At 49.0% G+C, this 72,089-nt stretch overlaps 1 protein-coding gene across 1 annotated transcript; it reads right to left on the bottom strand.

The window, feature by feature from the left end:
* Positions 1-35,777: 35,777 nt before the first annotated feature.
* On the bottom strand, positions 35,778-39,316 carry LOC119383455 (uncharacterized). Its single transcript, XM_037651586.1, has 2 exons — positions 36,755-39,316; positions 35,778-36,236 (listed from the first exon to the last, which is right to left on the bottom strand). The coding sequence occupies exons 1-2, from the start codon at positions 39,314-39,316 to the stop codon at positions 35,778-35,780; spliced, it is 3,021 nt and encodes a 1,006-aa protein (XP_037507514.1).
* Positions 39,317-72,089: the final 32,773 nt, after the last annotated feature.

The following is a 72,089-nucleotide window of genomic DNA, read 5'->3' as shown; positions in this document are numbered from 1 at the left end:
CTTCTACAAGGGCTCATTTTCTTCGTCCTAACGTATTTGAAGACCCAGCCTTCTTGGTGGCAAGAATAGCCAATTGCGAATGTCGCGCAAGAGTGATGTCGTGGCACTTGCGCCATGGGACATGCCCAGAGGAACTAATGGCCATGTGCAGGGGGGTGCGACCAGCGGTAGGACACACGAAGCGGATGTGCCGAATTTGGAGGTCTGAATTTAAGGACTGCTTTAGGACAACCTGCGTACTACAATGTGGAAGAAGAGAAGGGAAAAGAAGATACGGCGAGTGGTGTAGAACCAGTAATTCCGTGACTGAGTTCCTATGGGTGACAGCCAGACCACGAGCACCGAAATGCAACGGGAGGACAAATCCTGCGGGCAAAGTCTTGAACCTCGCCGGTACAACGATACTGGAGGAGCACCTGGACACACTCAAGCTCGGCCCAAAGTTCTGCGTGGAACCGAGGCTCAGCGCGGTGGAAAAAGTAGCCTTAGCAAGGAATGTTTCTAAGCATGTTACGGACGATGAGAAGACTAGGTGTGTGTCTGAATGTAGATGTTATTATGCGTAGTCAAAAAGAGACACAGAAGAAAAGTATACGGTTACTACCTCTTGCCGAATCCTTGAAAGAAAGAAATTTAAAGTTGTTAACCGCGGATAAGGAAGGGTTTTTTGTACTGATGACTGAGGGACAGTTTTCTGAAAGAGCGTCTGTAGCCCTAATGAAAAACTTCCGGGTAGTAAAAGGAGACCCGAAAAAAGTTAAGGAAAGCGCAAAGAACCTCCTGCAGGAAATGAACCTGGAACGTTTGTCTAGGAGCGTAGCAAAAGTTCAGGGATTACATCTGGAACCTTTCTTTACGATAAAAACACATAAACCGGAGCAGCCTTTTCGCACTATAGTTTCCGAAAGAGGCACGTGGCAATTGAATGTTTCAGCCTTTTTGCAGAAGCAACTACAAAAACTAAAAGTGCAGGATCCATTCTTAATAAAGAATTCGCACGTAATAGTTGAAGAATTACGTTGTGCAAAGTTAGATGGATGCACGGCATTCAGTGTAGACGTAGTAGATCTATATTATTCCCTTCCACAGCGGGAGTTAATGAAGTGTGTGAAGGAATGTATCACAGAGGATAACGACGAGCAAAAGTTCCAAAACGAATGCGGTTTGAAGGTGGACACGTTTCTAGAGTTACGGATGTTCTATTTGCAATCAACCTTCATTGTTTGGGAAGGGAAAACGATGGTCCAAAAAGCGGGGGTCTGTATTGGGTCTAGGGTGGCACCAGTTCTCAGCGACATTTTTCTCGGGAAAGTTGATTCACAACTAGAAAAGAAGTTGGAGGGGAATGTGGTTCGTGTCGCCCGTTACGTGGACGATTACCTAATAGTTGTGTCCAAAAATGAAGAGCTCATGAGTGTTGAAAAGGCCCTGCAGGTTTTTCAAGAAACGGGGATGGGGCTAAAATTCACGAGCGAAATGCCTTCACAGCATGCCTTACAGTTCCTAGACATAAAGATAACTTTTGCCAACCACCACCCTTGTTGGGCGTATAACCCTAGATCAGTTAAGCCATTGCTTAGTTACAAATCTGGCCATTCAAAAATAGTGAAGAAGGGCATCGCTACGTCTACCCTCGGGGCGGCGATTCAGAAATCGTGCAGGCACCAAGTGGAACAAAGCTTCTCTGAACAGGTGTGTCGCCTTCAGGCAGCCGGCTTCCCGACACCTGTCATCACTTCTGTTTGCGAAGGTCTGATACGTCAGATCAAGAAGGGGGAAAAAAGTGTTGAAAAACAAGAGAGGTCAAAGAAATGTGCCACCATGCCCTACAAGCACAGATTAGCCCATGGACTAAAAAACACGGTTGATCCCTCCGTCATAGGAATCGGAATAACACGAAAGTAAAGCGTGCCCTTACAGAAGTAACCGAATGCGTACTGTACAAATTGATATAAGAGAGTTTGCACAATGTATATTGATGTCTGGCAGCTAATGGCGCCTTTTGACCTGTATGCACCCACTTTGATGATTGGTGGTACATCTCCATCCCGACGACTAACGTCCATGTTAAATGATTACACAAACCCTTGTGGTAGCTGTAGCAGTTAACGGTGAAAGCGTAATCAGAGAACGAGGTGTGATAGCCAGAAGAGCGTCGCATATTGGACGCAGAACTTGGTCGCCATCCCGCGGCATGGTCGTGCCGCCCCGATAGCCCTGCCGCGATTTTTCTCGGGGCGAGATCGCGTGAGCATGGAACGCGGTGTTACAGCCAGCTGAGGCAGGCGCGCGTCGCAGAGCTATATGCTGAGCGAGGCCGACGCTTTTACGACGCTTGGGCAAAGGTCGCCACCTTGCGGTGTGTTAAGGCATTGACAAAATTCAACTTCTATTGAAAACGCGCCGAATGGGACGGACGCGTAACGCGTTGCAGGTGCTAGTCGCGGAGGCCACAGCAATGACGAATTACTTTACCTTACCACTCCCAGAGGTCAACACCACCCAGCCGACCGGGAGAGTGGTAGATATAAAAGGCGCGTTCGTAAAGCCTTCAGAGTATGTGATCGTGGCGCAATGGATAGCGTGCCCGGCCTCTGTTGCTGCGGACCGAGCGGTCGTGGGTTCGATGCCCGTTGACGGTACCTTTTTTTCTTTGCCATCTGATTGTGTATGTTTTTTCGACGTCATTTCCGTGACGGAAATACGTCACTGAAGTATTGGTGGACCCCGGCATAAAACACTTTCGTGTTAAAAATGTGGCATCAAGGTACGACGTACAGGTACTATTCTCAGCAGGAAACAAATTAGGAAAATTGTGCCCTATGGTGAACAAAAAACATGACAGAAAAAGCTCTAGCCAAAATAAGTGCGGTGTGAAACACAGGGACGCTTCAATACCCTGTGCACTAGGGGTAGTGTACAGAATTCCCTTAACATGTAAAAAAGCGTATATCGGGCAAACGGGGCGCTGTCTCTATACACGATTAAAAGAACACTCCGGATCCTTCAAGTCCTGCACGTACGCGAATCTGCCTTCGCACTGCAACACGTGTGGGTGTACGCCCTTGTACAATGAAACGACAGTGCTCTTCAAACATAGTGATCAGATGACAAGAGAACTGGTAGAAGCCTTCTATATCAAAAAAGAAGGGGAGTCCTGCGTTAGTCAAACATCGGTATCATTGCATGAAAAAGAAGAAATATTAATCAGTAGCATGTTTGTTTGACAAACATTTTTGTCGCGCCTGCGCAGTCACTCGCAGCCTTAAGTTTGTTAATGACGTAGACAAGGTCCCTCGCTGGCCCCTCTGCGCATGTTCTATATGTTTATAGCAAGTGTTCAAATTATTTGTTTGTTGCAATAAACCTTCAGTTGAGAGTCAGCGCTTGTTTGTGTTCCCTTCTATCCGTCCCGTGAGTGTGTGCGCTGTTACCGCCCATAATGTATCACCAACTAGCCCAACTATCAGTCTTGCTTCATCCTTTTAGCACGGCATTTCAAATAAAAATGAACCCTTGTTTTTAATAAAAGACAAAAGCAGGTACACCGTAACCTACATTATACAGAAGTTAAAATACTGCACAATTAGGATATCACTGACTCAAGATACGAAATAATGCCAGTCAGAAGTCGCATTGTGGTCGTTTTATACGTCTTGAAAATACTAAACAAAAAGATAAGCAAGCGAATATGATGCATGGAAATGCATGAGAAACATTCCGCGGATTTGTCTAATCTTCTTACTCATACGTATAAAAGAATCGCATAATGGAGCATTTGCGGCGGGTAACGCGCAACTCGCACTGCTGTTCTGTTGGATCAATGTTAATAAAATGTTTGCTAGTTCCGTTATTTCACAGAATAATAATTATCCATAGGAGCAACACGTGCTTAAAACTGGACGCTGTAGCTTTATATTTCTATGATTCTATGGACGCTGTAGCTTTATATTTCAAGACGCATTAGACAAATGCATAGCTAGTGCCTCGCGGTAATCTGCCGTCGCCGGTGCCTCGCATGCAAAACGAAAAAAAGTAATAAAATTACATTGCTAATAGTAGACGCTTCACGTGCCGTTGACGATGTGTGTGGCTGACTGTCTGCGCAACGTGAGCGTACAGTGCGTTTCCACAGATATGAGAGCTTAATTATCAAGTCCCTTGCTGACGCACCACATGGGACCAGGTGCACTGCTCGACACCGTTAGATTGATTTATATATTTGTCCAGCCTTACACCGGCTGCATAGAGTGATGAGGATTTGTCAGCAGAGCTCATCAATCTAACGCCGTTGTTATCGAAAGCAGAGCAAAATAGCGCGACGTGGTGAAAAGTATTCGTCTCTGATCGAGTGACAAGTTGAACACTGGTCAATTTTACTTTGAAATTCAACATTTAGGTTTCGAGCTAACAAGCGCGAGCGCGTTCGGGCCGTATGTTGAGGAATAAGTCATGTAGTGCAGCTACAAACGCGATGACGTCCTTTGGTCAAACAAGGAAAACAGCAATGACCGTCAACCACAGACGTAAGGGAAACTTCCGCATAAGGAATAACATCGAGTTTTGCTCTGAACTGACTGAAGTTAAGCTATTATTCGGATGCTGACTAGACATGCGATGGCCATAATGATGAGCGCATGCATTGACTCAATATGGAAGTTGGAATTCTTCGGCGTTTTGAAGAATTATTCGATCGGAGACATATCGCTAAAACATTTTTATAACCTTGAGAAATCGCAAGATTTGAACACTCTGGAGATCAATGTATTTGCCACCAGGAAGTACATAACGGATAAGAAAGTGCAATCACACGAATTTATCTTTAATGTGGCTTTACAATGGTCCATTGTGCTGCGGTATAGAATTGACTGAAATAGTTCGCAAATGGCACGTTGATTGTAACCGACCACGTACATTACACCATCTATTAGTAATAAATTTTATTGAAAATGAATTAATTCAATCTTTCTCCCATCGGAAAGGTTTTGGCTGCTTCATAGCGAGCCCAAGAAATATTAATTTCGTCACACGAATTGTGCGAAATAGAGATATCGCGGACTGTACAACTTTGCTGGAAAATTTCAGCTGCGTGTTTCAGGGGCGCGAAAGCTCTAACTGATTATATGAAAAGCTGAATTGCCAAGTGATCTTAAAATCTGGCGTTCTTGCAGCTTATTAAATGTCCATCTGTCTAAGAATGATGTCGCATTTGCAGTTCTGCTCCAATAAATAACCCCAGCACTAAAGTTATGTTTGCTGTGCCTCAGCATTCCCGAGTCCAGCCGAATATTTCTGATGTGCACGTTAAGTATTTGACTAGCAAAAGGTACAATTACGGAGTTGGTTAGGATGCGGAATTTAAATGTCGAAGTTTTTCACCTGTTTCGCAAGAAACTTCGCAACCTTTAGCGATCGGGCCGCCGAGAATCCTCCGCCGCATTGTCATGAGTACCGATCAAGCCCTACCTCTTATGATGAAGCACTTATATGCTCAATGTACAGTGGTACTACATGAGTGCTTTTCAAGTGTACTGAGCGTTTACGGTTTCTACTTGAAGCTCAAGAAAACGTACCGCCTTTGCATGCATTAGATGCAAAGCACTTGAGTTGAACAACAGCAATAAATGGGAATAAATGCGAGTGCCGAGCAGAAATTTAATTTTGATCGTGATACTATAGCGCGCTAGGCTCTATTAAAATATCTACGATTTTGAACTGTCCACCGAAAATTATCATCCCCGCCTCCGCCTTGTCTATGAGCTCAAGTGGAACAGCTCGGCACTTCTGGAACGCTAGCACGGTGCTCAAGCTCTAGAACTGTCGTGAATATAAATACATGATTGATCTGATCGAGCCGCATGACAAAGGGAGGACATCAGATATAATGGTTACATATAGAAGTGCGCGAAGATTGAACATTTGGAATATCGAATCGAATATCGTCATACTTGATTCGGTCTTCGGGAATAGCCCATATGCGTTAATACGAATATTTCAAAATATCATCTATGCCCAAATAAACACGAAATTAGCGTAAAATACGATAATTTATACGGTGATAAGCTATACGTCGCTTGCAGAGCCAGAATTCGATAGTCCGCACACACTGAAGAGTTTTAAATTAAATTTGTACTTGATGCTCAGTTTATGGTTTTCATATTAATTTGTTTTAATGTTAGAGTACCAAGGATATTTTGTGTTAACAACGAAAACGGTTCAATTCAAATTCGATCCGCTTCTTGCACGCATTAGCGCTGCCCTAAAATTTTCCGCTCCTTTTTTTTCTCACCCGAAAGAGCTGATATAAGCAACACGTGCGTTCCTCCGAAAAAAAAAAAAAAGTGGTTCGGAGAGGAGCACGCGCCAGAGCACTACGCAACATGCATCACATCCCTCTCCTAGAAAGAATGACAAGGCCTGAAAGGAGGAACGGTATGTGCCGGCCTCCGTCGTGTTAAGAGGGAGGCGGGGCGTGCAGCGGGGCTACCATAGGGAACCCAAGCTCAAGTTTGCGGCGCCACGACAGCGCCGCGCTGCGGCTCTGTCGGAAAGTTCTGAACCTTCTGCGCGGCCGACTCAGCCCCTTTCACGGTAGCGGTAGCGCACGTGTGCACGCGTTCTTCTCTCGGTGCGGGAGCCCCTCCATCGCGTCTGCTGCCGCTTTTTTAGCCGGCGGAAAACGCATGGAGGGGCTTTAGGTGCGGGTTAGTGCGGGTATCTGGGGGGCCGTCAGCTGGGTACGTTGAACCGAGAGGCTTGCTGCGCGAAGCTGCGCATTTCCGCGATGGCAGAAGCGACCCCGCGAAGCGCAAGCGGGGTCCGAAGTATTGCGGTTTAGTGGCCAGCCACAACAGTGCAGACAACACCAAGGTACACGATTCACGTGTTAAACTGTATCGGTTCCCGGGCGTGTCGCACGAGAAATAAAGGCGGCAAGCGTGGATAGCTGACAGCGCTGTCTCGCCTTCTATTTTGGCTGTCTGAGTTCATCGCTTTCGTTCGTTCCGACTACCTGAATCGGTAAATAACGCGGCGCATGCACGCAGCGACTACATTAATGATTACTCGCTGTCTTCTCGTATTGTTAAAGTCCAGTTACGGTTGTAGGTGAAGCAACTTTGTGTTTTGATTCCCCGTGTTCGTGAGACCTACCCGTCGTTGTTGAACGTTCACATTCGCGTTATACCGTTAGCATTGCGCGGTTGGTTGAATTCAATGAACTCGGCACATCGTCAGAAGTTCAGCGCCTGCATTTCACGCGTCGGGAAGGCTGCTTTATCACGCCGGAACGGACGTCTGTGCATTTGCAGCAAGCTTTGACATCGTTCGGCAGGTTTGCTTTGTTTTTGTCACTTTATTAGGGTGATATATATTTAAGCCGCTAAATATAACTGGCACTTAATACATGCTTTGCAATTGCAACCTTGAAGTAACCACCTTCTGATTTTGTGCGATTTTCTAGCCGCGTTCACGCAGCAGGTTTTATACGCCTGTCAAGTCGATATCATAAAAAGAGACTGCAAGCATGACGCGAGAGCCGAAAAAAACGAGGCGAGCAGTTCATCTTGCTTCACAGTGGTTAAAGCTCAGCTTGCTGCCTCGCGTCTTAATCGGCGGGTGATTCTCCAGCGGCACGGACGACTTGACTCTAACCTTCTCAGGAAGCAGTGCCATGACCGTATAATCATTTTTTCGCACGCCGCAAACGTTTGTTCACGAAAGTACACGGCTGCTACTGTAAGCATGCCATATCAAAACAACAATCATATGATTCGTAGTCCACGCCGCAGAACATCGATAGCGTGGACGGCTTCATTTCGGAGTGCATGTGGACCATTATTCATCTTTAACATGACAGAATGAGACTTACCTCGAGGTATACGTCCTACGCGGTGTAATCGCGACTTGGGAAATGCATTTCGCTTTGAGTCGGGCGTCGTTGTTGTCGATCGTCTGCTCTTCACCGTTAACGTGATTGACGAGCCTTTCTCATTTTATCAAGTTCGCTTTTCGGAAGTGCCAGTCAAGCTTGAAAATCCTTTTGAAGCCGCGCTGCAAGCGGTACATTGTGAGGCGGCGCAAGTGCACCGCGAGAGCTCTGCACGTGCAAAGCGAGCGGCAACACGGTGGAGAGAAGGGAAAACGCGCGCTGCTAACACCCCAGTTTCTCCTTTTCTGCCAGAGATGGCGCTGCCTGTCAAGAGCAGCAGCGCCGCTAAGCGTTGCTTAGGAAGCCTATAGGCCTCGTGCGCTGCTGTTTCAAATCGGACATACAGCACCACTGCGGCGGCTGCTGGCAAAATGTCCCTGTTCCCTTCGCGCAGCCGCGCTTGGCCGCAGCAGGTTGGTAATGGCCCCTTGCAGTGCAAGCGTGTGTACGCGGCGAAGAAAGTCGACTTCTATCTGCTCTTGAGAGTTCACATGTCATAAAGCTACAAGAACACTGCCGGGAAACTGCCGAAGGTGCAATTTTATCATGTTCCATGGAAGTTGTACGAGGCTGATAGGCGAAAACGTTGGAACGCAGCCGTTCGGCGCGCCCGATAACGAAAAGAGTCCTGTCTTCGCACGGTTTTTTTTCGCTTTCTATCCATGTCGCTGGCGTAACGAGGGGGATTCAAACCTCCCCTCCCCCCCACCCCCGATATCTTAAAATTTTGCATGTGTATGTACACGCACACATACAAACGCACGGACGAACATGCATAAAGTATGGTTGAACACCCCATGAAAAAAAAAAACATTCTGGCTATGCAACTGCTCCGGGTAATATTGACACATTGTTGGTCCCCTTGTTCCTTTTATTATTGTTATTCCGAGGGGAGGTTTGTGGCAGCCATTGCGACGCAAAACAGTCGCCTGTGCACGACTGTCGGGCTGAGGGGCCTCAGTATCGGCTTTATGATCAGAGGACCAAGACAAAAAACACAGTTCCACATGTTCAAAAATATAATTTAGCAAAGTGTCCGACGGACTGACAACGCTAGAAAACTACGATACGGGCACTTCATGCGGTCTCTGTCTTTTTATCGTTGCTAACATGTCATTCCAACTACCCAAACTTTCTACTAATGCGCGCCGGTCATAGGACAATCGACGCGCGAGGCTGCCGATAAAAAGTATTTTCTATCGTATGCCAAGAAAAAAGTTTACTCGCTTTCAAACGCACTTTGTACCCCTCGCTCTTTATTTGTGCGACGCATTTTATTTCCGATGGACCGACGGCACTGTGCAGATCTTATCTCACGCAGTTAACGTGATTAGCGGCATACAAGTCGCCACGCCGACGCGAACTATTTGGTTTGAAGTATTCCTGAACGTTTGCCATTCATCTGTAGCCGCAAAAAAGCAAGCGGGGCTCGTTTTGTGTTGCCATGTTCACGCATCGACGTTCTCCGCACACAACTTCGAGCTACGCGCCGGGAAGGGAACAGCATAGCCTCCTCTATAAAGTATAGAGGAGGCTATGGGAACAGGGACAAAATGCTCGAAATAGCCGCATTGGCGCTGCGCACTCGGAGAGCGGTGGCGCCATCAAGTGAGCGCACGAGGCCTATAGCGGGGCGCCGGACCCCGCACCTCTCGCGTTTTCTTTTTTTTTTTTTCTTTGTCACAGCGCTGGGGAGGGGAGCAAGCTCCATGCGTCAATTCCCGCCAAATTGTAGCTCTTTCGAGCGAGGACGTGCTGAAACTGCACAGAGACGGGCAAGCACTCAGAGGCATTTCGTTTGCCTTGATCCTGGAGGCGGCCTTCTCCCATTGCCGAGGATTTGAAGCGAACTCGTAAGTGGCATTTTATTTCCTCGCTGTATAGCATGGTGAGTTTTGTCTAGCGACAAAATCAAATTTTATTTGCACAATTGATGCGTCAATCTGGTCGTCTATTCTAGCTGGCAGATCAGAAATGTTTAGACGAACGGCGGTTATATTTGTCCGTGGACCCAAGACTTCGTTGACGGGCAAATATGTCAGATTTTCTTGTTTTTTTATTTGTGGCATCTTAATGTAAGACCGTGACATATTTTGCCGTTTTCTCTAGGGAACCCTGCAACAAGGACTGTAGTGTGAATAGCGTGCTGCGTGCTCTCGCCAACTGAAAAGAACTCTGGTAAGATGCATGTTTGGTTACGAAAGTCTCACGCAATCGCTTTTCACATTGATTTTGGTCGCAGGTGTGCTGTAAATGCCGACTGCACAATATATGTGACTGGCCCGCGGCCGCTTTGAAGGTAAGATCGTGTTCTCATTAATCTATTTATTGTACCATTTGTTTTCCAGTGACATAGACAACAACGAAAGCCTCGATCCATCCTGTCTCCACATATTATCTGGTTTGTGTGCTGTGGAGCTTGAAGCACTTCTCAGAATTTCAGCACACTCGCATTTATTGTAAGTGCAGTGTTTTTCTTACTTGTGCAGCGACAACATTATTTTGTTTAGTTGTGTGAATAGAGTTTCTAGACGCGACATGTCTGTGCAACTGGTCAAGTAGATAGTCTACCTTTCTCACAGTATTATTCATTCTTGTTTCTTTCAGTTTTTCCCGACAGAACAATGCAAGTCTCACAAATCGACGGTAAAACGTCGCATCTGCGCACGTGTTCAGGGCCAAGAGCACAAGAACTGGCCGAAAGAAGGGAGCCGATCCAACAGGAATGCCGTCCGTCTTTATATTTATATATGTCAGCGTTATCATGCCGTGATCACATGGACTGTACGGTTGCGTTGCACAAGGGCTGATGCAAACGCTCCGTGCGAACAATGTTGCATGGAAAATTAGTGCATCCATACAATAGCAAAATAAAGATCTAAAGAGAGAAAACTTATATTCACGTCTTTCTTTTATTGTGTGTTACGTATTAACACGTTAACAAGTGCAGACCGTTAGAGGCGTTTAATTCCGTCTTACATGTGCACTGTGCCCGTAATTCAGATAGAGTTAAACGCCTCTATAAACTGCTCGTTGACATTAAATACGACACACACCAACACACCAGAAAAACAATTGATGCATTGTGTTAGAACACGCAAAAAAAAAAGCAGAGCAATACTTGCGAGAAACGTCCGCAGCCGACCTACGGCCGTCGGTAAATCGACGCTTATGTAAGGTCGGGCATTAGTCAACCCGCGAGCGGCATGCACTCGGCCTCGTCGGCCACGGTGGACGGGCCTACATTTGGTGCCGACGCAGGCCCACATGAGGCCAATGTCAATCCCCGAGACCGGCCCTAAATCGGGTGCCAAGGTTGGGCCAACGACAGTGCAGTTGGCCAGCGACGTCAGGCCGACATTTTGCCAAGAACAAAATGTTGCTTGGGATGTAGTAGCATGCGACGCCTAGGAAAAGAAAGAAAATACAGTAACGTTTGCCGGACTTGTTCTGCAAACGTTGGCTTTGAACTAGGACCCACATGAACTTGAAATAGCGGTGAATAAAATAGAAGTTATTGCAGCAACCAGCAGCCGCAAAACAGGATAGTAATTATTTGGCGTGTATCCCAGCAATTTTGGCAGCAGTGTCGTGTCTAACACCAACAGGGTGGCATATTTCCCACGTAAATAAATGAGGCTCCAAGAAAATACATGGGGTTGGCCGGTGGGCCGATCACGGAGGCAATGCAAAATTTATGTAGCTTATGAAGCAATGCATGCCTCATCAAATGGGAGGGTTGCTCGTCGGCGTCCCGCGTCGGCGGCGTCAACACGAGTGATGCAAAAAATAATCGTCACGTGATGGTGTCACCATATGACGTCATCATGACGTCACAGATCGCCAAAATATGTAGCGTCATTATGACGTCACAAAATGTGACGTCACATGATGACGTATTCACACGTCATGGTCGCTTGGCATTGCCTCCGTGATCGGTCACGGAGGCCGTGCAAAACCGCGTTAGGTGCATAACGCTTTTGGAGGGGGGCGCGGGGGAATCAGTACATCGACTGACAAGAAGATGATGGCTTTCGCCTTCTAGTCATCTTTAACGAATGCATAAGGGACGCTGTGCATTTTTTAATTCAACGTATCTAAGCAATCACTTGCGCATCTGCAGCCGATTTTGTGGACGCTTAGCATGGGGCCGACTATCAAGAGGTCGCATTGGAGGGTTCTGAGATGGCATCGCACGTGGTAAAAGGTAGCGCTTTTACCATCCTGTGGCAGATAAGCATCATTTGCCGGCGGGAAGCGCGCGCGAGCCATCGTCTCAGTGCGCGCTGTCTGCTACTCACCGAACATCGCAGGCCCGACGCAGTAACGAAAGTCTTCGTCGCGGAAGTGCTTGTTGCACACAAGACTCGTAGCGGATGGATACTTGCCGGTTCTTAGCTTTAAAACCCATGCTTCACGATGTTTGTTGTCCCGCGGTTACCAGTGCTGGCTGACACTGGGCTCCTTTGCGTAAGCGCGGCACTGCGGCACCGAGCGGTAGAGCCCCATGTTCGTCGCCTTCGGAGGCAGCCACTCTATTACAACGGTTTCAACTGAGTAGAAAATCAGAGAAAACTGCCGAATTTGAACAGACAGCAGCGCATGTGGGACTTGAAACTCGTTTTCAAAGCACGCGGCAGTGCGCCACAAGCAGCCGACGCGGCCGCTGAGACCACGTGATCCTGCCAAGCACGTCACGCCGACGGTGGCGCCGGCGTTTCCAGTGGTGGGCCTCGAGGCCAATACCCGCCTTTACAGCCAGGGACGAAGCATGTACTTGCGCGATTTGACGGCATGGTTCGCAGAACGCGTGGGTACAGTGGCGGGTAAACAAACGACGACAGCGAAGGCGAGGCATCCGAACAAGGTGACGGCACAGCACAGAGAGAACGAACGTCGAACGAGCCCAGACGAGCCAAACAGCGCCTATTTTTCTGGGCCGCGTCTCCTGCCACCGGGACGGTAGGTGGGGTAAAACGTTCGGTTCACCTAGAGTTACTGTATATGCTACCTTTAAGTATATACAGTAACTCTAGGTTCACCTAGGTACACCCATATAGCCGCTTAAAACCGGCTTGACTTGGCTTGAAGTGTATAAGCAGGTGGCGGCAGAGTAGCGTTCAGGCTGCCGTTTATTTCTGCCTGGTGTGGTCGGTGTTGGCAGAGAAGGCACTACTGGTGTTGGTTTTGAGCGTGAACGGTGAACTGTGTGCGCGAGAACCGCCCCTGGCCGTGGTGTAACCGTGGGGACCCCATGTAACACAAAACCTCTAAAAGACGTCTCGAAACGGCTACGGACGGCTATAAACGTCTTGGTTTACGAGAAGATCAAGAATAGACATTTTTACAAAATAAAGCACTTGCTTCTCAAATATGCCTGCGTACTGTTTATTACCGTTTTCAACAGCTACGACATAGCCAGAGTGTATTCTGCCAAAGAAGTCCACAACGTCTACTTTGAGACATTTTTAGACATTCTGCCCATGAAACACAAAACCTCTATAAAAAGTCTTTAAAACGTTTAAAACCTCTATAAACCTATATAAAACGTTTTATAGAGGTTTCGTGTTTCGTGGGTGGGGGAAGTGCGCGCGCAACGACTATCTAAATGATTCTTCAAATGTTTTGTCCACGAGCGAAAAGACGCCAAAACGGCATGTCTAAAGAGCGGTGACTGTCGCTTTAGTGAAAGAAGAGACGCAGAAAACAAAACCCTCAAAATAATTGGTTTCGCTCCGCAACGCGGGTTTCTATCAGCAGTTTGGTAAGTATATTCTTTTCAAGCCAAGGCGGCTAAAGCCTGTTTCACATGCGAGCGACCGAGCGGCGGGGCCCGCGGCGATCGAGCGGCAGCAGGACGCTCGGACGCGGCTTCGTTTCACATGCACCGCTTTTGCGCGGCGCGCGCGCCTCTGCGATGCGCAGTGATGGTTGTGGGAAGCGCCCGTTATCCGCGGGTTTCCTTTCTCCGGGCTCGCTTGCTTTGGTGCGCTTGGGTTGCAAGTTTCACCAGCCTTCTACTTCGGTGATCGATTTTCACGCGCCTAAACCTTGAATGATGAAAATGTGCAGTTTATCAGAGTGCAATTAAACAACTTCAGTAGTCACGTTTATTTCTGTTCCAGCTTTCTTTTTTTTACCACGCAAGTCATGTTCCACGCACATACACTTGGCCATGGAAAAGCAAAAGAAAGAATTTGTTTTTTGGGTTTTAAGCTTTCACAGGGCTTTCGGTGGCTTTTGGTCTCGAATGCCGCAAGGCGTTGGTGCGCCGTATGGGCCGGCAAGCGGATGCCAACGGCCCAGTCGACGACATTGTGGGTTTGTGAAGGAGCTCGTCTCTTTTTTTTTTTTTTTTGCCTATGGGCATTCTGCAGTAAAGAGGCGGCGGCATTTGTCGTCTTCGGGGTACGTGACCACTAAAAAAAAAAAAGGAAAAGAAAACAGTAAACTGTTCGAACGTGCTGCACCAGAGTAGTAAAAAAAAAACTGAAACGTCTACTGCGAACAAGTGCGGAGTGTCGTAGGTTCCCCCTGTCCGGACCTATGTTGGTGTCACGATTCGATAAAAATACAAAAGAACAAAATGACACGTGCAAACGATTTGTCTGCTTTGATGGAAGCGCAGTAAAGAACAACAAAAGGAAAAGAACGGCGTTTTCTACACTGCCAGCTCGTTGCAGCGAATGTCGTCTGCTAGGAAACCGAGTCGGAGCGAGTTCCTCCCGGCGCGCGCGGCTGCTCTCGTCTCCATCCCTACGGTCACGTGCTCCCCGCGTCACTGCGTCACTGCTCCCCCATTGGTTGACCTTGGGCAGCCGCTCTGCCGCTCGCGAATTTTTCCAACTCCGGCGAACTCGATCGCGCGTCCACTGGTCGCTCTAAAAAACCTGTTTTTGGGCTTCCGCGACGGCAGCCGCTCCGCTCTTGGAGCAAAATCGCTGCATGTGAAACAGGCTTAAGGCCGCGCAACGCTCGCGCAACAGCGAACGACAACAGAAGCAAACGCAGGCAAGCCAGGCGAGCCAGGCAAGCATGCTACTGATGCTACGCAGTCGGAGGCTCGAAGCGGGTGTTACATAGTTAGTGATTGTTGGAGGAAGAATAAGGTACTTATTTCTGTCTCCCAGTTGGGGACACGGCTCAGTGCCTACGGGTGTTGTCGAAGCGCGCATGTTTACCCCTGCCACCCCTGCTACAGTGTACCCCTGCATTCAAGAACATCGTTTCACTCGGCGCTCCACCTTGACTCAATGTCCATGGCAGACACACCTATTGGCAGGAATGTTCACTAAATATTGAGCAATAGGCGGGATTATTTTGTGAGAACCGTTGTGTCTTTTCTATTGAATGGTGACGCTGTGCTCAGCTCGGTCAAGTGAAGGGTGAGGCTTGTTTCAGAATACTTGTTCCTTCCTCCCCCTTTCCCCTCTTATCCACTAGTTCGCGCCAGCCGAGTGGTAGATGTTCTCTGCCAGCCGCCAGTTCGCGGCGGCTCGATGGGCAGCAGAGCTAGGCGACGGCCGGCGGTCATTTGCGTTTTGTGTAGCGTTGTCAGCTTTTGTTTGTGAACGGATGAACGGATTACGGGCTGCTTGGCATCAAGTAACGGTGATCATACTGTCTGTCGCATATTTTCCATCAGTGTTTGGTGAAACAAGCTTTACTGTGCTTTTTGCGACGGTACGTTCGTCGGTACGTTTGTTTCAAGAAGCGATTGTTCTGCTCACCACCTTCGTTGCAGCCAGACAAACAGCTAAGAACGTCTGCACGTTCGGATAGAGTGCTTTTTTCGGTAAGTGCACCTGACTTTTCGCCGTTTTTACTGAAAGGCTTTAGAATTGTGATTAAAATGTGAACAGTACTTTGCTAGGTTGAACCGCGTGGTCGAACGCGAAACTATAGTATACGCGCCGGTGCGAATCGTAAGCCAGACTGACTCGCCCTATTTTGAGTAATTATGTTTTGCGCGTTACAGCTCGTGGCTCCACGCACGCACGCTAGTGACAGGCCGACATAGTTTAAGCAAGCGTGCTTACAACTATGCCGGCCTGTCGCTGACAAAGTGCAAAGCTTCTACCGTAGGTGCCTCGCCTGTAGGTGCGGTTATTATTGATTGTCGTTTCTTAATACATGACAGCATTTTATCATATCTTTAATTGGAAATGTTTCTTTAGAGTGACTTGATGATCTGTTATTTGTTGTAAATCCTGCGTAGCTTACTTGCTTTCTCTGTATGCAGCTTTTCTTCACTGCTGTTTGTGCAAGATATTGGGCCTGAGACCACGCCAGCTAATGCGGAAGCCAGTGCAGTTTCTTTGACGAGACTTGGAGTGCATTCATGCAGAATTTTATTTACGTTGCTGCCGTGCCACTCAGCTTCACCTTGTGCGGTCACCTTCCGACGTGTTTTGTGCCACATTTTGTTGTGCTTTATTCATTAATAAAGCCGATTTGACAACATCATGGGATAATTTATTGTTGCTGAGAAGCGCGATTATTTATTTGCGCGCCATCCGCTAAACGTCATTTATGTAGTACAGTATACGTGTTGATCCCCTGCGTACGTGTTCAAATTTATTATAAACCGACGTCTTTTATATGAAAATTGAATATGTATGATGTGCTGAAGTAGCCAATAATTCACGCGGCATATATGAGTGACCGCAACAACTTTATTCGGTCCGCAATAAACGCGAGTAAACTCAGCGTCGAAAATTTATATATGCAACAGTGAGGACATGCGTGGGTGAACAGGTATGTACGTATGTTAGTGATCTTGCCTGATTGTTTGGTCACTTGCTCGACGACTGACGTAGGAAGTGGGAGAAAAACAGGAAAGTGCTCTCGCGGGAGCTCCTTCGGTCCCTTCAATCTCTATCTTCCTATGGTAGCCGTCAGGCTGCCGACCAAACTTGCTGCAAAGACAGTTATATTAGTTTATTTTATATTTCGAAAGTCCAAAATTTCGAAAACGGCGAAAAAACAAGAACGTCTATAAAACGTCTTATCTTGGTCTTTTCAAAATGTCTTCTAAAGACGTCAACTAGCGGGACATTAGCACAGCTATTAGACGTCGGATGGACGTCTACGGCTACGGGAATGTCTTGACCAAGACGTCTATTAGCCCTTTTTGATAGCCGTTCAAGACGTCTTTTAGACGTCAAATAGCTTCTTTTGTGTTACGTGGGACGTGGTCGCGTTGTGTAGAGTGTTGTAGAAAGTGATTCATGTGCAAGTCATTGCCGCTTTTGTTTCTGCGATGTCCCCGTGTTCAGTGGACCGCCGCCAAATCTATAAGCAACGATAACGAGCGTGAGATAAAGGCCATGTGTTATGCGATTTGTGAATGTCTGTAATAGTAGTGGTTCTTGATGGAAAGGAAGAACGGAGTGTCTAGCGCATTACGTCCAGACGAAACTATAGGAGCCGTTGCACTTACGTCTGGACGTAAGAATAACAAACCTTAAAGTTACGTCCAGAGTGAGATTAGACGCACCGAACCGATCGGCTCTAGTGGCGCAGCGGGCTAGTTCGTGTCGTGCTCGGATCTGCGAGGACGTTGGTTCGAACCTCGCTGTTGTCCTTCTCTCTCTTTTTTTTTATTAAGCGCTCCACGGGCGCCGTAATATTTTTTGTTTAAGGAAATCGCCTTGGTCACAGCGGCGGACGCCCCAGCCCACGTCGTTGACGCTCCGTACTCTTGCTGTAGTGACACGATGCCACTCGAGCAAAATAGTGGAGCGACGACGGCGCTCCGCGAAGCGACAGCGTCCCAGTGACACGAGCCAACCACTGAGACTGGCAAGATAATTATTAAACTCAAGTGCGCATTCTGAATCACACGGTGGACGTACTTTAACAGCTGATTATGGCTCCCTGCGTCGTCTGCTAGCCATACCGTGTTCGCTAGTGTGCGAACGTCCTGCGCGCGTCCTCAGAGGGCAGCCTATTCCGTTGTGTTAGCACAGCATCAAATGCTTGTACGTATGTCTGCACGATATAAACAAGCATTTCAATTTCCAAGGCTTGTATGCAGACAATAAGTGAGGAAGACACGCAAATTGGGCGAGTTGCTGAGGTTCCATGGTAAAAATATAAAGCAGTGCTTTTTTAAACACAAGACGAAGGAAAGGAGGGACACACAGGTCTCTTCTTTCCTTCGTCTTGTGTTTAAAAAAGCGCTGTTTTATATTTTTAATAAGTGAGTGCATGCACGTGTCGGTATGGAGGTGTAATCATCGTACCATCCATTCGCCAAATCATTTCAATGTGGGTGTCACTTTGTCGTTTAAGCACATCACATAGTGCGCATGCATCTGGCGTCGTCCTAAACGAAAGAAGTACTAAATGTCGAGGTGTGTCGAATGCAGAATTTTTGAGACACAGTTATTATTTTATTTTATTTATTTAGTACCCATAGCGCCCACACAGGCATTGAATTGGGGGGGGGGGGGGGTGTACAGAAGAAGAACAAACATGAAAGTTGTAGGTGCAAATGAAAATGTAGATTATTCTACGCCGACACAAACGTACACAGCTGCGTCGAACACAGCTACATCAAAAATGTCGTATACATTGGGAAAACAATCTAAAATAAACAGCTAGAAAGCACAGTTATAATAGTTAATGGCAATGCGAACAGTAATTACAACAAAGCGCGGCAGTGGTAAATATATAGTACAGCACAAGATGCAAAGGAAGAACTAAAAGAAAACAACACAGTTTACAAACGGGATACAGTATAGATCATGGTGATTACCAGGCATACGCATGATTTCTTTTAAGGCTCAGTGGTCAAAAGATTCAATCATTTTTATTGCAGAAAAGAATGCGTCATTAGACGAAGTTCCTACAATTGTGGAAGGAAGTCGATTCCACTGACTGATAGTTCTCGGAAAAAAAGTTGCTGAAGGACGATGTATTGCATTTATATTATCTTATCTTGTGTTCGTGATCTTTGCGTGCTGATGTGTAGTGAGGCCGGTTAATGTATACGTCACGGGGAATTCGAGTATGAAAATAATATGTGCTGTATAATAGCTTCAGTCGAAATTACCGCTCTTCGCATGCGGCAGAGACTTCCATTTTAATATCGCCTTAGATTCCGTTGCACTAAACTGTCTGTCATACATGGGCATATTAAGCACATATCTTGCCGCCATGGACTGAACTTTCTCTAATCTTTCTTTGTTTGATGCTCTTGAAGGGTCCCACACGCAGCACGCGTATTCCAGCACTGATCTTACGTATGTTTTATATAATAACTCCCGGGCTTGCTGTGGAAATGCACGTGTATTTCGTCGCAAAAATTCCAAACTCCGACAAGCTTTACCTACGGTATAATCCACATGCCGATTCCATGATAAAGATGGGCAAAAGTAAACGCCTAGGTATTTGTATTCGCACACCATTTTTACCGGTGAGCAGTTTATTGTGTATTCAGCAGTTTATTGTGTATTCGAATACACCTGGACTTTTTTTTTTCTGGTGAACCTCATGCACACCGTTTTCTTAAGATTCAGTTTCATTTCCCATCGCTCACACCATGCGTGTCGTTTTGGATAACAGAGCAGTCAGTTTCGGAGGTAATTTTGCGGTATAATATGCAGTCGTCTGCAAATAGCCTAATATGAGATTGTACGTTTTCGTTAATGTCATTGATATAAAGTAAGAAAAGAAGGGGTCCCAGAACTGATCCCTGAGGCACCCCTGACGTAACATCTCTTATTGCAGACTGTTCGCCGTTTACAACTACGCATTGTCGCCTCTCATGTAAATATTCAGCAACCCATGCAATAACTTGGGGATTAATGTTAAAGCTGGACAGTCTTTGCAGTAATAAATTAGTGCGAAACGGTGTCGAACGCTTTCTGAAAGCGAGGAAAATACAATCAACCGAAGAGTTATCGTCCAGTGCTGCTGCTAAAACATGTGTGAACTCTACCAGTTGTGTGACGCACGATAGTTCATGTCTGAATCCGTGCTGGTTTGAGTTGAATAAAGGATTACTATCTATATGCTTAACAATGGTGGTATATAAAACGTGTTCAAGAATTTTGCAGCACACAGAAGTGAGCGAAATAGGGCGGTAGTTATTGATAACGTTGCGCGGGCCAGATTTATGTATATGAGCAACCGATGCAATTTTCCAATCAGTCGGAAGAGAACTGTGTTTTCAGGACTTTTCGTAAATAACTGTTCGCAATCTCGTGAATTAAGTGTTGGCGATTTAAAAATCCTTGTGATACCAAGCATGAACTATATATAGTCTGCAAAGGCCGGTTAGCAGTAAAAAAGACCTCAAATCACGCACGAGGTACACGGAATCATGCAAACAGAAAAGCAGAGTGCACAGAGATTCCACTTCAACTATAATTACACAGAAATACAGGCTTTTTTTTTTTTTGTAGCCGCTACAGCAAGAAGTATATTGGTTCAGTCGCACAACACCATTTGTATTGTAGTATTGGCAGAACACAACCTAAGCACGTACAAATAAAGCAAGAAAAAAAAAACATCGAGCACAGTGGAAAACACGACTGTCGCCGAAGGCCAGTACCCCATCGATTGGCAGATTGCGCTTCTCACACACGTAATAGGAACGTTTAGGACGGCTTCGTGCATTAATGTGGCAATGGAGGGCGTATATATATACCACCATTGGGCTGTAGTCAACGCGCTTTCTTCGCCGATAATGGGCTTAAACCGCTCACAGTGAAGCGCCGCTGTGTATTAGTACACTTGGATATGTGCCGCCGACCGCGACGGTGAGCCCAATCTCGCAACAATGTGTTGCGAGTAAGTAGGCTGCACTAACATAACTGGACGGAAGGAGGCTTTCTAAAGACGACATTTATGTGTACACACGCGGGGCAGTTTACATCAACACGGGCACGCAAACCGTACTTACATCAAGTTCGAAGGAGACCTGCAGTTATTTCACTAACCGTGATTGCCCCAAACTGAGGTTGACTGTCTCAAGGAAGCTAATGAAAAGGCAGCACAGGAGACTGTGGCTGAAGGCAGCGTGGCTCCGGCGGAGGCCGAAATTAACGTCTTCCTAAAGTGCGTCAGCTGGTCTGTCTCGACAACAGAGCTGCTGATACGCGAAACAGTCCGGCAAAACAAACCACGCACGTCTCAATACACAAGTGATGCTGGTAAATCGGTGATACGACAGTGATACTGAATGTATGGCCGCTTAATTCAGCGAGAGGCCGTGCTGAACGTTACAGTGGCTAGGTGTAAACGTCTAACCTTTCACACCGACCACAAGGTGACCACCCCTAACTTATGTCAAATATTCTCAGGGACAGTAGATTGCAAACAGCAAGGAGTTGTTTTAGTCTGCGCATAGGACGCGTAACCACGGAGGAAGAATTGCACCGTGGACCCCGTGGACGTAACGCTAGCGGTGGCTATACCCAATGGACAACGAATATCCTGACGACGTCCGAAGAAGAGCCTAACGTCCGCGTCCCAGAACGGCGGTTCACGGGGCGTGCAGCGGACGTCGCGTTTTGGATGTCCAAAAAAGGTCTTCCGACAGACGTCCAAGAATATAGCACGTGGACGTTTTCAATAATCCAGGCGTGGATATCAAGAGGACGTCGACAGGAGATGGCCGTGCGGACATTTCAAAGCTGTTTGGATGCAAACCGCTACACGCTAGTTCATCTGACAATGCGTGAAACTGATTTTGCAACATATGGAAACCGCCGCTAATTTTTATCTTTCGGAAAATATGTGATTGAGGAAATAATTCATGGATAATTGTGCGAGCATGTATGCATTGCATTCGTGGCATTTCTCGCGATTATTTACGTGCTTAGGAGAAAGGTGAATGGGTGACGCACATACGTAAACGTGACTGCAGTTTCTTCCCACGAAACACAAAACCTCTAAAAAACGTCTTAGTTTACGAGAAGACCAAAAATATATGTATTTTTTAAATATAGCATTAATTCGCCCCTCAAATGTGCTTGCATACTCTCTATTAGCATTTTCAACAGCTACGGCATACCCAGAGTCTATTTTGCCAAAGAAGTTCATAACGCCTAGTTCGAGACATTTTTTAGACATTTTGTCTGAAAGTACGAGTGCGCAACGACTATCTCTATGATTCTTCGAATGTTTTCTCGAGAAGGGCCAATATACAAAAACGGCATGTCAAAAGAGCGGTTACCGTCGGTTTTACTCAAACAAATGACGCAGACAACCATATCCCCAAAATAATTTGTTTCACAACGATGCCTCTAACAGCACGCTCGCACAGCAGCGACTGACAACAGTAGTAAAACCGGCAAAACGCAGGCACGCACGCAGCGCACCCGGCGCACCATGCGGCGCACCGTGCAATCAGCTTCGGCGCTTCGGCGGCACTCAAGTTGAAACGTGTCCATCGCGATCGTGCTGTGCACTGGCGACTGCGGAGACGCCGTTGGCGTCGTCGCGTCGTTTTGCGTTGGCAGCAGCTCGGCTGTCATCGTTTCGCATTTTGTGTAGCGTGCCAGCTTTTCTGTACGGTTCACTGGCTGTTATCTGGCATGAAGTAACTGTGCTCATGCCATTTGCCGCATATTTTCCATCAGTGATTCGTGAAACAAGCTCTACTGTGTGTTTTCGCCGACGGTCCGTTACAACAATGGCCTGATCTGCTCGCCACCTTCGTTGCAGCTAGCAAGCAGCTATTCGGATAACCTACTTCTTCGGTAAGTGAAATTAAGTGTGCCTGACTTTTCGTCATTACTGCTAGAACTTTTGACAGTTCTTGGTTGGTGGTTGAATCTTGGTCGAACGCGAAACTATATACGGAGGACGCGCCGTTGCGAATCGTAAGCCAGACTTACTCGCCCTATTCCAGGTCGGTCATCTTGTTCTTCTGCGGGTTACAGCTCGTGTGTGGGTGGGTGTATGCGTGCGAGCGAGCGTTTGCTTGCTTACAACCATGCCGGCCTGTCGCTGACAAATAGTGCAACGATTCTACAACAGGTGCCTCGCTTTGTGAGTAGTTATGATTGTCGTTAATAAATACATGACAGCATTTGTGCACATCTGTAATTGGAAATCTGTCTTTAGAATGACTTGATGCTCAATTATTTGTTGTAAATTATACCTAGCTTACTTGCTTCTTCTTGTATGCAGCTTTTCTTCACCGCTGTTTGTACAAGACATGAGGCCCGAGACCACGCCAGCTTGTGTGAAAGCCAGCGCAGTTTCTTTGACGGGACCTGGAGTGCATTCATGCAGAACTTGAATTTATGTTGCTGCTGCGTAAAACAGCTTCACCTTGTGCGGTCACCTTCTGTCGTATTTTGTGCCACATTCGGTGCGCTTTATTCATTAATAAAGCCGCTTTTACAAGATCATTGGATAATTTATTGTTTCTGATAAGCATGATTATTTGTGCGCCATACACTAAACGTCATTTATGAAGTACGTGTTCATCCTCTGCATGTTCAGATTTATTATTTGTTCAGTAGTAAACCGATGTGAATTCTACATGGAAATAGTGGTGTGTAGAAGAAAAGTAAGGACACAAAGAAGCGCTTGTTTGTGTCCTTACTTTTATTGTCTGCGTCTCAATTTTTGAGCTGTATTTACAATGAGCCCATTGGTGCCCCGCGTGATATAGTGAGGCTTTTGGTCAATATCACGTCCAGAGCTGTACTTTCTGTGGATTTTTGGGCACCTTCAGGTTACGATATCCTGAAGGTGCCAAAAATACACAGAAAGTCCAGCTCTGCACGTGATAATGACCAAAAGCCTCACTGTGTCCAGCATATGGGTCATTCCACGGACGTTTTCTGGACGTCGGGTAAGATTTTTACTGAATTTGCATACGTCCAAGCACGTCCGAATATCCGGTTTTGACGCCCGGTGGGATTAACTCGGGATGTTCAATTCCTTTGCGCCATATAGTCCTGCGGACGTCCCGTTGAACGTCCCACGGTATTTGTCGTGCATCCGCCGAATGTACGTAATGTCCAGTAAAGTGGTCCGATAGACGTCCCAAAGTTATTGGTTGCCCATTGGGTAGCTACGTCTGGGCGCAACGATAGCGACGGCTACAGTTACGTCTGGACGTAACCCTAGCCGCACCGTTAAATAAAAGTGATGGTTCAAGTACACTTCGCCCAAATGACTTTCCAACTGTAAGCGATCGATCAACGCAAAGCACGCACTTACCACGTATACATGTCCGCCACAGTACAAGCTGTGCGTCAAACAGACATTCACAAATCACGTAACTCATATGGCCTTTATCTCATGCTCGTACAGCTCGTTATCATATCTTATAGATTTGGCAATGGTCCACTGAACAGGGGGACATCGCAGGAACGAAAGCGGCAACGACTTGCTACGACTTCTACAACATACACAACGCGACCACGTCCCTACTGTCAGAGGCGGTTCTCGTTAAATCAATGATATCAACACCAGTACGTGCGTAGTGCCGTGCCTCCTCTGCCAACACCCACCACGCAAGCCACACAAACGGGCCACGCAGAGCACGCACTTACCACACATACACGTACGCCACAGTACAAGCTGTGCGTCAAACATACATTAACAAATCACGTAACACATATGGCCTTTATCTCATGCTCGTACAGCTCGTTATCATTGCTTATAGATTTGGCAGTGGTCCACTGAACCGGAGGACATCGCAACAAAAGCGGCAACAACTTGCTACGACATCTACAACACACAGTTCTCGTCAATGCACACAGTTCACGCTCAATATCAACGTACAGCAGTGTGCCTCCTCTGCCAACACCCACCACGCAAGCCACAGAAACGGGCCTGAACACTACTCCGCCGCCACCTACTTGTACACTTCAAGCCAAGTCAAGCCGGTTTTAAGCGGCTATATGGGTGAACCGAACGCTTTACCCACCTAACGTGGCAGGAGACAGGAGACCGTTAGGTCTCCTGCCACCCACCGGGTGGCAGGAGACACTGCCATTTTTCTGTGCCTGGGCGAAGGAGCGGAGCGCATTGGGATCATGATGATGAAAAACTATATTATACATATTGTTGAATGGGTGGAGTCCCTAGTCCGGGATCCCATAGGCTTGCGCCCCGGTCCTTGTGCGGGCCACCAGGGCCTCTTGGACCCCCCGGTCCGGGTGGTCCGGGCTGGACAGTGCCGCCTCCCATCCATCTATACTGAAATCCTTAGAGAAATCTGTTTTGGATGTGTTGCACTGGCACTCCCATGCCATGTGATAAAGTGTAGCTAGATTAGTGTTGCATAGCCTGCATGTTGGTGAGGGGTACTTGTCAGGGTCGATTTTGGAGAGTATGTGTGGGTTGGGATACGATAACGTTTGTAAGCGGCGCCAGGCTACCTGTGCGGCTTTACTGAGTTGAGGATGTGGTGGAGGATATTTCCTCCGCGCAAGCCTTTGGTTTTGTAATTGTCACGGACTGCGATTTTTGCGACCCGGCGTCACGGCGAATTAACGGGCGCCGCTCGTCCCCGCTGACCGGCGGGAACCGCGTACTCTTGAAAAGTGCCGGGAAGTGCTGAGTGGGGTGTCTTTCTTCGAACGTCGCCGCGGACGATTGATCCTTTGTACCTACGGTGGCGGCGGCAGGATCTTGCAAAGGCCGCGAGGTACTCCGAACAAGCTTTTGACTTCAAGACGCTCCGGCTGAGAGCCAAGCAAACTGACTGTTCCCACGGGAAAAACTTCTGGTGGACAAGCCGTATGGCAGCACCCCAACAGATTGTCACCCTCGCTCAGTTGAGGACCCTCTCCCAATTAAAAGGGGGTGTGGTCAGTGTAATTTTAGGGCGGAGTTTCGAACGATGAAACGCGCATGATTGGACCCAGGTAGAGGTCCCTTGTTCCCCCAGGAAAAGGATGAGGGGACACGAGGATGATTTAAGCGCAGGATTTGGCCCTGCTAAGCAGTCTAGTCGCTTACCAACATGGTGTAGAAGCAGATGAACAAGTATCCCTTCTGGAAGTTTTAGTGTGGCTCTGTATCGGCTGGCCACCTAAACTTAGCCGTTCGTTTAGTTGTGACGAGAAATTAACGTCCGCATCGTAGACATCGGAGCTTCCTCTCGGGTTAGCTCAACCTGCCCGAGATCGCCTTCAAGCACTAGCCTCCCGGAAACAACAGCGTTGCAACACCACCGACATCGCAGTCGTGCCAGAAGTCTCTTCGACTTCTCGCTTCCGATCGTCGTGGACTCAACGCTGCCGGTCATCACACGTATGCCTTCACCTGTTTATCCCTTCGGACTTTCTCATCTGTAGTTTTAGTGTTTGTTAGTTCTTGTGTAGTTCGTAATCCTTCTCTCTTGTAAGCTGATTTATTGATTTCATATGTATTTTGTTAATCGTATGTATTGAGTTTGTATGTATTTTGTTAGTTCTAATAAGTGTTCCGCTACCGTTCCTTGTGCTGCAATACCACTAGAGTAAAGTTGTTTTGTTTTGTTTCCCACGTCTCTGATCTCTTCACTGTCTCTGCTTACGTACGGAACGAACTAACCTGCTGTCATCCCGTCGCCGACTTCGCGCTGGCGACGCTGGTGGCAGCTTGTAACAAAACTGGCGTCTGCGACAGGACGTTCCGTACAAGAGTAAGACAGTGAGGGGTGAACGAGAATCGTGCGGACACCGTAGCGATAGATCCGCGCAGTTGAAGCGGTTGCGTCCTGCATGCGAATTATGAGTGCACTGTTTTTATAATGGTGATATAGTGACAGTTTGCAGAATTGAGGACATGGATTTTGAAAAGTGGATCGCGTGCGGCAAACAGTCAGGCCTCGAGGGCGCCGAACTGAGACAATGGGTTAAGGAGCAGCAGGAACAGGCGCAGGCGTTAGCCAGAGAAGAGCGGGCACTGGCCCGGGAGAAAAAGGAGAGAGAACGGGAGGAAAAGGAAAAGGAGAGAGAACGGGAGAAAAAGCACAGGAAGAGGATGCAAGTATTAGACGACGAGTATGAAAGATTGAAACGCGAGTGGGAACGACTGGAACGCGAGCTAGACAGAAAGCAGCGGAGTGATGAATCCGTAGATGTAGAGCACGGAATGTGCCAGGAACAGTCGAGGGCGGTGCAATTCAGAGCCGTAGAGAAGGTAGCAGCAGCTTCAAGAATGAACCAAGGTTGGAAGCTGCGAAAGATGCTGCGCTAATAGGAGAGGCCGCCGAATACCACAGTCAGCGCGACGAAATGCTGTGTCAGTGGAACGCTACAGACACAACTAATAGAGTTGCGGAAAATCTGGCCCAAACACCAAGTGAGTGTGTCGCGCCGCTGGAATTTTCATGTGGTGTCCAAGGAGATTTTGACCCGCTAGGCAAGAATACCAGAGCAAGGTCAGGAGATGGCGCCAAAGTACAGAGTACTGATTACAATGCAGTTGTGGACAGCTCCCAGGCGCGCGACCTAGGTTGTTCAGAGGAAAGCAGCTGCATTGTTCCTAAGCGCGTTAGGCTGTCCGCCAGTCTGCTGGGCAAGGAAGACGATGACTTGTTCGTCAGTCATTTAGACCGTGCGGGCGAGAAAGCTAACGAGAGCTTCGAGAAAGTTGATGAGCATCAGCTGCAAGCGGGATGCTCGAAGGTGAGCCCCAAGAAGAGGCATAGACGCAAGCGGCGCCGTAGAGCGCGCAGGGCAGCAAAGAGCACTACACGTGTAAAGAAAGACTCGAAACGTTGGAGCAGTGTAGCCGGAGTGAGGCGTTTGTCATCTTTGACAAGATTGTTTTCCACGCGTCTGCGCCGCCAGACGAAAATAAAAAGAAAAGCGGGTTGTGCGCCAATGCAGCCAGCGGGAAGGGGTCGGTTCTCCCGCCGTTCTATCCACGGCACGTTTGATGGGGCACGGGAGTGCAGAATCCGTGGTTCCCAAGAAGTAGCCCAACGAGGGGAAGAACGCAGGCCTCCAGCGAAAAGCTTGGTGGGGCCCGGAGGCGAAGCGAATGGGTTTCGCGATTGTTGTAGTACCCGTCCCGCAAGAAAGGCCCACAGGGCGCGACCGCCGCGTGTACGTCTCAGAGGTGAACGACAGCCGTAAACGTTTGGAAAGAAGGTCGCTACCGGATTCGTTTGTTTGTTTTGAACTTCTGTTTTGATTATTGTTTATTTTGGTTTTGGCATGTTTCCTTTGGTATATCGGCTCTCAGATATTGTTTAGGTAACTAGTTTTGAGGTTTTGTTTATTTCTTAAGCGTTGTATGTTTTTCTTTTGGAGAAAAGCGTTGTGCAGTTGCATCACGATACGCATCGGACACAATCTAGGAGCAGTGCTCATGCCGGCCCATGAAGGCAAGCTCCACCCCACAGCTTATGCCAGCCGAAAGCTGCTTCCACGGGAGGCTGCCTATAGTATCGTCGAACGCGAATGTCTCGCGTTGACATGGGGAATTCAGAAATTCTCCATGTACTTGTATGGAGTACATTTTGTGTCCAGACAGATCACCAGCCACTGAGTTATATCCAACAGGCAAAACAGCTGAACGCTCGAGTACTTCGGTGGAGTTTACTACTCCAAGAGTACCAGTTCACCATTACGCATATTAAGGGCAGCGAAAACGTGGGAGCCGATTACTTGAGCCGGATATAGTTCTTTGAGGTCTGGGGAGCATGTTAGCCTTTTTTTTTCTTTCGTCGTTGTTATATTTTTTATGTGCGTATTTCATTGTATAAGAAGTGTATCTTGAGTTAATATTTTTGCTTGGTGCACCGGTTGTTCTTACATGTTGTAATGCACATGGAAGGACTTCACTAATGTAGAGGAGCGCAATTGTTCCGTTTTGTTTCGTAGTATACATTCGCGCAGTGTATTCTGTATTGATGGGTGCCGTGTACGGCTATTTCTTTTTCTTGTTTGTATGGCGCATTGACATTGTTGTGTGTAACTGAAGCTGGTACTCTAATAATTGTTTTTTGTTGTTAACTTAATGCACTCTGCCTATTATCTTGTATAAGAGAAGGACAGTCCTTATTTCTCCATGGTTGATGGTGTTCCGTTCCTTGTTGTCGAAAAATTGCCCTCCGTGTGAGCAAATGTTATGAATAACATTCTGAAAGTGGGGGGCAACGTCACGGACTGCGATTTTTGCGACCCGGCGTCACGGCGAATTAACGGGCGCCGCTCGTCCCCGCTGACCGGCGGGAGCCGCGTACTCTTGAAAAGTGCCGGGAAGTGCTGAGTGGGGTGTCCTTCTTCGAACGTCGCCGCGGACGATTGATCCTTTGTACCTACGGTGGCGGCGGCAGGATCTTGCAAAGGCCGCGAGGTACTCCGAACAAGCTTTTGACTTCAAGACGCTCCGGCTGAAAGCCAAGCAAACTGACTGTTCCCACGGGAGAAACTTCTGGTGGACAAGCCGTATGGCAGCGCCCCAACAGATTGTCACCCTCGCTCAGTTGAGGACCCTCTCCCAATTAAAAGGGGGTGTGGTCAGTGTAATAGTCGCTTACCAACATGGTGTAGAAGCAGATGAACAAGTATCCCTTCTGGAAGTTTTAGTGTGGCTCTGTATCGGCTGGCCACCTAAACTTACACTGTAAAAAAAATTTTGTCAAAATGACGGGAAAATCTTGGCAGCTCTATTTCCAAGCATATGGCCGTCAAAATGATGGCAGGCCGTCATTTTCAAATGATGGTAATATTTTATCATTTTAATGTCTTTCCCGTCAATTCAAAATACAAGCAAACCGTCAAATTGATAAAATGTAACTATCAAAATAACTGAAGGTCGTCATTTGCAAATGACGGTGTTCTTTCATTTTGACGTCTTTTTCATGAACTCAAAACACAACCGACCTGTCAGATTGATAACATTTCACCGTCATTTGCAAATGACGGTGTTCTTTCATTTTGACATCTTTTTCGTGAACTCAAAATACAACCGACCTGTACGTCTTTTTGTCAATGCTATTATGAGACCATCAATGTAGCATTTTCTCTGCGAGGTGACAAGAGACTCTCAACATGAAATGCAGCTGCATTGTTAGTATGATGGCCCAAGAGATGAAGTGTATTCTGTGTCACTATGAACTGTAGAGTGGTGTACCTCACCATGCGACCATCACTCGACATGGGTAGTACCTAATAAAATATGCATCGAAAGCTTTTGTCAATACTTGCACATTTATTATTCAAAGCGCTTTGATAAGGCTGAGCACCCTTGGTCCTATTCCGCTGCCTTTTCCTTTACCCCGCCTTTTGGTCCGGTTGATCTGTCCAATGTACCTGGAGTAAACAAAAAGAGAATGACAGAATAAATCCATGCGCCATAAACTATGCCAATCACATATTTGGGTTTCAGATGTGAAACGCCGGAAATGTATAAACTATGCTGCATTGTGTGAGAGACACTGTATGATGAAATCAAAGGACACCAGATAGAAATGCTGAGCAGCAAATGTGACCATATTTGTCGCATACTGAACTAGCTACATGTATATGCTCTGATGCATAATGTTCCCAAGTAAGCATGGAGGGTAATAACAAATATAAAATGTAAAAAGAGCCCACAGTTGCACAAACAAACCGTGTATTATTTCTAGTAACAGAAATAGCTGCTCATAATGTAGAGGGATAAACACATACTCTAAACCGTAATTCTGCAATGTCATTTTGCTTCACTTCAGGAGCTCTGCCATGAATCGCATCTAGACCACTAAGTTCCAGTATAGGCTACATGCACACTTGTGGCAGCTGTCCACTTTTACAAACCTCATTATCATGCCCTGAAACTTGTTAAACATCAACACTGGTGAAATCTTGGCCTGCACTGCTAGGTGCTGCAAGATCTTCCTCACATTGTGTCACACTCTGTCTTGGACACACAATGCTGCCATGAAAGCAACTTACATGAGACGTGAATGATTTTGCACTTGAAAACACTTTTTTACAGTTTACAAAACAACAGGCAGTGGCAACACTAGAAGAAATATGCTTCTTAACGTGCCCAACCTCTTAAAAAAAAAAAAAAAAGAAAACTTGACATCACGAAATATATGAGGACATCTAAATTCTTGTCCAGATGACACAGAAGCAACATCATCTCCAACATGACTGCGTGAAACAAGCACACGCAGTGCATTAAATGTTTTGAAATGTTTTGAGCAGCCCTGATTTACACATGCTACATTAACATTATGAACATTTGAATGAACTCTGTAGTGTCTCTCATATTTGTACAAGTTCTGCACTGCAGTCTCGCAAATGTGACAAGAAATCATGACATTGAGATGTGTTTCCATGAAATATACTTTAGAAGTATGCGCCTATGAGCTGACTTCGCTGACGAGGCAATATGTTGCAGCTGTGGCTTGGGTGCATGGGGTGAGTAGGCCTGCACATTAAATTTGAGGTATTAGTTCAGAGGACCCTATTTAGGGTCTGATTTGTCTTTACAAACGACACACGTGTCCTCAGAAATTTTAAAACACGGAGACAATAAATTCCAGAGATATTCAATACATACGTCGCTTCATGGAGTGTTAAAGTTGCAGTGACATCCACAGCCAAGTATGCTTGAGGTTGATATACACCTATGCCAGAAGGCTTATGCGCTGACAGTGGGGCAATACGTCGCAGCTGTGGCATGGGTGCATGTAGGCAGTTGGCCTGCACATTAAACTTGAGGTACTAATTCAGAAGACCCCATTTAGGGTCTGGTCTTTCTTTACAAATGACACACACGTCCTCAGCAATGTTAAAACACGCAGAAAAAAAAAATTCCGAGATACTGAGTACATACCTCGCTTGGTCGAGTGCCAAAGTTGCAGTGATATCCACAGCCAAATATGATTGACGTTGACCTTTCAGACCTGTCCTGTGAACCTGAAATGATTGGAGCGATTAGCAGTCAGTCAATCACATCCATTCGATAGTTACATGCAGTAACTTGCATACTAACTTGCAAGCACTTGACAAATCCCTTAGCCTCCTCCTCACCCTGCTGTGTTTTAAATCCTTACACATGTCGAGAACATTGCAATTTAATCCAGTTTCTCCATTTTTACGCAGTGACAGCTGCTCGTTTGATAGGCGGCACTTTTAAATTTTCTATGAAAAAATTCAAAGTCGGGGCACGCGCGTGGATGCTCTTGGTGTAATGCTTCTCAATACAAACTCCGTCTTTCGCGTCTTGGTCTTTTTTTTTTTTTTCGCAATGCTTCAGCGCTCCCGTTCAGTGGCGTAGCCAGGGGGTGGCACACCGGGCCCGTGCCCTCCCCGAAATTCTTTTGCATACAGAGCGAAAAATGACCATTTCAAGGAGGTGCCCCCAACCCCCGAAATGAAGGCGGTGCGCCCCCCCCCCCACCCCTGAAAAAATTTCTGGCTACGCCCCTGCTCCCGTTTGCATGTTACAAGGTCACTTTCGATTGCGATTCGCGAATCAGAATAGAGCTGGCCAATCGCTATCGGATACCAACGTCTGCATCCTTTGCCGGGAAACGATCAAGAAACAGAGAGAGTAAATTGCACAAGAAATGCAGTTTTAAGCCACACTACAATACAAAAAAAAACTATTAATTTATACTTGACGTGTACTTTTACGAATTAGCGACTATAGCATCCACATTATGCAAGTCGTCAGAGTTGCAGATGATCATGATCAGCATTAGCGCATGTATACCAACGAAAAGATGAAAAGCAAAAAGAAACAACTAAATAAAGTCTTATACTAATTGAGGACCCTATTTAGCATTTTTTTCAAGTGCTCTGAACGTACTCGGCCGTACATGGCGCACTAGAGTTCCTCCACTCGATCCCAGTCCTCGCACCGTTTTAACCACTTTCAATCGCCATCGAAAGTGCGCGAAAAGTGCACTCTACTCAAAAACGCGCGCCAATATTCCTCGTACGTTTGAGCTTTTTTTTTTTTTTTCACTGGAACATTTTTATTCATTTTTTTTTCTTCTTTTATCACACTAGATGCAAGCTGACGCTTGAAAATTGCTGCACGTGGTTCAGCCTCGGTGCGAAAGCACATCGCTCGAATGCATACCGCAAAAAGCAGAACAGACGAGCGATGGGAGTCGCCTCCACAACGCGCGAAAACTAGAGCTTACTTCTTTGCTACACGCAAACGAAGTGCCTTGTTAAACCGTGCACAGCCGAAGGTGTAAACAGACGAAAGTAGTATATAAGTAGAACAGTACACTCACCTTTACACGTGCACTCGAGTTGAGGCTGCAGCTCCAAAGCACACACGCGCCGCACGCCATGCAAAAAAAAGACAAAATGGCGCACCAAACCGACATGGAAGAAGCACGCACAAAGATCGAAGAAACACGTTGGAATGTACCGGCGTACCAGCAGTGCCAGCAGTACCCGCTCTCTCGGCTCTTTCTCTCTCTCTCCGGCGCGGTGGCGGCTCTGCCTCTGCCGCTCTGCCTCCCCCACTCTTTTTCTTGGAGAGGTAACCGCTGAGAGAGCGACGTGTCACGTGACGTACGGTAGCCAACCGAGGCGCGCTGGAACTTTCTCTCTCATTTTTCTCTCGTCTCTCTTTCTCTCCGCTCGCTCGTTGACAAGAGAGTCGCCGTCTTTCCCATTTGACGCCGACGGCTCGTCAAAAAAGATAAAGAGGTCGCTGTCAAAATGATGGCTCGTTTTAACAGTGTAGCCGTTCGTTTAGTTGTGACGAGAAATTAACGTCCGCATCGTAGACATCGGAGCTTCCTCTCGGGTTAGCTCAACCTGCCCGAGATCGCCTTCAAGCACTAGCCTCCCGGAAACACCAGCGTTGCAACACCACCGACATCGCAGTCGTGCCAGAAGTCTCTTCGACTTCTCGCTTCCGATCGTCGTGGACTCAACGCTGCCCGTCATCACACGTATGCCTTCACCTGTTTATCCCTTCGGACTTTCTCATCTGTAGTTTTAGTGTTTGTTAGTTCTTGTGTAGTTCGTAATCCTTCTCTCTTGTAAGCTGATTTATTGATTTCATATGTATTTTGTTAATCGTATGTATTGAGTTTGTATGTATTTTGTTAGTTCTAATAAGTGTTCCGCTACCGTTCCTTGTGCTGCAATACCACTAGAGTAAAGTTGTTTTGTTTTGTTTCCCACGTCTCTGATCTCTTCACTGTCTCTGCTTACGTACGGAACGAACTAACCTGCTGTCATCCCGTCGCCGACTTCGCGCTGGCGACGCTGGTGGCAGCTTGTAACAGTAATATTTCAGTGTATGTGGTCAGGTGGGCCGTCTGATCTGGAAGGGCTGGAGTGCCTACACTGAAGTTAGAGTCCCGGGGTCAGAGAGCTCGGGCGGAGACATGAGCTAGCTCGTTGCCTCTGACTCCACAGTGGCCAGGTATCCATATGACTTGTTTCCAGTCTCCCTCAGTACGGCCTTCTGCTGCTTGTGAAAGTATTCTTCGTGCTAGATCGAGGACTGATTTTGCCTTTAATGTAGTTGCGATAAGCCGTCATTGAGTCCGTAAGGACGAAGGTTGACGCTGTGTTTCTGAGCGCGAGGGCGATAGCGACCTCCTCCATGCTTGTAACATCATCCTGTATGGTAGATACGCAGTCGACACATTGCCCCTGGTTGACTACTGCCACCGTGCACTGTCCTGTGTGTGAAAAACTATGAGCGCACAGAAAACACGGACGACAAAAAGACACACATATGCACATACGTAGGCGCTACTTCCAACTAGAAATAAAGTTCAGAAGTGCGGCGGTTTGGGCACTTTGGTATTCCATCTTGAAAAACTATGAGCGCACAGAAAACATGGACGACAAAAAGACACATATGCACATACGTAGGCGCTACTTCCAACTAGAAATAGTGTTCAGCAGTGCGGCGGTTTGGGCACTTTGGTATTCCATCTTGAAAAACTATGAGCGCACAGAAAACACGGACGACAAAAAGACACACATATGCACATACGTAGGCGGTACTTCCAACTAGAAACAAAGTTCAGCAGTGCGGCGGTTTGGGCACTTTGGTATTCCATCTTGGAAAAACTAAGAGCGCACAGAAAACACGGACGACAAAAAGACACACATATGCACATACGTAGGCGCTACTTCCAACTAGAAATAAAGTTCAGCAGTGCGGCGGTTTTGGCACTTTGGTATTCCATCTTGGAGTCGTCGGTATCGCCTACGTTATATATGCAATGCTTGGTGTATCTTTGCGGCCTGTGAGTTAATTGTTTGATCGGTAGCCGGGCCTTGCTCATATCCAATTGGGACGAGTTGCGCTGATATTTGATTATTAATGCATCGAGTTCAAGTAGTTTGGGTTGTACTGCTTCCTTGACCACAATTAGGCCTTGTTCTTTGATTTGTTGAAGAGAAGTCAGTTGGAGCTTTTTTATCGCCTGTATTTCGTCATTTTGTTTCTGTATGAGCGGCATGAGTGTTTTGATGACGAGGCCGGCAATCTGCTCGACCTGAGAAGGATTCGCTGTAGCGCTAGGCAGTGGGTCGTGCGTTGTAGGATGCTCTAGTGTATCGGTTTCCATGGAGTTAGGTTCCGTAGTGCGAATTTCTTTGGCGCTCTTAGGTGTGGGGCTAGGTGTTCTAGATTTTAATGCTCTCTCGAGCTGTTCGATCTTTCGTTGCTGTTTTTCTAGGAGTAGTTGCTGCGAGGAAATGGTTTTGTGTAGTTGAGTTATCCCTAGCTGTTGTGTATCAACATAACAAGGTTTATTACTGCTTAGTTACATCGTGGGAAGTCACGGAGAGACCGTGCGTAGCTTCGCCTCCGGCTCCGAGTGTTCGACGCGCGACCGTCCCCCCATCTGCCGGAACGCGCACAACATTCTCCCAAGGCGGCAGTGCCATCTACCCGAGCACATCACAGCTACATACACAGCACTCCTCCTCCCTAAAGTTTATTGGTATCGTAGGGGCTTGCGGATAGTTCGGGTTGGACGTCTTGCTGATGGCACTGTTGCGGCCTCTATGTTGCCCGAGGTGCTGGCTACACAGTTTTCCTCGGTGGGTGTTGTATCCGCAGAACTGGGTGCTGGAGGGTCCAAGTGCATTTTCACTTGGTCGTTGTGGCGACGAACCTTCCCTTGGGGAGTTGAAACAGTTACCATAGAAGATCCATTTATTTCTTCAACTTCGCCTAACCACCACTTGGGACCTCTGCCGAAATTTCGAACTGCCACCTTGTCTCCTTTCTTGAACCTTGGTCCCTTTTTCTTCTTTTCAGCATGCTCCTTGGACTCTGTGACTGTTTTGGCCTCACCTCTGCCCCCCGTCTGGGAATGCAAAGTTCCATCTTTGCTTTCATTGGGTATGCCAGCATCAGCTCGGAGGGCGATGTTCCCTTTGGGCGGGGTGCTCTGCGGTACATAAGCAGCCATCTTGCAAGCCGGAGCTTGAGATCTCCGCCAGTGGTCTTTTTGAGACCGTCCTTCACTGTTCTGACAGCACGCTCAGCTAAGCCATTTGACGCTGGATGGAAGGGAGCTGTTCGCAGGTGCTTAATGCCATTTCCCAGAACGAAGTCCTGGAACGCTTTACCAGTAAATGGTGTTCCGTTGTCAGTAACAATACATCTTGGTAGTCCAAACCTTGCAAAAATATCCCTCAAGTGCTCTACTGTTTGTTCAGCTGTGGCACTTGGCACGATGGCAACTTCAAGCCACTTTGACTTCGCATCCACCAGTATAAGGAGCATTCTTCCTTCAAATGGGCCTGCGTAATCCAAGTGTACCTGCTCCCAGCACTCACTTGGCTCAGGCCATGACACTGGTTCTGCTTTTGCCGGTAACGGAGAGTTCTGAAGACAATGTGCGCACTGCCGGGCGCATCTTTCTATTTCAGCATCCATTCCTGGCCACCAGACCAACGACCTTGCCATGCCTTTCATGATGACCATTCCCTGGTGCGCCTCATGTAGCAGCTCCAAGATATGCTTCTGAGCAGGATGTGGCACTACAACCCGATTTCCCCAGTACAGCAGATTGCTGTGCACGCTCAGCTCGTCCCGTCTTTGCCAGAATGGTTGGAAAGCTTTGTCTGGGGGACTCTGCGGCCACCCAACTCTGACCCACTGCAGCACTTGGCTTAGAGTCTGGTCACTGTCAGTGAACTGCTGCAGTTGCTTCACCGATACTGCTAGCTTTTCCAGCTTTGAGATTGCATTGACCAGCTCCGGTGGTTCAGGTGGCTCTGCATAAAGCTCTGTCAGTGGTAATCTACTCATGACATCAGCATTCCCATTGAGACGTCCTGGTCGGTGCTCAATCGTATAAGTGTAGGCTCCCAGTGTGATGGCCCAACGCTGAATGCGAGAAGCAGTCATCGCTGGAATTGCTTTGTCTTCACGAAATATGCCAACCAATGGCTTATGATCAGTGATTAGGACAAAGCTTCGACACAGCAAGTAGTCTCTGAAGCGTGTGACACCAAAGATGATGGCCAGGGCCTCCTTCTCCAGATGCGAGTAGTTTCGCTCAGCTGCTGTGAGTGTGCGAGATGCAAATGCCAGCGGCTTCTCCACCCCATTTTCACGGTGTGAAAGCACTGCACCAACTCCATATGGCGAAGCGTCACATGCAAGCACCGATTCCTTAGATGGGTCGTAGTGTGCCAACACCTTTGCTTCCATGATGACTTTCTTGCTTTTGATGAAGGCTGTTTGTTCTTCATCTGTCCACCTCCAGGGGCTGTTCTTGTGGAGCACAGCATACAAGGGTGCTAGTAGTGTAGACAAGTTCGGGAGGAATTTTCCATAGTATGACAAGAGTCCAATGAAGGATCTCAGCTCACCGACGTCTTTTGGCTCGGGTGCTTCCATGATGGCTTCAACATTTTTCTTTGATGGCTGAAGACCAGTTGCACTGATTTCATGGCCCAAGTAAACGAGAGATGGTTTGAAGAATTCGCACTTCTCCTGTTTCAATCTCAACCCAGGCTCTTTGATTCTCTGTAGAACTTTGCGCAGATTCTGGAGGTGTTCATCATCCGTTCTGCCAGTCACCAAGACATCATCTAGGTATACGGACGTGCCAGGAATGTCACGAAGGATTTCTTCCATTCTTCTTTGGAAGAGGGCAGGGGCTGGGGATACGCCGTATGCCAGGCGATTGTAGGCAAAGAGACCTCTGTGCGTGTTGATGACCAGTAGCTTGCTGGTCTCTTCATCCACTGGGACTTGGTTGTAAGCCTCTCGAAAATCCAGTTTGGAAAACTTGACCCCACCTTGCAATGACGCAAATATATCTTCCACTTTAGGTAATGGGTACTGTGTTGTCACCACTGCTGGATTGACTCCGATCTTATAGTCGCCGCAGATCCTGACACTTTGCCCATCTGCTTTTAGAACTGGCACTATTGGTGAAGCCCAATCGGAATGGTCCACTGGCGTGATGATGTTTTCATGTTCCAGTCGCTGAAGTTCTTCAACCTTGACTCGGAGTGCATATGGCACTGAACGAGGCCTGTAGTACCGTGGTTCCGCATCAGGTCGAACCTTGACATGCACTGGTGGTCCTTTTAGTGTCCCACACCCCGGTTTGAAAATGTCTTCAAATTCCAAGAGCATCGCACGTACGATCTCTACTGTGGCACAATCCATCTGCGTTGCGTTTACTTGGCGTGGCAGAAGATTGAAGGTTGCAAGCCAATCTCTACCGCATAAGCTGGGACTCTTGCAAGCTACCACAAGCAGTGCCTGCTGACTTGCAGTTTTGCCTAGACGTACATGAACAGACAACGTTCCCTGCACCGGTATGGTTCCACGTATGCAGTTGAGCTTGACGTCTGTCTGCGAAAGCACTGGCAAAGCTCCTTGGTGCTGCAGGTAGGTGTCCTTCGAGATTATGGAAACTGGAGAACCTGAGTCTAACTCCATTTCCAATGGCACTCCGTTGACAATGAATGCCATTGTAATGGGCTTCAAGGATGACTGCGTCCGCAGAGAATGCAGGCAGTACTCAGGTGGCTTGTCCGCAGACTGCACCGTGTTCACTTGAGAACCCCGCTGCTGCTTTCCCTTGTCATCACTAGACAAACAGCAGCTGGCCAAGTGACCTACTTTGTCGCACTTGTAGCACCTCGTGTTTATATGTTTGCACTCCGGAGGCCTGTGATCGCGGGATCCACAGCGTATACAAGGCTTGAACTTCTCGTGATGTCCGGCCTTGGGTTTGTCTCTCGGATTCAATTCTTGCACCTTATGACCCTTGGGTGCGTGCGCATGCCTTTTCTTGAACTTGAGATGGTTCGCCAAGCCTTCTTGAGCAGGAGAAGCGGGTCTGTCGGAGTGGCCCTTGCGCAGCTCGCTTGCGTTGAGTTCTGCCGCCTCTGCCGTTCTTGCAACTTCTACGGCTTTGTCCAGAGTGAGGTTTTTCTCAACTAACAACCGCTGTTGCACGCCTCTGTCACGAATTCCACACACAAATCTGTCCCTCAACATCCGGTTCAGCGCTGTGCCGAAATTGCAATGTTCCGCAATTTGCCGGAGCTCGGCGACAAACTCTGCGACGCTTTCGTTCTCAAGTTGAACCCTCGAGTGAAAACGAAAGCTTTCGGCTATCTCCGAAGGCGCGGGGCTGAAGTGGCTGTTGAGCGTTGATATAAGTTCTTTGAAAGTTTTCTCCTTAGGCTTATCGGGAGCCAACAGACTGCGAAGCGCTGCATACGTACTTGTGCCGACTGTTGACAGGAATATCCACTTCTTTTTTTCATCGTCCTCGATGCCGTTGGCGTTAAAGAACGCATCGAGCCGCTCCGTGTATGACGGCCACGGCTCTTTGTTGTCATACACCTCGACTCGACCGCACGAGACTAAAAAGCCACCTAAACATCGCCCAATGTTAGCGGTGTAAGCATGTTTAATGTTGGCTACCTTGTGCCGCCGAGCAAAACTAGCGCCGTGGTGTACCCAGAAATTCCCTAGTCAAGTTGGCGAGAGCAGACGAGAGCAACGCGAGGCCGAGTTGAAACTTGAAGTTAGAGGCACTTGATGGCGTGTCTTCTTTAAAGATTTTGTGTATCCGTGTCATGCTTTGTTGTGTTACCTGGCGAGTGTTCGCTTAGAAGTGACTGAGATTGCTAAGACATCGACTCTGCTGTCAGTTTGGATGAAGCGCGAAAGACAGGGACAGAAAAAGCACACATACAACCACACATACTGCGCTACGTGTGGGTGTGTGTGTGCCTTTTCTGTCCCTGTCTTTCGCGCTGCTCCCTTAAGTTATGTTGAACCAACTAGCCAACAAGTTCGCTCTTCAAGGTATCAGTGGTGTTCCGATGTAAGCGCCTGTTATAATTCAGTGCGCTCCAGAATGAGGGATTTGCCTTGTTAAGCTTCACCGCTGCACAGTGGCGTTATGCGAAGAAAACTAAACGTCACGCTGTGAAGCTCTAGCCCTTCGTGGCCGAGAAGGGTTCGCTGCCGCAAAGTAATCAGTCATCTCATGAGACTGTCCGAGACGTGTTAATATGAAAGCTTACAGGCGTATTTTCCATTTGTAATAATGGATATATCGAATTATTTCGCGATCCCCTTCGAATCCGATGGGTCCGACGGTCGTCAAGTGAGGTGAAACTTGAGGCACTCGAGAGTGTGCGTTGCGTTAAAATGTCTGTATGCCCTGCTTTATGTTACCTCGCGTGTGTTCGCTTGAATTTATACAGATTCTTAAGACTATCAGCAGCGCTAATAAATCCATCATCTGCGCATTTATTATTTGACCTGAAATGTAGCAGCTGGCGTTTGAAGTAGACATCCGTAGCGGCGCCTCGTCGCAATTTTGCAGCAAGTTGGCGCTATGCGATCACGCTGAATTCAGGCCACGTGATTCATTGGTATCTTGTAATAATTTCTGTTGGCATAATTAAGTTTCTCCATGACACTATTCCAAGCTATTCCAAGAAGTGGCTTGGTCTGTTCTCTAATGTAGAGTGTTGCTGCTAATTCGTTTGCCTGGCGGGTAGAAGAATTGAAGAAACCTTTGCTACGCACTGGCGCATTCATTAGACGTTTGGGTGCTCGTACGGTGACTGGAGACTGCGTGGGCGCCTTTTTTTTTTGTAATTAAAGAAGACAAAGCATCAGGCAACGTATGTGGCAGTTACAATTTCCCTGCTGGTGGGCTTCGCTGCACAACGAATCACCGATGCACAGTACATGCTTTGTGGCATAACACAACTGCAATGCCATAAAGCTGACTATAGTGAATCTGTCATCCTGTAGCACGTATATATAATGTAAATATATAGTGCATTGAATCCAAGGGGCAGTGCAAGCATGGCGTAAACAAGCAGGGTACGAGTCAAAATATGGGCGGCGTGCGCAGCACAGATTTCTTTGCGCTCCACAATGAAGGAATTGCTTTGTAAGTTTTACCGCTACACAGGGGTGTAATGCGACGAAAACTAAGTGCCACGCTGTGAAGCTTGCTACCTGTGGCTGCAATTAGTTGCCGGAAAGAGTATCGCCAGGTTGTTTCAGACTGATCTGACGAGAAAATAAGCAATCTGCATCGCTGCGCCTAGTACACACATACTGTGCCCTAAGTAGGGAGGCCGGCTTTGGCATGACGCTCGTTCGCGTGGTGGCTCGATCGCCACAAGCATTTGTTTAAAACAAGTGTCAAGACGTTTATTAACGGGCACTCAGCGACGGCGCACGGCAGCGACAGTCAAAGCGGGGCCGACTCTCTGCACGAGGGGCGTGCTCTCAGAGAAGAGAACGACCCACTGGAAGGCGCTCGACAGGACGACCCATTAGTGAGTAGGAATGCTTCGCTACAATTTCCCCGGCTACGAAAAGGGAGCCGCCTGGCGACCTAGCAACTTGTCACTATGAGCGGGTCATGGTAGGGCTTCAGGCGCGCCACGTTGACAATGTCGCGCCCTCGACGGCGCATTTCCAAAGATGGGTCGATGGGTTCGATGAGGTAGTTCACCGGGGATGTGCGTTCGACGACACGGTAGGGGCCTTCGTATTTGGGCAGTAGTTTGGAAGAGAGGCCAGGTGCAGTGGTAGGGACCGAGAGCCATACGAGCGCTCCAGGAAGGAACGTGGACGCAGAATTGGTGGTGTCACCGCGAATACTTTTCTGCCGCTCTTGGCTATTCGTAGTAAAGGTCTTGGAGAGCTCGCGACACTCCTCAGCAAGTCTGGCTGTGGCAGAAATAGGCGCACATTCAGATCGATCCGGCTTGTAGGGAAGGATTGTGTCAATGGTGTGCGACGGGTGCCTGCCATACAATAAGAAAAATGGTGAGAAACCAGTAGTGCTCTGAGGAGCGGTATTGTAGGCGTACGTGACGAAGGGCAGAATGACATCCCAATTCGTGTGGTCGGCGGCGACGTACATCGAGAGCATGTCGCCTAGCGTGCGGTTGAAGCGTTCGGTGAGGCCATTCGTCTGCGGGTGGTAAGCAGTAGTTTTGCGGTGAACAACGTTGCACTCTTTGAGAATGGCTTCGACGACTTCCGACAAGAAGACACGGCCTCGATCACTGAGCAGCTCCTGGGGTGGACCGTGACGCAGCATGAATCGGTGGAGCAGGAAGGAGGCCACATCGCTCGCTGTAGCCGCAGGGAAGGCAGCAGTTTCAGCGTATCGCGTGAGGTGGTCTACAGCGACGATAGCCCAGCGGTTACCAGCGGACGTCAGGGGAAGTGGCCCATATAAATCGATGCCAACGCGCCCAAACGGTCGGTCAGGGCAAGGTAGAGGTTGCAGACCTGCTGGCGACAGGTGAGTTGAAGTTTTGCGGCGCTGACAATCGATGCAGGAGCGAACGAACTTCTCCACGTAGCGGTACATCCCTCGCCAAAAGTAACGTTGGCGAATGCGGTGGTAGGTTTTCGATACCCCAGGGTGGGCACACTGCGGATAAGAGTGGAACGACTCGCATATGTCATAACGCAGACTGCGGGGTATTACTAGTAGCCACTGGCGGCCGTCGCCGTTGTAATTGCGTCGGTGGAGCAGGTCGTCGCGAACGGCGAAATGGTGGGCTTGACGACGCAACAAGCGAGTGGATGGTGTGGCCGATGGATCAGTCAGCAAGTCTATCAGTGAGGCAATCCATTGATCCTTGCGCTGCTCGGTAGCGATGGTGTGAATATCGATGGAAGAAACGACAAAGTGAGACGCTGAGTTGTGGGCATTGTCGTCAGGCAAGGGAGAGCGCGACAGGGCGTCGGCGTCAGCATGCTGACGTCCGTTGCGGTACAGCACGCGGATGTCGTAGTCTTGCTGGCGAAGTGCCCAACGGGCAAGACGGCCTGAGGGATCCTTCAATGACGACAACCAGCACAGTGCATGATGGTCGGTCACGACATCAAATGGGCGACCATACAAATAAGGTCGGAACTTTGTAAGGGCCCAAATGATTGCCAGGCATTCTTTCTCCGTGACGGTGTAGTTGGTCTCGGCTTTAGTAAGCGTACGACTTGCATATGCGACAACATATTCCGGGAACCCAGGTTTGCGCTGCGCAAGGACAGCACCGAGGCCAACACCGCTGGCGTCCGTGTGTACCTCTGTAGGGGCCGTAGGGTCGTAGTGGCGTAGAATGGGAGGAGACGTCAACAAACGACGGAGCTTTGCGAAAGCGTCGTCGCACTCTGACGACCACGAATTGAGGGGCCCGTTACTTCCAAGGAGCTTCGTCAGCGGTGATATGATAGTCGCGAAGTTTCGGATGAAGCGCCGAAAGTGGGAGCATAGTCCTACGAAACTGCGCAGTTCTTTGACGGAAGTAGGTTTGGGGAACTCTGTCACGGCCCGAAGCTTGGCTGGATCTGGGAGGATGCCGTCCTTGGGCACCACGTATCCTAGTATCGTCAGCTGCCGTGCTGCAAATCGGCACTTTTTGAGATTCAGTTGTAGCCCGGCGTCGCTCAAGCGCGTCAAAACCTGCCGCAGGCGTTGAAGGTGTGTTGAAAAGTCCGGGGCGAAAACGACGACGTCGTCGAGGTAGCATAGGCACGTGTGCCATTTCAAGTTGCGCAGAACGGTATCCATCATGCGCTCAAAGGTCGCAGGCGCATTGCACAGCCCAAACGGCATGACGTTGAATTCGTACAAGCCGTCGGGTGTGACAAACGCTGTCTTCGGTCGAGCGTCATCAGCCATGGGGACTTGCCAGTACCCTGAGCGCAAATCGAGCGATGAAAAGAACTCTGCTCCTTGCAGGCTGTCAATGGCATCGTCTATTCGAGGTAGGGGATAGACGTCCTTACGGGTGATCTTATTGAGTCGTCGGTAGTCCACACAGAACCGCACAGAGCCGTCCTTCTTCGCAACGAGAACGACAGGAGACGCCCACGGGCTGTTTGAGGGTCGAATAACATCGCGGCGAAGCATGTCTTCGACTTGCTCGGTAATTACACGACGCTCTGTTGGCGACACGCGATATGGACGTTGCCGCAGTGGTGGTTGGGCGCCAGTGTCGATGCGATGCGTGACAGCAGGCGTGCGGCCGAGAGAAGTTTGCGCTACATCGAACGAAGAACGAAATTCTTCCAACAGGCATAGAAGCTGGGAACGCTCGACCGACGTAAGGTGTTCAGCAATCGAGGAACCAAAAAATTGGCCGCGTATCTGCGTGCTTCGCTGCAAGTGTCGTGTAAAGACGATAGAAGAGGCACTGTGTGAGATATGGACGCCATCTGGCAATACGTCGGGAAACATGAGTGCTGTGTTGCGTGCTGGTAGTCCCGGCGCAGCAGCAGGCGAAGACCGGCGGTGACCAACGCGACCGGCGGGGACGCCAGCCAGCCCGAAAACGCGGTTTGGCGCGAAGCGCTGAAGCAGAGAAACGTCCGCACTCAACGAGTACTCTCCACACACTCTTTTATTTACACGTCGCCTGGGTAAAACAGGAACGCCAGAGCGGCGCCCACAACCGGCAGCCTGAAGGCCGCCCACAACGCTGCTTTTTCATTTTTTAAATATTTTTTTTCACCTTCGTGGCCTTCTCAAAACTAAAGTTTTTCAACACCAACCCATGGCATTCATACAGTGCAATACAGAACCGAAACCGACACACAACAATGAGCTCGTGCGAAGGGCACGGAGGAAGGCAAATTTCAGCGCAATCGCATTTTCAGCTTTGTTGAAACAGCGCTCACTAGACGACGAAGTAAAAGAAGGCACAGGACAGGCAGCGCCTGTCCTGTGCCTTCTTTTACTTCGTCGTCGTCTAGTGAGCGCTGTTTCAACAGATGAACGCATACCAACTCGCACAAGCTTCCATTCTTATGCATTTTCAGCGCAGCTTAAGAAACTAGGGTCCTTAAAATTACGTATGTATGCATTTTCTATTAAAGGAACACGCCACCTAATACTTACCTAGTGATGTTGCACCTCAGATATGCATGATATTTACTTTTTGATCGACAACGTTCACAAGTATGAACAGCCATACCAGTTCAAGACGGCTGGCCCTTGCGCAAGTGGTTCAACTTTGGCCGAGTGGCTGAATCGAGGGACGTGCCGACAAACAGAAAGACAGACAGACAGAAAGACAGACCAAAATTTCTGCGTTTAAGTTCTCCAAGAAAGACTATCGTCTTTAATAAATCAGCGGGTGACGAATCAGATGTGGAAACAGCACCGAGCGAATGGGAGTTGGCGCAGTGCGTGTTACCCGGTGCGTTGTTACGAGTGGGTATTCGGATCCATCCCACCGCTGCAACCAGTCGTTACGAGCGGCGACGTTGGCCGACGCGGACTCAGGGGGTAGCGTGGAGCTGAGCGGCGGGAGACGTACCGCAGGCCCAGGGACGTCCGGAACAGCAGGAAGCCGAGGCAGAGAGACCGACGTTGAGGAAAACTTAACAGAAGTTTATTTACAACATCACAGAGGACAGGATCGTCAGAACGACATCTAGTCCGATCGATCCGTGCCGAGCAGACGCTCTGCTGCTCCTTAAATACGCTTCAATACAAAGACAGGGAAACTCCTTATGCGGCAAATGTCCAATCACAAACGTGCATGCCTTTGGAGCTGCACAACTATACACCTTTTCAAATTCTCACGCCAGGGGGGCGCCATATTGAAATGCGCGCCGCCTAACGTGCAAGATTGGCGAAATCGCCATCTTGGGCTGCGCGTACTCGAACCGGCGCGCTATCCATTGGTGTGAGATCTCTGCTACATCTCTGCTAAAGCGTGTGTTTGCTGATTTTTCGTTTCTTTAGACTGTTTTGTTTGATATCGTCGCTGCCACTGACAGATTCGTCGCTGTCTGAACCGTTCAGCGGCGCGCATTCGCGCTTGCAACGCAAGAATGAGCTCCGCGTCTGCGAACGGCAGTGCTTCGTCGTCGGTACCAGTAGCAGCAAGCGTAGTAAAAGGTCGATCACGGCGTGAAGTCTTAATCATCGGTAACTAGAATGTTCTTGCAGCTGTCTACCGATTTCCTTTATTGGCGTATACTAAACGTCTACGGATCATTCATCAGTTTCAACCTCCGCGCATACTCGTTCGCGGCCCGTAAGTTTGTCAGCTGTAAACTGTAAACACCGCACAATTCTTCTTCACAGATACCTTGACCTGCATTCACCCCAACGACGTCGAAGACTAGGTCGAGGACACGTGTGAGTGGCCAGAAATACGGCGAGTGAACATTGTTAATATATCGTTGAGGCGAATGTGTGGGGTCTTTGCCAGGTGTGTAGCTATACGAGGCACTGGAGTCGCACAACTACGTGCAGTCTGGCTGGGGGGGTCAAGTCACTGGAGCACAATGTGAAGGAAAAAGTCGTGCTGGTGAAGGGGAATGTGACACCGTCGCAAACCGTGAGCAGTAGGCCCCATCGCGCGTGGGTTGCCGCGAGGCCCTCCGGTGAAGTACGGCGCGCGCAGGCTGCACATGCGTAACCGGACAAGGCGGAGTTTGCAGCCGTGTCGGCCGCTGTATTATGGACGATATGAAGTACGAATCCGTAACATTCTTACGAGTTACTAGGTGAGTCATCAGTGGCTTGCGTACCCTCCTATCCAAGGTGCTGCACGGGAACGTTGTTCTCGTCGGTTTTCTTGCCGCCAACGAAATACCGGGAAGAGAGGCGTGACGATGGCGACACGCGGAAGTTCTTCCGATTTACTGAAGCCACCCACTGCTGCCGCAATTCAGGCGACGAAGGAAAACGATGCAGCGCGAACATGCCACACTTGCACTCATCGCGTGGCGTACTGTGCTGCGGACACACGATTGCACCTAAAATATTGCTCTTCTGCTGCTTGTTCGTTCACTCGTACACGACACAGGGATGGCCAGATGACTTGCTATGCGAATGCAGTAAATTTTCTGCCATGATAGTCACTTCGTATCAGAGACGGGCGCACAACACAGTCACACAAACGCGTACCAATACAGCACAAACACGGCAGTGGCGCAGCCCAAAGCACCCAAAGCACGATGGCAACACTGAGAGCATACCCTCTACCCCTGCTGCTGACTGGTTCGAGGCTGCTCCTGTGAAAAGGTCTATAGCTCCTTATGCGGCAAATGTCCAATCACAAACGTGCATGCCTTTGGAGCTGCACAACTATAGCTCCTTATGCGGCAAATGTCCAATCACAAACGTGCATGCCTTTGGAGGGTCCGTCTCTTCGGCACATAGGTCACCGCCCCCAGGATGGCACTCCAGAGACCACTGCCCTCTCACTCTTCACGTCCGACCAGTTCGGAAGGGGGGGGGGAGACAATGCCACCTCGGGGAACTGGTAATCCTTTTACGAACAAAGGCACCAGCCTTAGCCAAAAGCACACTCGATGCAAATACGCGTCCCACGGAGGGGTCCCGCGTGTAGCAGCCAGCTCCCCACCGAAGCGCTCAGTTCAGGGAAAGACAGCAGGTGTAGGTAAATCCGTTCTCCGAAATGAGGGGGGGGGGAGTCCAAGTAGCAGGAAAACTCGTTTGGAGACAGCTGGCCCAGGACCCTCGCATTTGCTTTGTAACAGCTTCCCCGGCGGCAGGCCGAGACCTCGACGTACAAAGGTCAATCACCTTTGCGGGGAGAGGTCGATGAAGACAATGCTGGTATGCCGAAGTCGTGCACACCCCGATGCTGCTCTGCTGCATTCCTCTGCCACCTCCGGTGATCTCGAACATCTGGTAGCGTCGTCCAAATTCGGAGAAAAGCTTCTTGCTCTGCTGGCCAACATTCCTTCTCGAAAGACAGCACCTGTGTCAACCACGCGAGAACCACAACCGCCAAGCAGGCAAGCGCCCGTACTCTCTCCCTGAGACCCACCAGGCTTTTACTTCAACCAAAATGTCCTGCTTTCAATTACAATAGCAGCAGCAATTCCAACAACCAAACCTGAAATAGGCTGCTCAAACCCACAAACACATGTCGTGATGAAGCACGACCACAACAACAACAAAAAAAAGGCAATTGTAAACCTGTCACATAAAAAAAAATGAACCTAAATACCAAGCCAGAGTACCCGATGCCATCAAGTTCCCTGAATCGCACACAACCCTAGCCTTCGGCTAAAGCCCTTTTACTCATTGCACTTGGCAAATGAGTACTACATTAAGAAAACAAAACGCTGCAAACTAAATACGAAATAAAACTGATAATCAAACTCACGCGTTTAACACAAAACAAGGAGAAACTAAAATTACACTGACGCGCATACTAACACGTAACGCAAAACAGATCAGTAGTACGTTAAACAGAGGCTTTTAACATTCCGCCTTCATCTCTGTAAACCACTACGAACAGCTCTCCTCTACTCGAGCGCTAAAAGCTATGTTTCCAGCTGTCGAAACAAAACTACTTAAAACGGAGGCTTTCAACTCAGCCTACATCTCCGTAAAACAATTCAGAGCTCTTTACACTAGCGCTGACGGTCGTGGCTCTAAATATAAAAAAAACAAATAACCAAACAAACGTCTCAATGTCCGCTACGATGAGGAGGAAAGTGACAAATTACAAAATTTCACTCCTCAATTCGTTAGTACACATTAACACACTAACTTCTTTCAAGATGTCAATTCATCTTTATGCTGCGGTTATCCCAGGGTGTCTCCAAACGCGCCCTTTCAGACGAACTCTGGGGAGACGCGCATGCCACAGATTTCGAGGGGTCCGGTCTCGACAAATGAACAAAAAACAAACCTGTCCGACGCGCTCAGTAGCGGCGACTTTTGACCCGCGGCCTCTCGATTCTGACAAAGGGCATCGCTTGCCCATTGTGCCCCTCCTGGTTAAGCCGTCAGCTTTTAACCACGGTGAGGGACAGCCTTTGTCACGATTCCGGCGTACGCGACATTTCCCTGCGCTCCTGCCTCGACTAGGTCGTGAAAAGGATGAGATCAGGTGGTGACTTTGGCGTCTGAATTTCACTGAAATTCGTTTTTTCGCGACGCGCCTCACGTCCGATCTAGATTTCCGCGGGACTCTCAACTTGGAACTTGTCCTAGCACGCCTTTTCGGGATTTCGTCGCGTCGAGCTAGCGCCCTAGCACGCTTACCGCCACTGGTCTCTTTTTTCTTCGCCTTTCGTTTGCGCCGGCGCCTTTTTCTTACCGAACGGCTCGCAGCGCTCATAGTCTCGGCACTAGTACTCTCAAGTGCGCTGCCTTCGACATTCGCTGCCAACACTTTAGGCGGCTGAACTGACTTGTCCTCTGGGCCGTTACTAGGTATCTCTGAGTCTGACCTAACGGTAATCCCGACATTCTCTAAGTCAGCCAGCTCGCCCTGAGATGTCTCTTCAGTTTCGGGTGTTCTATCGCTGTCGTGGATAGCCCCTTTTCTCTGGCCTTCGAAGTCGGCCTCTTGCTCTTCGCGCGTTTGACGCTCTTCAATCTCACGCGCTTTGCGTAGCGCCTCTGTCTCTCGCGCCACACGAAGTGCTTCTTGTTCTCGCGCTTCCTCATCTAGCGCTTTTCGACGCGATTCATCCTCACGCGCCTTGCGGAGCGCCTCGGCCTCTTGCTCCACGCGAAGTGCCTCTTCCTCTTTCGTCTTGCGAAGCGCCTCGTCCTCACGTGCTTTGAGACGGGCCTCAATTTCTAGCACCTTGCTACGCGCTTCTTTCTCATGCGCTTTGCGTAGCACCTCAGTCTCTCGCGCCACACGAAGTGCTTCTTGTTCTCGCGCTTCCTCATCTAGCGCTTTTCGACGCGATTCATCCTCACGCGCCTTGCGGAGCGCCTCGGCCTCTTGCGCCACGCGAAGTGCTTCTTGTTCCCGCGCTCTGTGACGCGCTTCCTTCTCTAGTGCCCTGGCGTCCTCAAGCGCCTTACTACGGGCTTCGGCCTCTAACGCCTGGCGACAGTTCTCAGCTTCAAGCGCTTTACAGCGCGCGTCCTCCTCAAGCGCTTCAGCGCTGACTTTGTTGCCCCGACTTTCGCAGTCAGCAGGACCTGAAACACCTAAGTGGCGCAACAAGGCATCTTTGGCCTTATCAAAGTCTTGCGCTTCCTCCGTGGATAAGCGCTCCAAAACGCATGCAATTTCGCGCGGTAGCAACGTGACAAGCCTCTCCAACCAAAGGTCTCGGCTAACGCCAACGTCCTCGCAGACAGTCTTAAAGCCAGCAAGAAAAGTCTCAATGTTCTCGCCTGACTTGAAGACGTGGAGACGGCATCGTGCTCGCTGCCACTTAATCGCCTGAATTTCACGATCAAGCTCCTTCATCTGGCGAGCATGTTCTCGCACCCGAGCCTGCCTCTCTTCGCGCCTAAGCCTCTCATTTCTTTCTTCCTCAATTAGCTCTAGACACTCTGAGAGCTCGTCGTCGTCTGCCTCAAGGTTCTCAATAGCCTCGATAATCTCTGGCTTTCTCATTTGTTCTCGAACATCCAAACCCAAACTTTTAGCTAACTCTAGCAAAAGCGGTTTTTTCAGTGCCTTCAGATTCATGGTTGCTGCAAGTGCTGCTAACTTCACTACTACTAAGACGCTACGTTCCCATGCACAGGTCAACGTAGAGTAGTTACCCAAAATTACCACCTTTCGAGACAAAGCCTGGTAAAATCTCAGTGAAGAAAAGTCAAGCACTCACCACACCCTGCAGCCATGATCTCGGCGGAGACGATCCCGATGCTGGCACGAGCTTGTTGCGACTTGTCGTGAGCAGAATCCCGTCGCTGCCATCCAGTTGTTACGAACGGGTATTTGGATCCATCCCACCGCTGCCACCAGTTGTTACGACCGAGTATTCGGATCCATCCCACCGCTGCAACCAGTCGTTACGAGCGGCGACGTTGGCCGACGCGGACTCGGGGGGTAGCGTGGAGCTGAGCGGCGGGAGACGTACCGCAGGCCCAGGGACGTCCGGAACAGCAGGAAGCCGAGGCAGAGAGACCGACGTTGAGGAAAACTTAACAGAAGTTTATTTACAACATCACAGAGGACAGGATCGTCAGAACGACATCTGTTCCGATCGATCCGTGCCGAGCAGACGCTCTGCTGCTCCTTAAATACGCTTCAATACAAAGACAGGGAAACTCCTTATGCGGCAAATGTCCAATCACAAACGTGCATGCCTTTGGAGCTGCACAACTATAGCTCCTTATGCGGCAAATGTCCAATCACAAACGTGCATGCCTTTGGAGGGTCCGTCTCTTCGGCACATAGGTCACCGCCCCCAGGATGGCACTCCAGAGACCACTGCCCTCTCACTCTTCACGTCCGACCAGTTCGGAAGGGGGGGGGGGAGACAATGCCACCTCGGGGAACTGGTAATCCTTTTACGAACAAAGGCACCAGCCTTAGCCAAAAGCACACTCGATGCAAATACGCGTCCCACGGAGGGGTCCCGCGTGTAGCAGCCAGCTCCCCACCGAAGCGCTCAGTTCAGGGAAAGACAGCAGGTGTAGGTAAATCCGTTCTCCGAAATGAGGGGGGGGGGAGTCCAAGTAGCAGGAAAACTCGTTTGGAGACAGCTGGCCCAGGACCCTCGCATTTGCTTTGTAACAGCGTCCATAACTTGTGCGTCTTCGAGGGCTTCAGCTCTGCCGAGACATTCCCCTCGCACCAACCTAACAATGTACGGGGATGGGTTCGTAACAAAAATGTCGGTGTCGCCCTGAATGACTTGCACGGTCGCAAATGGCACCAACAAGCCTTTTCTAGTGAAGACGCGGTCAGATGGAGAGAAGAGTGCAACGGCGTCGGCGAGACCGGTGCAGCAGACTGACACAGCCGTTGACGAGTTTGCAGGAAGTGTGGTGTTGTCTTTGACGAGTACCTTGGTCGCAGCCGGTGGACTGTCCGCCGGCGTCAAATCTGAGAATGGTGAGAGCTCTATTTCGGCTGGTGCGCAACGAATTACGGCGGCGTGACGGTCGAGAAAATCCCATCCTAGGATGACGTCGTGAGAGCATGAGGAAATTATGATGAATTCGACGGTGTACAGAGCGTCCTGAATCACGACACGGGCTGTGCACACCGCTGTCGGGTGAATACTGTGAGCGCTGGCTGTACGGAGGGAGAGCCCGGAAAGTGGCGTCGTCACTTTTCGTAGTAGTCGGCTAAATTTAGCGTCCATAACGGAAACGGCAGCTCCAGTGTCTACAAGGGCCGATGTGCGTACACCATCTACAAACACGTCTACTACGTTTGATGGGCTTTGCCGAGGGCTTTGGCTGTTCGATAGCGTCGCAGCCCTTGCCTCTTGGACTGCGACGACTAGTTTTCCTGGTCTCGTGCGACCGGACGAGGCCGCATCGGTGACAGTGAGCGGCGTCGTGGGGACGGTGAACGACGGGTAGATGGACCCATGGGCGTGACGTCGGTGACATAGGCGGCAGCGGGTCATAATACGGGCGGCTGGACTGGTTGGTGACGGCTGATCCGACTCGAGGCGGCTGCACGCGGTTGCAATAGCGGGCTACGTGACCGGCGCAACCGCACAGAGGAGGCACTGGCAAAGCAGATCGGGCGGTTGTCGGAAGTGCGCCATCGGTTTGCCGGGCTAGGTCCCATCCACGTGGCAGGACGCGAGGGACGGGGCGGCTGCTGATATGACGACTGCATGGTGGGCTGCAGTCGGGGCGTATGGATGATGTCAGCGTACGCAGCCGGCACACTCGCTTCGAAGGCCTGAGGCCTGGTGACTGCTCCAGCGTATGTTAGCGGGGGCACCACAGGGAGCGCTGGGGGCGGCCTGGCTGCAACTTGTGCGTAACTGAGCGGCGCAGACGCAGGAGGGGGCTGGTGGTATTCCGGCATAACCTCCGCGATTTCCTGCTCAATAGCCCGGCGTAGGGGAGGCAGCAGTGTAGTCGACGACTGTACAACATCCTGCGGGTGAGAGAAGGCCAGTAAGGAGAACTGGCGGGCAATTTCCTCCCGGACGAATGACTTGATTTCGGCGAGTAAGACGGAGTGGTCCGACACGGCCGACAAGCCAGCGAGATCGGCGTCGCGTGATGGAGGTCGACACGTCATCAGCCGCTGCCGGCGTAGCTCCTCGTAGCTTTGGCACAGCGTGATGACCTCTGCCACAGTGCGAGGGTTTTTGGCGAGTAGCATGGTGAAGGCATCGTCGTCGATGCCTTTCATGATGTTCCGGATCTTGTCGGCTTCAGACATGGTTGCGTTGGCTTTCTTGCACAAGTCGAGCACGTCTTCAATGTAGCTCGTGAAAGACTCGCCGGACTGCTGGGCTCGTTCACGTAACCGCTGTCCGGCTTGCAGCTTGCGAACGGCAGGGCGGCCAAAGACGTCGATGATGGCGGTCTTGAAAGCGGACCACGTAGCGAAATCGGATGCGTGGTTGTTGTACCATAGACTCAATTGCCACACCCGCGAGGTAGAAAACGAGGTTGCTCAGTTTGCCTGCCTCGTCCCATTTATTAGGGACGCTCACACGCTCGTAGATCGCGAGCCAGTCCTCGACGTCGGTGCCATCCGCGCCGGTGAAGATAGGAGGGTCGCGGATGCGGGGGACACCCGGACATGGCGTCGGTGCAAGAGGAGGCGTTTGCTGGGCGGCGTCTTGAGTCATGGTAGCAGGCACGGTACGGGATCGAAGCTCCAAGGGCATCGAATGCGGACCGTAGTTGTTTAAAGGGCACAGCACTCTCCACCAAATTGTCAAGACGTTTATTAACGGGCACTCAGCGACGGCGCACGGCAGCGACAGTCAAAGCGGGGCCGACTCTTTGCACGAGGGGCGTGCTCTCAGAGAAGAGAACGACCCACTGGAAGGCGCTCGACAGGACGACCCATTAGTGAGTAGGAATGCTTCGCTACACAAGCAATAATATTGATTATTCGGTGACTATATCGCGGAATATTGGAGCTAAACGTTTTTCTAAGGCACCTTTTGGGAAAAGCTGGCTTTTCTGGAACCACGAGACAAGTTCCGATCATGTCTCAAACTTCGTCGTCCAAAAAGGACCAGCTTCGTAAACTATAATGCGCTTGATACGCTAGCAAGGTTAACACAAAACTGAAACCTAATGCACTGTGCGGCTATGCCTGCGCAGTGATCTCATTGAGCTGAAACAAAACTGATTCCCCCGCCTTGCGAACTGCGTGCCCCTTAGTCAAAAAGTGGCCCTTCTCAAAGAAAGCAGCAAGTATGCACCTTATTCGTGCGTCCATTAAATCAAGCCACCTGCATTTCCATGGTTAAATCGCATGATCAACGTCTCACACGCACGTAGAGCCACGGGACTAGGCTAGGTACATCTCGCTTGGAATTTCCTAGGGACAGCACCAAAAAGTGGTCTGGCAACGCGGGCATGTTTTGGTGGCTTTTTAGTCACTCCCGACTCGACCAAACGTCGCCATGTTTGCGCGGGAAGGACGTGCTTCACTCCGCCGGTCGTAAATTCACTTGTCTGCGCGCATCACCATATGATGTCTTCGCTTCGGCTTGCCCCCGGGTCCGACGCAATCCCATCCTCTTCGCCAGATGTTGTGTATCAACATAACAAGGTTTATTACTGCTTAGTTACATCGTGGGAAGTCACGGAGAGACCGTGCGTAGCTTCGCCTGGCTTCGCCTCCGGCTCCGAGTCATCCGAGTGTTCGACGCGCGACCGTCCCCCCATCTGCCGGAACGCGCACAACATTCTCCCAAGGCGGCAGTGTCATCTACCCGAGCACATCACAACTGCATACACATATGGTTTGTTCGTATTCCTGGTTAGTGGGTGGAGTGGGAGCTACGGGCTCTGCCCAGCCTAACTGGGGGTTTTTGCTGGCTTGCTTTGGGCCACGGCTGCGGCTACGGCTGCGGTGTTTCCCGGTATCTGCCGGAGACGCAGGTCTGGATTGCGGGTTCGGCCCCGGGGATTGTCCTTCACTTTTCTGGTGTTCGGCGTTCTTCGTGGCTCCGCATTGTCGGGATGGAGACCGTGATCGGGAAGCTCGCTGATTTAGGTTCTCTTGCGTGGGTGTGGTTGAGGGGTTGCCTTCGTTGTCGTAGCGGGGGCCTTTGCTGGCTGGCCGGAAGCGTTTAGGGCACTCCCGTGCTCCTGTCGTGTGTGGTCCGTTGCACAGAAGGCACCCCGACGGGCACTCGTGGTCCGCAAGGTTTACGTCGCCTTTCCCGCAGCTGGGACAGCTGTTTGGCGGGGCTGATGGGTATAGGGCAGACGTCGTTCCGATGTCCGATGGTACCACAGCGAGAGCATGTGGGAACTGTTTTACGATATTTCTGAACAGGGTTGTTTTCTCCGAAGATGAGCACGTTTCTTGGGATGTTCGCGTGTTCGAAGGTAAGTACCACTACGTTGGTTGTGCCGAGGCGCCTTGCCCCAATGACTTTGTTGGCAGGAGATACGGTGCGCTCCACTATGTAGTCCGTTGAGATGTGGTTGGCGATTCTGATGACGCCCCTGCCCATTTTGTCGGTAGGCTTCAGGTAACTGTGAACTGGCACTGACTTGTCTGGAAATACCAGAGTTGTAATCTTCAGTATCCTGTGTATGAGGTCCTCGCGTGGTGTGTTGATCACAATGATGTTTTGATCCCAGATAGGGTAGAGGCCGTATTGGGTGAAGTCAATGTGAGGGTCTGTTGCTTCTGTCGCTTGAAGGAGCGCTTTGTGTATGGCTTCGGCGAAGACGCACCGGCCTTAGTACTTTGCTAAGTGACACGTGACTTTGGGTTTGATTACGGCGATGAATCCGTCCGGGTTCAGTCGGGGCGCATAGCGTGGGTGCTAGGTCTCCTCTTGGTTTGTGTTGGTCGGTCGCTTATTGTGGCGGTTGGTGACCGTAGTCCAGTCTCGATCTTGGGCGCTACTTTCGTTTAGATCTGTTTCTTCTGTGGCCGCGCTCCTGCGCTTGTTGATGTCTTGGATAACCCAATTTGTGTATGGCGTGAAGGTTGAAGTGCTTGGAGTGCTATTTTGAAGGAACTGCATGGTTTCCGGGTCATAGCCTTCTGTTACAGAGCCGGTCGCTGATGTGGACGCCATGCCGGCTGCTCGGTGGCTGCTGCGCCGCCCACCTAGGCCTTAGGCCTAGTGAGCGTCTGCCGTGATAGTCACAATTTTCACTAGATATCTGGTGAACCGAAGGTCCCACCTGGTTGGTATGAGGATCCGATAAAAGCCCTGAGCTTGAAGAATCCGATGGCGGGTTTGGCAGGGGTCTAGGCCTGGTAGTTGCGGCGAAATAATTTCCTGAAGACGGAGCGAGCGAGCGAAACATGCGTCCGCTCTCGACGCTCGCAATGGGAACCGACTAGAGTTACTGTATATGCTACCTTTAGGTAGCAGAGTTGCGCCTCTGATAGAACTCGCCGCTCGCGCCACCATTCGCCCAGCGCGCTCACGTGCGCAAAAAGCATCCGTTTTAGGGAAAGCCAACTTCACGGCCGCGCGGGTGCTGGCGATCGCCGCGCCACCACCGCTGTATCAAGCCAAATCAAGCCGTCCGGCGAAGCGCAAGACGGTCCAGCTGAGTTCGGATTGTCTGTCGTTGTTGTGGTGGTGTCTTCTGCTGTCCGTTTTTGCGAACGTCTGCGCGGCGCAGCCCCCTGACTCAGTGTTGCGAAGTTGCGACAATGACAGGATGCTGCGCTCCCCACTGCACGAACCGACAAGAGCACGGAAAGGCCTTCTTCTCGATTCCATGTGGCAAGCCTGTCTCCGTCGTCCGTCGCCGTCTCAAGTGGCTGCTACGCATGAGACGTCAGAAGCCGGCGATAACGAACAGGATATATATCGCTTCTCTCTCACTGTTCAAAGGTTGATTAAAAATCGAACGGGACAAAACGGTAAAAATATGCGCGAGTGACTGTGTGAAGGAGGCGATGTGTGTGAATATGAAGCTTACAGGTCTATCAAAACAGCATGATTCATTCCGAGCACTGTGCGGCATAAATGTTTGAAGCATGACCGAGTGTTTATTACATGCCACATCTACCTAGACGTACGCGAAATTCTCGTTAGCTTGCGCTATTTGTAAAACACAGTGATAATTTTAGCACTTGTTTTCTCTAGCTATTCACTTAATTTTTTGAAGCGCTGCACCAAAAACTGCGTGAAACGGATAATAAGGCTGAATTTAATTGGTCCGGAATCGTGACCGTCGCACTTTTTCTAATTGCCATTTAAAACAAAAGTATTACTTGCGATAGTGTTCCATCGCAAATTATTGTTTCTCCGAGCTTTCCATTCTTTTTTTTTTCTTCGAATCGAAAGTCACTGCGCCAGCGACGCGTTATGATCGAACGAGAAAGTACACGGAACCGCTGGGCCGAGGGGACAACAGCAACAACAGCAGCCGCGTTGGCTCCTACATTCCAGAGAGGTGGCTTTCCTGCTTAGCGTGGATGCCACGGCGGGCAAGATGGCGGGCCTATGCGCAACTCTGCTACCTAAAGGTAGCATATACAGTAACTCTAGAACCGACCGTCGGCGTTAGTGCGGCTTTTAGCCGCCGGGCGCCGCCACCGTAGTAGACCCGCCGACGCGTCGTCGCTCGCGGAAACGAATGCCGTGGCTGCATTCGAAGCTGCTATATGGTTCAATTTTCGACTGCATTCGCGTTGTTTAAAACTTGTAAACTGGAATCATGAAGCACTTGTCGTTCTGCGCGACCAGCCCATTTCGAAGGCATGTCTTTCGCGGCTATTTGATCGAGACGCTCGCGCGTCGTCTGCTAGCCCGATACCAAAGAGCGCATGCCAGTGATGCGCGGAAAACTGTTTTGTCGCTGTTACGTTCGCTTGACTGAGAGTCGGTTTTTGACTGTCTGAAAGTCGAATTTCGAAAGCAGCATTTGCCAAGAGCTAATACTGAAAGCTTGGGCGCTTAAAGTTCCCCGATGCGTGCTACCTTCTACTGGTGTAGCACACTATGCGCAAGCCTGGAGTTCATGCCCTAAATAACATGAAATGTCACTAGACTGCTTCCAGGGATGTACGTAATCGCCCGTTCCCTTCGTAAAGCTTTTGAGAATTACATTTGTTGCCACCGGGAGAAAGCAACAGCTGGTGCCAGAAAAATAGGAACTATGCCAAGTGATTCCACCATTTCTGAGCTTAAACCAGTGAAATCGTGGTGGTACGAAAAACAAACAAGAACACCTACATATGCCGCGCGCTTCCTGCAACACTGACTGATGTGTGTGAACAGACGTTGTCGCTCAAGTATAAAATCGTAGTGCCGACTCTCAACTTGAGCCAATGTGAAAGGCGTGAAAAATGGCGCGACCTGTTGTCAGTTGCTTGAGCTCGACTTTGTATTTGTCGACGGATTGTTGTAGCCTCAGTATCTGGCTCCTCAGGTATCTCGGAGGGAGGCAGGAAATGTTCAATACATTGACTGAAAGAAAAAGAAGAAGATGGCTTTCGCCTTTCAGTCGTCTTAGATGAATGTAAAAGGGACCCTGTGAGATTTTTTTCTTTAACAATAAAGGGAAATAAAAAAAAAGACGATCGTGATTTCTTTCAGTTCCATTTGCAGAGTGGAACAAAACAGTATGACATACTAAGGCATTGGGGCGGTTGCAATAGCCTGAAATAGGAAATAAAACGCGAATACTATCAAACTCGAGTGCAAGTATCGAACCGGCAGCACGGACTGACAGACTGCCTGCAAAATACGTATACAGCGGGGATGGAAAGACACGTGAACATGCGGCATCTGCATTCATTGCTGTTTCGCATTTACTTTCAAGTGGTTATAGTAGGCTAGTGAAAGAAACCCACGTGACCGGTATGGCAAATTGAGGCGCCATCCATTGACTGGGATCAGAGTTAAAATCTGCGTTCCGTCTCTTTCCTCCCAACTCTCTTCAACTCTTCAACCCCCTCTCTGGTGGGATCAACTTCCTTTCCTGCGGGAGGCGCGCTTTCCGCCACTTTCCGCCGCCTTGCTGGCGCCGCCGACTTTGAAATCCGTTAGAAAGTTTCGTGCTTGGCGTTGGTAAGGCATGTGTTAGCCGTCGTCGCTCGTCCGTTTCACGGTGCTCGCTCGCTGTGTGCTTGTGCGACGCGATGTTTTACGACTCGCGCTGTTTGTGCATAGTGCTTTGTCGCTCGAATACTTCCAGAACAAGTCCCGGAATATATGTGCCGGCCCCCAAAAGAACGACAGGTGAGCGTGCCCTTTGAGTCGCGGTCTTCATTGTGTCCATTTGAATTCACGTCCATACCGAGTAGCTGTTCTCTGCAGTGGGGCTTCAGTTAATGTTTTCAAAAATGACTGATTTTAAAAGGGCACGGTGCTGCGTTTAACATGAAGCCCATGCGACATAACTATAGTTACAGGTTTACAACTCTCACAGAACCGCGTGTTTGTGTGCTTTGCATTTGTCTCCGGTTAATTACTCGCCATCGCCTATAACCACGTTTGTGAGACATTAGGTACATGTATGAAAACTTGTGCTGCTCTGAGACGAACAAACGAGTTCACTTTTGCACGAGTCGACGGCGCTCTTTATCTGATTGAAACTTGCCCTTTTCTTCAGGGTGTATTTCGGAACGCAACGCAGCTGATCGGTGCGCCCAGAGAAAAGCTGAAGAATTGCAGAATCGGCGCACTTCAAGAAGAGATGCCATGAATCATCCGATATCAGTCGTTCGTTTTCTCCGCGTTTATCATCACTAGTTATATGAAAATCAACGTTTTTGTAAATGTAGTCAATAAAGTGCGGGCAATATTAGTTGTGTTATATGTGGAGTTCATTTTGACATCTTTAAAATGATATTTACATTATTATTCTATTTTTAGGTATTTCAACTGCTTTCATTGTTTTTGCATTCCAGGAATGTTCAATTTTGTTAGTTATGATAATTTTGTGCAATATCGTGCGCATATATGTGTGCCCTAGTGTTATGTTCTGTTTTTTATTCCACTGTTCTTTAAGTTCTTAACTTTGCCGAGAACTTTCGTGTTGTTTAGTGATCATGAACACGTGTATGTTAATCTCCTGTTGATAACTTCTGTTAATCTCCTGAGCCTGTATCGCACCACATTTGATGAAAATGTTGATTTTCGGAAACGAGGACAATAAAACGAGACCAAAGATATTTTGTGTTGTGAGTGCAATTCATTCTTTTGCGTTCTGGCACATGCTGCACGACTGCAGTGTTTGCAGAATGCCTGATTGCAAATTTCGCACATTCAAACGAGCAACGAACGCGCGGCGCAGTACGAGCAGCGGATGCAAAAAAAAAAAAAAAAAAAAACGCCCGGCGCGCACGCGGACGAGGGGGTCGAAAAGAAATGGAGAGGAAGCCCGCGCACGCAAACAAAAGAAAAAGAAAAAAACCCGGCGCGCGCGAGGGAGCTAGGAGAGGAGGCGCGGCTGGTGTTAGTGTTGCCATGACGACGCTAGAGTCACTGGAAGTGACTCTAGACGACGCATACCGTGTGCGCCGCCATTCTGCCGTTTGAGTCTGAATCCCAGCCGCCAGGATAGTAACTGAAGGGACGTTTGGCGCTGCCGGCGCTGACGTCATGAATTAAGGCGTCCTATGGGAGGTATACGGAGTAACCTCCCATAGGAGTACAGTGTTCTAGAAGTTACATAGGAGACAGCGTCATCCATGATGATGATGATGATGCAAACTTTATTGGGGTCCAGAGAAGACGCAGGGGAGACCCCGCGCCACCCGGCTAGTCCCACGTAGGGAGCGTCATCCGTGGCACAATAAAAGACCATCTATAGTCGGTGACAAGCTAAGAATAAAAAGTAAACTGTACCGCTGTCCATTTGTATTATGCGCGTCCAACTACGGCCGCTCTGCAACATGGCGCCGTTCGCGACGAGAGGCGAGGTACCACCTCGTACCTACCGCTGCACCGAGACCAAGATCCGTCATTTCGAATTTTCTGCGGTGTTTGTTTCTTCCAGAAGATGCTATTTCCTACTGTTATTCGCACATACCTAGCATCGTCCTCGCCGGTCGTCATCCGATGCAGTGGAAGCTTGTGACTGTGCCGCGTTTCAAGTGCACCGAAGCGGCAGTGTAGCTCGGAGTGTTTTACAACGCTTTAGCGCGTTCCGTCGTTTCCGCAACGTCAAGTTCAACACGGCGTGTGTTCTCTCCATCGTTTGGATAGGTATATCAAGCATATCGCCTGAGGGTCACCACATCGGCGATTGTCGTCGTGTTCATTCGTGTGCAGTGAGGTGAAAGTGAAGTCGGAATGTGCGTGTCTGTGTATGATTCACCGCCCGCAAAAGCCATGGCATTACGTTGGCACATGTGCGCGTGTGTGTGTTGCTTGGAGCTCGCGACGTGGGAATCTTGGTGACCTATTGTGATATGCGCCGTGCTGTGCGCCTATATAAGTGACGTATGTGCGGACGATGCGTGAGAGAAAGGAAGCGACCAACATAACCCGTTAGCGCAACACAATGCGAAAGTAAACCAGGTGTGGAGAATATGCAGTGGTGTGTGCATTATAAGAAGATAATTGTGGTTATCTGGTGCGTTTGTGATTATGTGACGTGTGCCTATTGGCGCAGTTGCGTCGTCTCAGCGGAATTTAGTTCCACCAGCCCAGAATGCACGAACGCCTTGCAATGAGAAACGCCGTGCGAGGTAATCGTTGTCTACAAACCGTGAAATGATGCGCTCGCTGTGACACGTTCATTGCATGGATCGTGATCGTAACTGAAGTGACGCCGCTAAAACAATTATTGAGTGAAAAAAAAGCTTTTGTTATTAATGGGCGTTGCATCATACTTCCCGATATCATATTTGAAATTCTTGTTTTTGTCTAACGCGCGTTTTTTAGCATTTCGCGTGTATTGTGTGCATGTATTACGCAGTAATAAATTGTTTACAATAAACTCGTGTATTTTATAGTGCATAAACCCCTTTTTTTAAGCGCTTATCCCTTCTTGTGAAGCCTCACCCGCTCACTATGCTTAACGAACAAATGAGGAGGGGGGAGCCGGAGAGGTGGGACTTGACAATGTACGAAAGGAATGCACTTACCGATTGTGTCCACCGAGATTATCTATATAGACATCTATATGTTTTCCTTTTTTTTTCTTCGAGGATGCACGGGCTTTTTCTATGTCCGAGTGTATGTGGTATTTTGCTTTTGGCTACTGATTTTTTCATTTCCACATTTATTATTATTTTTTATCGCCCTACCTGCACGGAGGACGATGCTATAAAAGCCCATCGAAGCCTCGTAAATTTTCCCTTAATAAAGATCGGTCTCCGATCGAAACGTTGACAAATAAGCTGTCTTTTGAGAAGCGTGTATCATTTTTCTATTTGTCTTACGGCAACCGATGACACTATACCTTCGCACAGACACACACATACATAGAAGGTAGGGGCCCCTCTTCTAGCAAAAGTGGCCCCCCCTGCTGTAATGCCCACTGGGGCGACGCAGGTATGTAATAAACAAAAAAAATAAATAACTAAAAACTTGAACGTTCAACAGCTTAAGGGGTAATGGCAGTGCCCGTGCAAGTTGTCGAAGCATGAAACAATCCCACGTAAAGGTTTTAGTCAATGTCAGTTTAGCCGCGTACACCTCCTTGGCGTGAACGTAATGGCAACGCATGCAATGGCCCCCACAGTTAAATGCCATGTGTGCAACACGCTTTTATTTCGTCGAAACAAGACGTCAAATGAAGCCTTGGCGTTTTCCTCAAACACGATGACAAGCACGGCGACTAGTGACGCAAATGCGGTATTTACGGCAACACAAGAGTCGAAATTCACAAAGGCGATCTCAGACCACTTCGCCATACTTCGCTTTGAGTCACAGTTGCCATAGTTACAGCAGACAGTGAAGAAAACTGGCGGCGAGAGTTTCGCAAAAAAATTACAAACACCTTATTAAATGTGATTAATGTCCGTGTTTTGTTGTGTGAAACCGTAAAATAACGATTCTTTTATCTTAAGTTTTATGTTAAATCTGGCATTCTTTGTTTTAATACCACAATAGGTAGTGCTCAGAAACATCACCTTTGAGATTAGGGTTGCCACCTTTTACCGAAAAAAAAACCGGCCCTTCGACGGGGGGGGGGGGGGGGGTTAACAGGAGATTAAAATAATGTTGAACAATAGACGCTATGTCAATTCTTCGGCATGCAGTGTGACATTTAATGTAACATTGTTTTCATTGAGTCAAATAAATCCAATGCACAAACAAAAGCAGCACACAGTTGGCAGGAGCCAGCTCTCGTACTCGGGTTGAGATCTCCACTCTTTCCGGAACGTGCATTGACGTATTTTTCGCTTTTTCAAAGGCGGAGAATCCGTGCTCGATGCAAGCAAAGGAAGCACGTAACTAACTACTGATACTGATTTTCTCTCTGTTCCAAAGATCGGTGGCAGGAGAGGGAGGGCAATGTCCCCGTAGAGCGGTTCGTGTTTCCTGTTGTCTGCTGAATGTGCCAGGATTCGAGGAGGAGCCGCCGGCGAGGGTTCCTTTCTTTTGCCAGAATCACCGCGTCGACGGGACGGTGAAACCGCTCGCAGTGTTCTGCTAGTGGGCTCCGTAGGAGGCTATGGCTCCGTTCTCGGTTCAATTGACGGAGGTTATTCTTGTGCTGCCGCATTCTTTCGTGGAAGTTCTTGGTTTCCCCAATGTAGGAAGCGGGGCAGTCGGCTTACGCGATCCAGGAATTTTTTCCGGGGGAGGGGGGCAGTTGCTGAAAACCTTGACTATTTGAGAAAAACGCCTATTTTCATGATTTATTTTCAATAAAACACCATGTGTCATCAAAATTTCGGGGGGGGGGGGCTACGGGCCTGCCCTGAGCTTTTTCCGCAGGTGTGCGATCTTTGCGCCGAGGGATGAAGCTGCCGATGGTGGTGGATGGCTTGTGGGCGACGTCGGCCCCTGCCTTTCTCAGTATACGGGCTATTGCTTCTCTGGCACCGGCGATGTAGCGGATCGACAGCGGTGTCGTTGCGGCGACGCAGGTGTCACGTTTCCCCCGTCTTTTCTCTTCCCCCGTCTTTTCTTTCCACCTGCACGGTCAGTCCCCGACCGCGCAGGTGGAATTCTTCAGTCAACACGTGCGGTCAACACGGAGAAGAGTAAAAAAAAAATACTCGGGATGCGATGAGCGAAAAACCGGCCAATGACGGCCGGTGTTAGGTGCGGACCGGCGACCGGCCCCTTGTCTGAAAAACCGGCCCGGCCGGTCCAAAACCGGGCAGGTGGCAACCCTATAATGAGATGTAGTACATTACTTCTTCGTATAGACTCCGAGATGAACGCGGCGGGGGTGCGATTTAAACAACACATATATTGTTATCCAGACGCTGAACTCCGTGCCTTCACAATTTATTTTATCTAGCTTTGCTTTCTTTATTTCAATATCAGTGCAGTATTGCAAAATAAGGTTTATAAAAGTGAAAATTATTGCCATTGTTAAGGAACTACTTCGTTTGTAGCGTGGAGGCATGCAAAATATGAGCAATGCGGCCTCGTGGGCGGAGCTTATATTTATTCTTAGGCTGTCACCAAGGGGTTAAAAAATTGCTGCAGTGGCGATTATTGCGCAATAGTGAAGCCGTGCCCACCAAAAGATGGCGGCTGCGCCGGTCATCGTACTAGGGGCACGATAAACCATCGGCGTTTCGCGAAGGAAAGCGAGCGTTTTCCACGCACGCCAGAGAAGTTTAATAAGGCAACTTTTACGGGTCAGATAATGCTGCAAGTGTGTCTTTGTGTTACTAGTTCTCAAAGTCATGGCAAATTTTATTGGATATCAATCTTCAATACTCCTCTCGACGGGTTACTTTTGTCGGCAACAACGATCTTTTATTTTGTAATTAACGTAGCATTTACACTAACAGATCAAAGCCATTTGACCTCTAAGTAGGCACCATAGAGTAATATAAAAAAAGGTTAAGAGCTAAAAAGGTTAAAAGGCTAAGCCACACCGCCAGAGCGGCGAGCACACAATGCCATTGTTTATGCAGACATGACAATCGCTGGAACGGACGAAACATTTTATTTCAAGTCACATTCTCAATAAGCACATACAAAAGATGGGTGCACTGCACAATGCAAGACAGCTGCCACATGTTGAGAAATTGCACAGTAGGAATAAATAGGCGATATTTAGAAAATTCTCACAATACAATAAAAGTGCAGAAGACAGCATTAGCATCACAGAGGAAAAGGGGATTTCAGAGTGAAAAGGGGCCACTCGATTTAAGCGAATGAAGAATATGTATGACCATCCAAACACTAACTAGCTGAACGGCAAAATAGTGCGAAAGATACGGACATACTTTGATAGTTAGCTAATGACAACCACAACTTCAGAATTACATCTTGGAAAGGTGCAAAGGGCTACCTGTCGTCTCGCGGAATCCTGAACCACTTAGTACCATGCTCTCTCCCTATCCTGCCGTTGTTGCACCACACAGCGCAGCAGTAGCTGCCGTAGTACTTGACTCCGGACGGCATGACCTGGAAAAAGAGAAAAAAGTTTACCTTATTTTCTCTGGCCTTCGCACAAATTGTTTGCGACGCACTTCTCAGCGCCCTTTCGCGAAAAACAGTCCCAAGCAGTTGCCGCAGTGAAAACAAAGCAACCTTCGGTGCATGAACTACTGAGGCAGTATTTAACGAGAATATTACGTCGTAGCCACGGCCAACGAACACGGTTCTCATTTCTCAAGTTCTCTCTAATTCGGCTCTTAACATAGGCGTCAAGCAAACTGCGAATACCACAAATAACGATTCTAAGCATAACTGCACTCTTTCACACATTTGCACACCCATGCAGTGAATTAGGACTGCGTGTAACGGCATTGTATGTACAAAGAAAACCTTACGACGCAAGCGGCGACTTATTTTTGGCGCCAAGAAAGGATTTCTTCGCTAACGTGCTGCGCAGCATTTCAAGTTGCTATTTCTTAATGCAAAGCAATTCAAGAGCATCATACGCGAAGCGTGAAGCACAAAGAAGCTTTCGGCGCTAAAACACAAAGTGCGTCAAATGTCAACTTAAAGCTGTAGCGACAAATACATTGCAAAGTAATGAAGGGAAAAAAGAACCTAATGAAGGCGTTCTTACCAAGCAGCCGCCAAGCAGAGTGACTTCCCGGCAGACGATCCCAGCGAATTCCACGGAGCAAGTAGAGCCAATTTTGTATGCGTCGCCGCTCATGCCGCGTCGTCTTGCCATGCCGGCAATCCTGACCATATATGGTCATGACAGCTACCAATCGATTATTTCGAACTGTCCAATCGCAGACGAGAAAGACGGATTTAGAGCCGCACTGCGAGCCAGCGGAAGCCACTGCCGCAGCCACATAGTCTGACAAAGATAAGTAGATGTATCGTGAACCAGAAAAGGTACTGCAGTAGATAACTAGTACGCGCGTTCTCTTGGGAACAGGGAGTGACGTGCTGCCGTCTAACGGCTGGCGAGAAGCTGCGTAGCTCCGCCGCTTATAGGCTCGTGTGTCCACTCTTGTCATTTTTCTGTTACTCTATGTAGGCACCACCAGAAAAGAGCATGTTTCCGAGCTCTTTGGTGGGCAAAGGCTGGCTTCACTTTCGCTGGCAAGGCGTTTCGAGAGCTTCCACTCCAGAATTTTTTTTTAAACCTCCTTGGCTGTCACCGACTATTATAGCATCTTTTTATTGCCACCACGGTTAGAGCGTGATGAAAGCAGTGTGCCGCTATGTTCGCGTTTCTTTCCATCCCCCTGTACCTGTGAAAGCTTGCAAGAAGCACAAATGCAATTAAACTCGGATGCAAACACGAATTCGTGAGCTTCGTGATACGCGCGGCCGTTCAGCGCATGGGGAGAGTCTGGCGAATGGGCGGGGCAGTGACGTCGCGGCGCGGCGATGACGCTGTTCACGTCACCGCCACGCCTCCGCTCCGGCGGCGTCCGCCATATATAGTCTTTCCGCGCGACGGGCGCACCGCTGAGGCTATGTACGCGCTGTTCATTCGTGAAATCTAGCGCTCCTAAACAAATTGCGAAAGCAAAATTGTGCAAGAACATTGTTTATACAAATTTAATGAAAAATATGTGGTGACTTAGACGTGTCCAAAACATCGTGGAACTTAGTTGTGCACGCCGATTCGAGTCCACGACGTTCTACGATACGCGCTGTGCTTTTAGAGCGCAGCTCTTAGGCGTCTGTTCCTGCGTTGTTCGGCATCGCCGTTGGCGTAGTCGGCGTAACCGATAGAGCGAACGAGGGCGAAAGACAGCGAACGTGGATTCTGTCGATATCACGAGCCACTGGCCTCTAACATCACTTTCTTCCTCCGTCATGCGTGCTCGCCCTTCGGTCGGAGCTCGTGCGCATGCAGGGCTGGCGGGTGCGCTGCTACTGTCTCGCTTTTCCTGACGGGGATGTCGATGACGCCTGCAATGCACAGAGTGGCGTGCGTAACACTCGAGCACTGGCAGTTTCTGTGGCAATATGTAACGAATGTTCCAATGCGGATAGCCAGAAATTCAAACACAGTTCGCGTTGCCTCATGAGCTGCGCTCAGAATTCGCATGAGGGAGTATCGTGATCATCGGTGACTTTTCTAGCTATGAAGACCTGTGGGTTTGCGTCTATCTTGGTTTTTTAAATGCGAAGCATTTCTTAGCGAACTTCTGCGACTTCGAGCGTATCTGCTATCTACCTATCTAGCCACCTACGCATTTGTGCTCTCCTGGTCGTTTCGTTCATGGGGTCAGGGGCGTAGCCACGTTAGGGCACACCGGGCCCGTGCCCCCCCCGAAATTTTTTTTTGCCGTAGCATACAGAGCAGAAAATGACACTCGACCACATCTGCCTGCTCGTCCCCACTACAGATCAAGGAGGTGCCCCCCCCCGAAAAAAATTTCTGCCTACGCCCCTGCATGGGGTGTATACCAAAATTGGTATGGCATAATGTGACTGTATGACAAACATAAATGACTGGTCATAACATGAAAATCATGACATGCATGTCATGTACAGCATGATTTACATGCCACAGTCTTGGTGCTCTTGCGGCCGTTTTGTTAATTTGATATATACCAAAATTGGTATGGCTTGACAAGAGTGTATGGCGAACATAAATAACAGGAGTTATTATCAAAATCATGACACGCGTGTCATGTACAGCATGACTTACGTGCCACGCTCATGGTGCGCTGGCGGACGTTTCGCTAGCTTGCTAGCTTGATATACACCAAAATTGGTATTGCGCGACATGACTGTGTGACGACCATAAATAACGGGAGTTAATACAAAAATCATGACACACGTGTCATGTAGAGGATGACTTACGTGCCACGCTCATGGAGCGCTGGCGGCCGTTTCGCTTGCTTGATATACACCAAAATTGGTAGTGCGCGACATGACTGTGTGACGAACATAAATAACGGGAGTTAATGTGAATATCATGACACGCGTGTCATGTACATCATGACTTACGTACCACACTCATGGTGCGATGGCGGCCGTTCCGCCAGATTGATATACACCAAAATTGGTATTGCGTGATGTGACCCTGTGACGAGCATATATAACAGGTGTGATTTTTGAAACATGTCACGTGACAAGTGTTACGTGAGAATCATTGCATACCACGCCGGAAAAGTCTGTGCACGCGTTGTGGCAGCAAAGAAGATAAAGAAGAGGACGGATTGCGTGCCGGTTCATGATGATGACAATTTTTATTCGCCACTAACGGGGATTCTCCAAGCTTAAACAGCTCTGCTTTTAAAAGAAACAGAGATACCAGCGCACGTAATTGTATTAAGGCCACAAAACCGCAAAAGCGGGCGTACACAAGCGGCTTGGGGATCTCGAGCCCTAAAATTCCCTCTTAGAGAATTTTAGTGCCGGGACCCCAAAGTGCCTTGCGTACGTAAGTCCCTTACGTTCTTTTGTATAATCCATGGGTGCGGCTGAGAGTACAAGGGAACGTAAGAGGGTGAATAAGGAAGTGGCTTGGAGTCCCCGGCACCAAAACTCTCCAATAAGAGAGAAAAAAAAAACTCACAGGGTCCCTAATGCATTCGCCTAAGACCACTCGAAGGCGAAAGCCATCTTCCTTTTCTTCAGTTGATGTATTGTTTCTCACCCCCCCCCCCCCTCGAAAGATTTGTGACCTAACATTTTGCACTGCCTCCAAGATCGGAGGCACTGCAATCTTTCCACACCACATCTGGTCATGCGCTGACGTCATCGCGTGAAGTCACGTTATTCGACGTCATGATGACGTCACAATCTTTGGTCGTATGGTCACGTCATTACGTGATATTTTTGACATCCCTCGTGTTGACGCCGCCGACGCGGGACGCCGACGCCGCGGACGCCGGCGGTGAATTTTCGCGTTTGCTGAGGCATCTAAGGTTTTCGTCAGAGCAGATGCAGGGCCCCTATTAGGCGCGTGTTAAATGAAAACAATACCTCGTTCGGCTAGTCTGATAGCGGACATCCTGTTGGTTTTCTTTACAAAATCATTTTTCTGCTCAACTTCTTCGCGCTCTATACTTCCTAATCACGAAATTTCATCGAGCACATAAGCGCCCCTTTCTATAGTAGAAGAGCTTCCTGCACGAGCACAGACATCCTGCACTGTGCGTGCATGACTAAAAAGCGCAAGGCACATTCGCTTAGCACAGAGGCGCAGATTAATTTACATGCGCGAATTAAGCGTGAAATTGGTAGCATGTACAGAAGCGACAACACAGCGGTAATTGACACCATGCATAGGCTGACAGTCACAGAAACGCAGACCACATAACGTACACCACATGCCAGATAACCGCTGCAGCTTCGATATCGGAATAAGTCTTCCCCTCACAACCTCACGGTAACATCCCAAGCCCGTGCTCAGAACGCGCGATAAATTACGTAAACGCAACACATCACGCTTGACACTTATAGCGTGATCGCTGCAAAATTTCAATCTGCCCAAGCGATCGAAACGCGAACCATAAAACTCCCTTTTTTCAGCGTGACAAAATTATTTTTAAAGTTTGTGCGCCTGAACGGGCCCCATTGCACAACAAATAATAAGTTTGTGTTAATGGTACGCTCTTTATAATACCCGTAATATTCAAGCTAAATGCTCAAGTACGTATCTCGTATAGCACGGAGCAGTCGGTCGGGGTCCATTTGCTGCGTCTGATGTTTCTGATCCAAAGGCGTCGTCACTTCTTTTCCTTCGGAAGCCTAAAAAAGGCGGAAAGCCTGCGCGCTGCTGTTTGAAAAGCCAACCACGCAACAGCAGCCCATCGCACGCAACAAATTCACGCTTGAATGCGAGGAGCAGTCGCCATGAATACGCGCGGCTTCGCACAAGAGCTTCGTAACCTACGCGCGCTCCTCTGCGGCGCGCCGGCGTCTCGCGGCAGCGCCGGACTCCGCGCCGCGCTGTCGCCACTGCCGCCCGCCGGCGAGGAGAGAGGGTTTACGTCACGAGAAGAGGGCGGCGCTGGGCGGAGCTCGGAGAGCGGCGAGATGAAACAATCGCCAAACTCTCCCGAAGGGTATATATGGCTCTGCAACCTACGACCTACGCGCGCTACTCAGCAATCTTGTAAATGCGGCGTGCCGGCGCTCGCCGTCGCGGCTCCGCGCCGCGCTGCCGCCGCCACTGCCGACCGCCGCCGCCGGCGAGGAGAGAGGGTTTACGTCACGAGAAGAAGGCGGCGCTGGGGCGGGGCGCGGAGAGCGGCGAGATGAAACAATCGCCAAACTCTCCCGAAGGGTATATATGGCTCTGTTCAGCGCCACCTTCCCGTAGTCTTAGAATCACTGGAAAATTAGAGTACCGCAAAGGTAGGCTGCACGCGGGCAACCTTGGGCGGCGGCGGCCTTTTCCCTTCCAGACCGTCCGGCGCGTTGCTAGCGTGTGTTGAGAAGTGACCGATCTTTTCGCCTCGGTACGTTCGGCGGAACGGCGTTATGTGTGTGTGTTTTTTCAAGATGATATTAGAAGTGATTTCGAGTCATCGACAGTTACGGATCGACTGCGCGGTTAGCGGTGTAACTAATGAAACGTGTGGCGAATGCTGCCATGTGCTCGCGAACTCGCTTCATGGCTTCATCGGCCTCTTTTCGTGTCACGCCCGGGTGTGTTCGCTAGGTCCGGAGCTGAAAACATAGTTGCATTAGCGCAGTGACATTGTGCGAGATGCCATTTACTTCAACATTTGGTGAACCTTGACTGCGCTAGCTTTGCAGTCGGTGTTCAGGTTCACTGCACTCGAGAACGTTATCGAACAACATCGAGAACATTCAACATTGCGTCCTTCGACTGATCGCTGATGCATACCTTACTTGCGCACCGTGCTTGCTGTTCAACTGGTTGACATGTGTAATAGAAGTTGTGTGTGTACGGTAATTGGAAGTTGTGCGCGACGTCTTGCTTCGGAACGCCAGCAGCCGAACGCACGGGCGAATCGGCGTGCGGTAGGTAAGGTGCATCTTATCTTACGATACGCAGAAAATAGGCCATCAAGTATTGACATCACTACTTAATTGTTTCATTTCCTATTTCTTTTCTCCTTAATATTCCCAACGTTGCAGTGCATTTGCAAATATTTTGCTGTATTCCGACAAACAGTTTCTTTTTGTGTTGCCAGCGCGTAAACAGCTGGGGTTCGGTTTCTGCACTGCTGCACTTTGTTTTTTCATAATGCACTCTTATTAAAACTTCATCGGCGCCGTGCTTTATGTTCTTTTCATCAGAAATAGCACATCCGGGAAATTTTTAAAGCTTCTGCAACACAGTTCATATATAGACATAAGGCTCGCATAAAATCGACTCCCGCAATGCGTGGGATCTGCTTTTTTTTTTTTTTGCTGTGACCATTTCTCACCC

Source organism: Rhipicephalus sanguineus, chromosome 1 (genome assembly GCF_013339695.2).
Source record: "Rhipicephalus sanguineus isolate Rsan-2018 chromosome 1, BIME_Rsan_1.4, whole genome shotgun sequence".
NCBI classification, from domain to species: domain Eukaryota; kingdom Metazoa; phylum Arthropoda; class Arachnida; order Ixodida; family Ixodidae; genus Rhipicephalus; species Rhipicephalus sanguineus.
The sequence above is the reverse complement of the archived record's forward strand: the minus strand, read 5'-3'. Positions and strand labels throughout refer to the sequence as shown.

Bases quoted from the DNA above. Each gene is read 5' to 3' on its own strand.
- LOC119383455 (XM_037651586.1), bottom strand. From the start codon at position 39,316: ATGTTGAGGGACAGATTTGTGTGTGGAATTCGTGACAGAGGCGTGCAA. The intron at 36,237-36,754 runs GCAAGGTCGTTG...TATGTACCGCAG, and splicing joins TGGTCATCATGAAAGGCATG to AGCACCCCGCCCAAAGGGAA.